This window comes from Lycium barbarum, chromosome 6 (assembly GCF_019175385.1).
Source record: "Lycium barbarum isolate Lr01 chromosome 6, ASM1917538v2, whole genome shotgun sequence".
NCBI lineage: Eukaryota > Viridiplantae > Streptophyta > Magnoliopsida > Solanales > Solanaceae > Lycium > Lycium barbarum.
The window spans coordinates 14884322-14956410 of NC_083342.1; the positions used below are offsets into that span (position 1 = coordinate 14884322).

The 72089-nt window shown below is 35.8% G+C and overlaps 3 protein-coding genes and 1 long non-coding RNA gene across 6 annotated transcripts; 2 read left to right on the forward strand and 2 right to left on the reverse strand.

Moving 5' to 3' along the window:
• Nucleotides 1-4757: 4757 nt before the first annotated feature.
• On the reverse strand, nt 4758-5102 carry LOC132643850 (secreted RxLR effector protein 161-like). The gene has a single exon (XM_060360370.1). It carries the CDS (start codon nt 5100-5102, stop codon nt 4758-4760), a length of 345 nt encoding a protein of 114 aa, XP_060216353.1.
• A 25519-nt stretch (nt 5103-30621) lies between these two features.
• Nucleotides 30622-32853, forward strand: LOC132600840 (zinc finger protein CONSTANS-like). Its single transcript, XM_060314251.1, has 3 exons — nt 30622-31061; nt 31636-31812; nt 32438-32853. Exons 1-3 carry the CDS (start codon nt 30726-30728, stop codon nt 32621-32623), a joined length of 699 nt encoding a protein of 232 aa, XP_060170234.1. The 5' UTR covers nt 30622-30725; the 3' UTR covers nt 32624-32853.
• Nucleotides 32854-40316: 7463 nt separating this feature from the next.
• LOC132600845 (uncharacterized) lies at nt 40317-43003 on the forward strand. 3 transcript variants are annotated; one of them, XR_009567327.1, is made up of 4 exons: nt 40317-40471; nt 40566-40751; nt 41027-41148; nt 42776-43003. It is a non-coding gene; the product is annotated as an uncharacterized LOC132600845 (long non-coding RNA). The 3 variants fall into 3 exon arrangements; XR_009567329.1 differs by having other exon boundaries at nt 40634-40751; nt 42776-42998; XR_009567328.1 differs by lacking the exon at nt 41027-41148 and having other exon boundaries at nt 42776-42999.
• LOC132600841 (uncharacterized) lies at nt 42974-43823 on the reverse strand. Its single transcript, XM_060314252.1, has 2 exons — nt 43509-43823; nt 42974-43199 (listed from the first exon to the last, which is right to left on the reverse strand). Exons 1-2 carry the CDS (start codon nt 43802-43804, stop codon nt 42974-42976), a joined length of 522 nt encoding a protein of 173 aa, XP_060170235.1. The 5' UTR covers nt 43805-43823.
• Nucleotides 43824-72089: the final 28266 nt, after the last annotated feature.

Consider the following 72089-nt stretch of genomic DNA (forward strand, 5'->3'; position numbering starts at 1 on the left):
GTAGAGTCTATTTTTTCTCCACTTTGTTTTCACGATTTTTGTATTTCACTGTATCTCAATGTAATTCTGCATTTTGTATTTCTAATTTATGAAATAGTTTCTGATATATTTCATTAGATTCCATTATATATACGCATACTGCAAGTTTATATTTCTTAAACAATCAACCATATTTCATTGTATTCCAGCGTATATTTTTCTATATTTGGAAGTTTTCAGATCTTTAGTGGTTTTTGAATTCAAAAAGTTTTGATTGTGATAAAAGTTGAGAGAGATTCGTGAGCTGTTATGGAATGCGTGAAATATGGTTGATTTAATTTAACTTACCATTTAAAAAGAAAAAGAAGAATCTGTTCCAAAATATAGCCTATTTTTACTCAACCCGATTTTGTATTTCCGTGTATTTCACTGTATTTCAAAAAATCTATTCCATAAATAGCTCCTGATTTCACTGGAGCGTGTTTACTGTTTACAGTATTTCTCTATATTTCAAAAAAACAGAAATACATGCGTTTTTAAAGAAAAGTAGCTACGCTTGATAATTTTGCATTTTATAGTTATATCTAGTTAGAAACCAATAAAAGGTAGCTATTTATGTAAGTTGTCCAAAAAAAAAAAGTAGGATATGGACCAGAAGCAACTGAGGTTAGAGTTTTGGGCCTACAATTTTGGATCAGTCTTCTCAGGTGAACCCCAACTCGATTCGCCTATCTACATTTCAAACATTTTCCAATCCAAATCTCATTCTAGTACTAGCATATATGAGAAGCAATAACGAGTATTACTGGCCATAACCCGCTAGTGCTTTCATCTCCTATGCAATATTGTAATAATAGTCATACAAATCTAAAGTTATTCACCTCTTTGTTTGTACAAAATTATGAGATCGATATACTACTGTACTTACTATTTGAGCCGAGGATCTTTCGGAAACAGCTGTCCTACCTTGGTAGGAGCCCAGACCCCACGTTGTAGAATTTTACTGGGTTGTTGTTGTTGTTACTATTTGATATAGAGATTGAATGTTCTGTCCCATGAAAAATTACTAACGATGTAGTTTTTGTGTAATTGAACCCTCGAAAGAATTAACGTAGTGAGGATGATTAGAATATCAAATGGTATATTAAAGGAGAGAATCTATAATAAGGTAGAAAACGGAGGGGGCAATTTGTAGGATTGCCCTTCGTTGGGGGTGGTCTTTAATTTTGCCCTTTGTCTTTGCAATTCTGCCTAAGGCAGAATTTGGGCCTTGAGGCAAAATTTGTAAAATTGTCCATGCAAATTCTGCCTCAAGGCTCAAATTCCGCCTTGCATAATCTGCCTTAAAATTTGCAAAGGCAGAGGATAAAAATTAAAGACCACCAATTTTAAGGTCAAAATTAAAGATCACCCCAAATGAAAGATAATCCGAGCAACAAAAAAGAAAAGGAGTCAATGAGATGGCCCAAATTAATTGAGTTAAAGTCCAATATGTCACAATCAATCAGGCCGAAAGTGTGGTACCAAAAGCTAGGTGTTGCATGAATTTAAAAACTTAAGCCTAGAATTAATCCACACTCATTTCCCTTCCAATCCAAATTACTTATGGCTTTATGGGAATTAAACGACTCTTCTTGAACTATAACTTGAAACCTCCTAAGCAATATCATTGAAATTTTATTACTATTGGATTCTGGAATATATGAGCTATATAGTAGTAGACAAGCCACACTTTCATCTATTTATCGAAACAAGTTTTCTCCCGTAACCATATATGTTTCATTTGTCCAAGACTTGAAGAACAGTTGAATTTTAGTACGTGGATATATGAGGTAACTTTTCGAGCCGACCAGAGAAATTCATGTATCATTTAAAAGAAAACGATTGGATAGGCATAGTCATATTAATTAAAGCCTGAACATGCATAGGCTTATCCAAGAATGACCATCAAGCGGTTATTTTTGTTTTCTTTTTTACTCCCTCCATCCCATATTATTGTCCACTTTTCCTTTTACACGATCTTTAAGAAATTATAAATAAAAGTATATTTTTACCACATTGCCTGTAACAGCCCAGGCCACCGCATGTAGATATTGTCCGCTTTCGAGCCTTTGCCCCTCACGGTTTTAAAACGCGTCTACAAGGGAGAGGTATCCAAGCACTTATAAAGCACTCTTCGTTCTCCTCCCCAACCGATGTGGGATTCGCCTAAGGCAAGCCTTTTAAAACCGTGAGGGGCAAAGGCTCCAAAGCGGACAATTTCTACATGCGGTGAACTGGGCTGTTACAGTTGGTATCAGAGCCGGTGCTGGGCCGGTGGTGGGGCAAACACGGTGGTGAGGCAAACCTCAGCGAGGACTCAGCTGAAACTGTTATCTCTTAAAAGGCTTGACTTAGGCAAATCCCACATCGGTTTAGGCGAATCCCACATCGGTTGGGGAGGAGAACGAAGAGTGCTTTATAAGTGCTTGGATACCTCTCCCTTGTAGACGCGTTTTAAAACCGTGAGGGACAAAGGCTCCAAAGTGGACAATTTCTACATGCGGTGAACTGGGCTGTTACAGTTGGTATCAGAGCGGGGTGCCGGGCTGGTGGTGTGGCAAACCCGGTGGTGGGGAAAACCTCAGCGAGGACGCTGAGTCCCAAGGGGGGGGGGGGGGGGAGGGGTTGAGTGTAATGCTTGCCTTAGGCGAATCCCACATCGGTTGGGGAGGAGAACGAAGAGTGCTTTATAAGTGCTTGGATACCTCTCCCTTGTATACGCGTTTTAAAACCGTGAGGGGCAAAGGCTCCAAAGCAGACAATTTCTACATGCGGTGAACTGGGCTGTTACATTGCCCTTATCTCTCTCTGAGAAATTGTACTCTAATCAATATTGGTTACTTTAAGAAAACAATTAATATTAGGTTAAAGTAGGAAAAATATAATTAATATTTTGTAAATGGACAAGTATTATGGAATAGATATTTTTATGTTAGTAATGTGGACAGCTAATATGGACGGAGGAAGTATTTATTTTGGGATAAGGTGGGATATCCCGGAATTAACCTTGGGATAAATTTTATACCTTGTTTGGTTGAAGGCATAAATTTATCTCGGGATAAATTTATGCCTTCAACCAAACAAGGTATAAAGTTTATCCCAAAGGTAGTCTAGGATGACCCATCTTATCCCATCAATGTTGACATTATTTTATCCCACCTCCCAGGTAAAATAAATTAGTCCTGAAATTATAATACCGGAATAACTAAGTCCGCGTACCAAATGACCCCTTATAACCCAACCTCCTTCCCGTTGGAAGGAATTAATCAGCAGGGCTTGTCACTTATTGTAGTAGACGTCTCGACCCATTAGTTGAAAGTGATTTTTCCATAATTAGAAATGTAACCAATCACATATAATAATGGAAAACTAAAGTTGACCATATATATGGGCCAGCAACTCTACACTCTCAAAACTCCAAAGAGATTCTTTTGCAAACGATAGGGGTAAACTTCTTTTCTTGATTTTGAGAGATAACAGTTTTAGCCATCGTCTATGTATATTCAGTGTATATCAAGTATATAACCAGTGTATAATGTATACCGTTTTGATCCGCAAAACTCGGAATTTAGTACATCGTTTTAGGAGGCCCTAATTGTAAGGATTTTCATATTCAATAGACTGTAGAACATAAACAATCTAATACAAATCCTAATATTATTTCAGAATCGTAGAACTTAATGATTTTCACATTAACATACAACAACGGTATTTCAGTCAAGAAACATATCCGAGTCGGCCACAGCTTTCTTCTTGACTGGAATTAAGCGGAAGCAATTGATCTTGTATCTTGAGAAAAACTAGTTTCTCTCCCTTTTCCTTACCGTGTTTCTTTCATAATAGGTATGGATGGAGTTACGCTATTCTACTTAAAGGTAGAGAGAGGACCAACAGTTAATTAACGCATTAATCTCCCTTCCCATCAAAGTGAAGTAGTGGGAAGTTTTATCTGAAATAACTTCCCTACAACCAATACGATTTTAGCAATTATATTATTTATTAAACCAAAATATATTATAGCCACGTGGGCCAAAAACTTACATTCTCCCACTTGGCGAACGTGCCATTATTAACTTAATGGTTTAATAAATTTTTCAATCATTATGTGCACAACAAGATGCTAAATCCTCCTTTCATTGGAAACAACATTCATTGTTATTGAATAAATCAACTAATATGAGTCATGGCGTTTATACATCGCTTTATTCGATGTAGTCCCTTCCATGTACTACAATATCAGTCTATTACCCAACATAACCTTTACAACTACATAATGGTCCACCAATAATGCTTAGAATACTTGATCTTAGCCAGAACCTGTTATCATCATTCTCAACATTATGTATACAAGAGAAAGCAGGTAACAACAGAAACATATAAATAAATGAGCTCAAAGTGTCAATTTCTAAACATAATAAGGTTTTTACATAAAGTCATTCATTGCCATCGATAAGGCCCATTCTTTCAACATGTTCAACAAATGTTTTGGGCGGTAATCCTTTCTTCAAAGGATCGTCAATCATAAGTTTGGTGCTAATATGTTCAATTGACATTTTATGTTTATGGATTTCTTCTTTAATTGAAAAGTACTTCAATTCCATATGCTTAGCACCCTTTAAATACTTGTCATTTTTAGAGAAGAAGACTGCTGCAGAGTTATCGTAATAAAGTTTCAGCGGCCTAACAATACTGTCAACTAGTCCAAGTCCTGAAATAAAGTTTCGCAACCAATTAGCCTAAATCGTGGCCTCAAAGCATGCCACAAACTCAGCTTCCATAGTGGATGCAGCTATAACAGACTGTTTCACACTCTTCCATGATATTGCTCCTCCAGCTAACAGGAACAAATAACCAAATGCAGACTTTCTTGTATCCACACAACCAACATAATCTGAATCTGAATATCCAATCACATCAAGATGATCAGATCTTCTATAAGTGAGCATATGATCTTTCGCTCCTTGCAAGTATCGCAACACTTTCTTTGCAGCCTTCCAGTGGTCTATTCCTGGATCACTTTGATATCGACCCAACATCCCAACAACAAAATTGATGTCTGCTCTCGTATCATGTATAGGCATACATTAGGCTCCCAACTATTGATGCATAAGGAATATCTTTCATTTGCTTTCGCTCCAATTCATTCTTTGGACATTGATTGAGACTAAATTTATCTCCTTTCTGAATTGGAACAGGACTTGATGAGCATTTGTCCATTCTAAATCTCTCTAACATTTTATTAATATAGGCTTTCTGAGACAACCCCAACAATCCTTGTGATCTCATCTAGAATATTTCTATCCCAATCACATAGGATGCCTCTCCCATGTCTTTCATTTCAAAGTTGTTAGAGAGAAATTTCTTGGTTTCGTGCAACAAACCAAGATCATTAGTAGCAAGCAAGATGTCATCAACATACAAGACTAACATAATAAACTTACTCCCACTGACTTTCATATGTATACACCGATCTGTAGTGTTTTACTTAAATCCAAAGGTTATAATAGTTTCGTTAAACTTAAGATACCATTGTCGGGAAGCTTGTTTAAGTCCGTAAATTGATTTCTTAAGTTTACACACCATGTGTTCCTTTCCTTTAACGGAAAACCCCTAGGGTTGATCCATATAAACTTCCTCCTCTAAATACCCATTTAGAAAAGCGGTTTTCACATCCATTTGATGTAGTTCTAAGTCATAAGAAGCTACTAAAGCCATTATAATTATGAGTGAATCTTTTCTAGAGATTGGTGCAAATGTCTCCTTATAATCAATACCATCTTTATTAGTGAAACCTTTGGCAACAAGTCTGGCCTTGTGATGTTCGATGTTGCCGCTTGAGTCACGTTTGGTCTTAAAGACCCATTTACACCTGACTCTTTTGCAACCGTCTGTTAATTTAATAAGGTCTAAACTTCATTCTGTTCCATAGATTTCAACTCATCTTTCATAGTACCAATCCATTTATCAGAATTATTTCTTTCAATGGCTTGTGAAAATGAAACTGGATCATTATTAATTCCCAAGTCAATTTCTGACTCGTGTAGATATACCAAATAATCATCAAAAATAGCAGGTCTCTTTTGTCTTTAAGATTTTCTTAATGCTACTTCTTGTGGTTCATCTACTACAGGTTCATTAATTATGGCTTCATTCTGAATAACAGGATCATTTATTTGTTGTTCTTGTTGATTGTTAGGCCATACAACAACTTCAAGAACAACAATATTAGAAGAAGTGCATGGTAGATGAATCTGCAACTTAACTTCTTTAATTTCTACATTACGTGGTTCTTCACACCCACTAGCTTCACCATTCTCAATGAACCTAGCATTTCCAGTTTCAACTATTCTCGTACTATGATTAGGATGGTAAAATCTATACCCTTTTAGTTTTTTCTGGATAACCAATGAAGAAACCATTGATTTCTCTCGAATCCAGTTTCTTTTCTTGTGGGTTATAAACTCTAACTTTTGTCGGGCAACCCTAAACTTGCAGGTGCCTTAAACTAGGTTTTCTACCAGTCCACAGTTCAAAATATGTCTTTGGAACTGCTTTACTAAGAACCCTATTTAGCAAATAAACAACAATCCTTAAAGCATACATCCACAACGGGTTAAGATGAATTACTTAACATACTCCTAACCATATCTATTAATGTAAGGTTACCTCTTTCTGCTACACCATTTTGTTGTGGTGTGCCAGGCATTATGTATTGAACAAATATGCCCCGTTTTTCAAGAAATCTAGCAAATGGACCAGGGTATTGTCCTGTTTCATCATATCTTCCATAATACTCACCACCTCTGTCTGACCTGATTATTTTCACCTTTCTGACTTTCTGTCTAGTTGTCTTTCAACCTCATTAATAAATACCTCAACGACATTTACTGCTTGATATTTTTCATGCAACAAATAGACATATCCATAACGTGAAAAATCATCAATAAAGGTGATAAAGTATTTTTCCTTACCGAAAGATGCGATATTAAAAGGACCACATATATCGGTGTGTATAATTTCAATAAGTTGTGTGCTTCTTGTGGCTCCTTTCTTTGTGTGTCTTGTTTGTTTTCCTTTAATACAATCAACACAAAATATTAAGGTCTGTAAAATCTAACTCTGGAAGAATTTCATTCTTAACTAATCTTTCCAGTCTTTCTTTGGGTGTGTGACATAAACGTTTATGCCACAAGTAAAGAGATTGTTTCTTCACCAAACTTCGTTTGTTTCCAACATTATGATGCAGAGTTAAGAGTGTTTCGGCAAATAGATTATCAAGATTCAGTTTTGTATCAGCTATCACAAAGAATACCAGTACCAATGAGATGATTATGCTTAAACAAACTAAAACATCTATTACCGAAATTAAAAGAGTATCCAGTCTTATCCAACTTAGCTAAAGAAATTAAATTTCTTGAAAGAGAAGGTACATAACAAGTTTCAAATAAATCTAAGTGATGGCCGGTATCTAGGATCAAACGATAAGTCTCGATAGCTTCAACTGGAGCATTTACTGTATTCCCCATGTACATATATTTTTCATTTTTGTTTATGATCCGTGTTGTAAGGAATCCCTACATCGTATTAGAAACATGAACAGTGCAAGCAGAGTCAAGCCACCAAGTATTATAAGGAACTTCAGTTAAATTTGATTCGAGACATGTAAAAGCACTAGGCTCACCTTTCTTCTCGAACCATGCCTTAAATTTCTGGCAATCTTTCTAAAAGTGTCCAGGTTTTCCACAGAAACGGCACTTATCATTCTTGTGTTCCTTCTTACGTACTTGAGAGGAGGACTCATTAACATTATGTTGCCTGTGTTTTCCCTTACCATGTTTCTTTCCTTTGTTTCCAGCTCCTTGATGACTTACAAGGTTAATAGAGTGGATTCCTTGATTCTTCAGCCTTGTTTCCTCCTGAACCGGCATTCCGTGCAATTCATGCACATTCCATTTGTCTTTCATAGTGTTGTAGTTCATTTGGAAAGGGCCATACTCAGACGGTAATGAGTTGATGGTGAATTGTACAAGAAAATTTTCATCCACTTCCATTCCCAAAGTCTTAAGTCTTGCTACTATGTTTGTCATTTCAATGACATGCTCATGCATGGTACGTGAACCATCAAACTTCATGGTGGTCAAAGTACCCATTAGTGTCCCAGCAAGAGACTTATCAGCAGTTTGGGAGCATTCTTCCACAAGTTTATGAAGTTCTTTGGCACTTTCAGTTTTGGGAAGAGTAGTCTTAATTTTGCCTGCAATATTCATTCGCATAAACATTAGGCCTAATCTGTTAGATTAGTCCCAGTGCTTATAATAGAAACTTTCTTCAGCACGGCTAGTATCAGTAATAGCAGTTGGCTTCTCAGTGTAAAGTACAACATCAAGATCTAAGACTCCAAGATGGAATTTGATCTGTTCGCACCAATCTGAGAAGTTAAGTCCATTAAAGGTCGTAACAGAGTGCGAATGAAGAGCAAATGCTGCAAATAGAACATGCTCATTCGTTAATGCTTTGAATTATGAATTTAAACACATTATCAGATTCAGAAACGGTTTCTTATAGACTTAAGTGTACTTTGATGCTCACCTTTGGGCTGAACATCAAAATACTAACTCTAAACACAATGATGCTTAAATATGATTCAACAAAATTTGATAATCTTTAATGCACCAATTAGAAATATTCAATATCTTTGGATAAATAAATGAAACTAACGGCGCATCTAAATTATCACTTTAATATTTATAATTATAAGAACAAACAATCAACCTTTGGGCGATCCATAAATGTCTTATAACCAAAACTTCAATTTACCCATAAGTGTTATATCTTTTATAAGCATCAAGGTGAATGAGTAACTGAATATAGATTCAACCTTTATTTTGGAATTAATCTTCAAAGATTCGACCACTTTGGTGATTAACGAATCTCATATATATAATTACAAGTATTGTGAAAGTTATACTATTAACTATAATGGATGGCCATAAGCAGTAAACTAAATAAAGCTCATCCAAGGGTTTTTTTTTTTTTTTTTTTTTTTTTTTTAATTTTCAGTAATACACAGATACATTATATCTGGTAATCAAAATCACTTCAAAATATCCATCATTGAAGCAACTCAAAATAAGTTTATTAGGGGCAGTTCACGTTCTCATTTAATGAACTCTATTCATACATATGTACCTTTCATGTGAATATACAAATTGAAAATTTCTACTGGCTAATTCGTTCAAGAGAACCAACAATGATAAATAGCATATTTCAAGAGTCAGTTCCCTTTATGTTTACGTCAATTTCCACTACAACGTATAATAGCGGGTCTTATAGCATTAATCTTCATTACAATAATTAATTTAATCATGTGATTCTTTCACATAGATTACATGTTGAAATCTTCTGAAACAAAAAATTGTGCCCCTTTGAAACACGACTTCATGTTTAAAGCATCAAATTAACTTCTTACTTGCTGAGCAAAAAAATCATGAAATCATGTAGTAACTAAATACGCAGCAGTCATTGACACATAACGTTAGGTTTTTCGGTTTTTCCTTCCTACGTGCAATTGGATTAATAAAACCCAATCCAATTTGGACCAGGACACTTTTGCCCAAAAATTCCTCTATATATAGGATCAATTTAGGTATTATTTTCAGAACACAAGAGTGAATTCATAGCAGCCATATAGAGAGAAAAACATGAGAGAGAAAATAGATTTTCGTCCAAAAATTTTCTGCTACAACAGTCCGTTGTAAATTGCGTTTCCCGATTCGTTAACCGTTGGATCGTGTTGAAATTTGAACTTGGGGTTCTCCACATCTGGTTCTTCGATTTCAATGGTGAAGATCGGATTTTGTGGTCTGTAACTCTAGTTATCGAGTATGAATAGTAGCTTGGTTTTGGGGGTGATTTCTCTCCTTTTCTTCACTAGTTTTGGTGCTATCTTTCACTACTAAAAAAAAAGGATTTCCCGACCTCCAAAAATGGCTATTTCCGACCTCATGAGGTCGGTTTTGGGCAAAGACCGACCTCAAAACCGACCTCAAGAGTAGGTCGGAAAATAGTGGGTCGAAAATATTACCGACCTCATGAGGTCGCAAAAAACCGACCTCATGAGGTCGGTAATTTTTTAAGTCGGATATTAGTTGGTCAAAGTACCGACCTCATGAAGTCGGTATAATAATATATATTTTTGTTTTTACAAAATCATTACCGACCTCACGAGATCGGTATACTAACTTATTTTTTATTTTACTTTAAAACTTTCTGACCTCATGAGGTCGGTAAATCATATGAATAATATAATTATATGAGTTTACCGACCTTCTGAAGTCCGTAATTTGTATGAATAAATAATATTGTTTTAGATTACCCACCTCGTGACGTCGGTAATTTGCAATTTCTGAATTTTTTTTGTAGAAAACCGACCTCATGAGGTCGGTATTTTGTAATTTCTAGAAATTTTGCAGAAACCTGACCTCGTGAGGTCGGTAATTTGCACTCTGGGAAAATTTTGCAAAAAACCGACCTCATGAGGTCGGTATTCTGCAAAAAAAAAATAGCAGAATCTAGCTGCTTTTGCAGCTACCCCTGTCAAGATGAAAACAATTTTATACTCAACTAAAACCAGCTCAAATAGCTGACAACAATTCACCAAACTACTACAAATACATAAAACATTAAACCACTTCAACAAACACATATTACAAGCACCGCATCAAATTTAATTCAAAACTACTTCAAAATTGAATCAAAACATCATTCAAACATTCACAAGAAACATTAAAATACTTCAACCTTCGCAAACATCCACACAACATTAAACTACTTCAACCCTCGCAAACATCCACAAAACATTAAACTAGTCTACACTAAGTTAGCCTGCAACATTAGACTAATTCCCCCCTCGCAAACATCCACAAAACACTTATACAATCAACAAATTCACCACGACATTAACTTTTGCTCCATGGCAACAACACTCACTCTATCGAACGACTCGGTATTGGAAGCTGCGTGTTGGGTGGCTGAGTAAGAAGAAACTTCGCCTTTGATTGTTGATATTGATTCTGAATTTAAAAGGTAAAATTAGCAACCAACATAAATCTCAAATTTAACACAAAAACTATCAAACATTAAGTAAACAACCAAGTGTAATCAAGATTTCATAAAAGAAAACCATAGAGATTGGTTGAAGTGCTACAACAAATATTGCTATAAGAAAATTGATACAAAGGACTTAAATACAACTGCAATGTATACTTAACATCTACAAGCTCTCAACAGAAAAGGTAAAAGCAAATCCTTGTACTGGAACTTGAGAGCAATAACTCAAAAGAATGTGCTGCAAACATGTAAATATAACATTTGTTTTCTTAAAAAATGCAACAAACTAAAGTATGACATGTTCCAATAAGGCCAAGGATATTGGAGGAGTGTACATATTTCAGAAGTTGTCACTAAGACACTCTCAAGTCTCAAAACCACTAGAGTTGACTATGCCTTCAAAAATTAGTTTGTTGATCTGTTTATTCATTTGTGTATTGCTGCTACTAGTGTTACAAGCCAAAATATAGGGGTCTATGAGATTAAGAAAGGAGATTTCTCTGTTAAGGTTACAATTATGGTGCCAGGATCATCTCCATTTTTCTTCCTGATAAGAATGGTATGTCTGTCTTTTACCTAATCAATCCCATATTTTGGGAAACATATTCCTATTTTTACACATGTTACTGTTTCAGTTTTCTTGATGAGTACTGTTTTCTGTAAGTTTTTGAAGAAATCAGTCTTATCTTGTCTTACTTTTTTCCAAGAAAAATAGATGATGTTGCTCTTGGATATGACACCATTGAGGAATACAAGGTTAGTTTGTTCTATTTTAGTGATCTATCTGAATTTCCTCTTTTCTAGAAACTTTTTAGCTCATTTTCTCATTGAGGTAAAGATTAGAGAAAGAGAATAACATATATCTTGCCTTCCATTTCTTGGATTTTCCTTCTATTTTGTTACATTTCACTTGGTTCTCTATGATTCGATAGCAATTGTGCCATGCCAAAATTCATAGCCAATTATGAACAAAATCAATTAGTAACTCTTTCCTAACAAACACTGTGTCTCTAGTCTATAATATCTAACTTAAACATCAATTCCTGATAAGAATGGCTCATAGGATGCCCCTTAGCTAAAAACCAACCATACTTCTTATTTGTTCTTGTTTGTGTTTTTGTTTCTATTTAACTAAATAATGTCCCCTTTCTGGATACATTGATGAAAGTGATTTAGGAAGGTTTTTGGATCAAATAAAACCTACAACCAAATGCAGTTTATTGCATACTACAACAAAACGACTACACATTGAAGAAGAGGCAGCAACCAAATTTCACAAATGTTTCTCATCCAAAACTTTCAACTTGTAAAATATGTAAAATAAAAGGATGCCTACGTAGGTCCGCTCAGCCCGTTCCTCACACCATTCGTCTGGTTCATCGATGTTTTTCTTCTTCTTCTTCACGTGAGTGATCATGAATTCCTCATCTTAAGACACTGGTGTAATTTATTCTTCGGAAGATATATCATTATTCAGCCACTAACTCAGTTTGCAGACATTACTGATCATGAAAGGAAAATGGGCATGTCAATTTCACATTTTTATGAAAAGCCAAATCACCAGTTGCCCTATAGCAAATTACATATCTATGAATGGAAGCAGAACTGAAATTAAGAAGCTGAAATAAGAGAAAGTTATCAAAGAAATGTACCGTTCCAGTTTTGGTAGCCAGAAAAGAAAAAAGTATGGTGCTCCTTTTACTACTTTACACATTTTCGATTTTAGTCCATGGTTACAATGCTCAGTTAACTTCACACTCAAACACCATCCATGGCAAAATCCCAACTAAAAAAGGGTTCTTTAACAGAGATGAAAATTCAAACAACCACTGATTTGTCTTTCCATAAGAAAAATATTTAGTCTTGCCTAATCCATCAAATTACTTTTCTAGCCACATAGGTGGGTTAAAATACATATTACAATCTTTCAACAATATTCTTAAATTTACATTTCATATCAGATTCTAATTCATATAAAGAATTCCAGCTGGACCCCTAAATCAACCCCTTCCGATTTTCTAGCTGAAAAATTTCTACTTCTAAATCTCTTCCTGCCAACCCAAACAAATCCTTTCATTTCACATAAGCTGTTTTATTTTTCCTCACTTTGATTCCATAACTTCAAGGATTACACAGTACTTTGCATACTTCCAAAAGATTGAGGACAGATCTTAAAAGCTGCTTCTGTTACAAATGGAGAATAGTAGAAGTCAAATTACTTCTCTAGCCAGCTTCTTCCCACTCCTTTACCCACTAATTCATTTTTCTATAATTTTGCACTCAAGAATGGTGAAAACCAAATATCCCATACATTAGAAAGACATTCAAAATTGAAACAACTCGCATTGACCCATACAAAGAAGAGAAAAACAAAACCCAACTATTTTGCTTAAGGCAACGACACTACTTTACATGGTGAACAAATTTCTTAGCCAGAAAAAGAAAGAAAGCATACCTCAAATGGCTGGCCGTGGACGGCGACGGAGACGGCGTTAGTGGGTAGGGACGGCGGCGACGGTGACCGACAGGAACGATGATGGTGATGGCGTGATTAGGGTTAGAGAGAGGGAGAGAAAACATGAGAGGAAGAGAGATAGAGAAATGTAAAAAATAAGGGTTTGGGAACGAGTATAGGAACGGGTATAATGGGTCTTTATTTGACAGATTATACCGACCTCATGAGGTCGGTATAAGTAAAATATTTTATTTTTTATTTAAAATAATACCGACCTCGTGAGGTCGGTATTCTTTTAAATTAAATATATTTTTAATTTAAAAGAATACTGACCTCACGAGGTCGGTATTATTTTAAATAAAAAATAAAATTATTAAATATACCGACCTCACGAGGTCGGTATTATTTTAAATAAAAAATAAAATATTTTACATTTATCATCAAATAAATTCCCGACCTAGTGAGGTCGGTATATTATTTTTTCAAATTTTGATACAATATTACCGACCTCATGAGGTCGGTTTATTTTTTAAAAAATTAAAAAATACGTATTACGACTTTACCGACCTCATGAGGTCGGTTTTTTTTCCGACCTCAACTGAGGTCGGTTTTTTGAGGTCGGTAAAAGGTGTTCTTTTAGTAGTGTTTTATGTATTATTGCTCCGTGCTTGGCTTTGTTGTTGTAGTCATTTGGAGAACATTGTTGTAACTCTTGTTGATTTTAGTGGAACTTTTGTATGCCGGAGGTCCCGTGGATGTTTCCTCTTCCCCTTGAAGGGGTTTTACCACATAAATTTGGTGTCTCTTGCATTCGATTTATTTTTGCTTGCTTTGCTATTTTATTGTTGGTATAGCTGCTGCCCGAATTTCCATTTGTGCTAGTGTTTATTGTCTTCTCTTGATTCAAATAGTGTGGGAAGTTTCGAATTGGGTATTTCTTCCGCTGTTACCTCATTGTGCAATTTGGTTATTGCTTGTTTCTTCCCAACAAAGTGGTACCAGAGCTTGTGGTTGTATTTGGTTGTGTTGATCGTCTATTTGAATGATGGAGGCAACTATGATCAAGATGGTTTGCTTAAATAGCAGTAATTACCATATTTGGAAAAGCAAGATGAAAGATCTTCTATTTGTCAAGAAATTGCATTTACCTGTGTTTGCTTCTAAGAAAATCGAGTCTATTGAAGATGAGGATTGGAAATTTGAGCACTTACAGGTTTGTGGCTATATTAGGCAATGGGTTGAAGATAATGTTCGAAATCATATTGTGAATGAGACAAATGCTAAAAGCTTGTGGGAAAAGCTAGAGACACTTTATGCTTCGAAGACTGGCCATAATAAGTTGTTCCTACTGAAACAATTGATGAATGTTAGATACAAAGAGGGCAGTCCTATTTCTGATCATATCAATGATTTTCAGGGTGTTCTTGATCAGCTGTCTGGAATAGGTGTCAAGTTTGATGAAGAAATACAGGGACTTTGGCTTCTTAATACTCTACCAGACTCTTGGGAAACTCTTCGAGTTCCTTTGACTAATTCTGCTCCCAGTGATGGTGTAACTATGGAATATGCTAAGAGTGGTGTTTTGAATGAAGAGATGAGAAGAAGATCTCAAGCTTCGTCTTTTTCAACTTCACACTCCGATGTTTTGGTTATTGAAGACAGGGGGAGAAGTAACTATAGAGGTCAGAATGATAGAGGCAAAAGTAGAAGCAAGTCAAGATCCTCCAGGTACAAGAATATTACATGTGACTATTGTCACTTGAAAGGGCACATCAAGAAACATTGCTACAAGTTTAAGAGAGACTAGAAAAGGCAAAAGAAAGAAGGCGCTACTGAAAATCGTGTTGTTGTTGCTACTAAAAATGATCTTCTTGTTACTTGTGGTAAAAATAATATCAATCTTGTTTGTGATGAGTCTACCTGGTTTGTGGATTCAGGTGCCACTTCTCATGTCACGCCAAAGAAGGAATTATTTTCTTCTTATACTTCGGGTAATTTTGAAATGTTACGAATATGCAATGATAGTGAGGTTGAGGTATTTGGTAATGGCACAGTTTGCTTGAAAAGTAAGAATGGTTCGACGTTGGTTCTTAACAATGTCAAGCATGCTCCAGATGTTCGTTTGAATTTGATTTCTGTAGGAAAGCTTGCAAACTGTTGGTGGTGGCCAGTGGAAGCTAATTAGAGGTTCAATGGTTGTGGCTCGAGGTTACAAGATGTCTGACTTGTACTTATTTTAGGGCTCCATTTGTGGTGACTCAGTAAATTTGGTGGAGAATGATACTTCATCATAATTATGGCATAGAAGGATGAGTCATATGAGCGAGAAGGGAATTGATAACTTGGCTAAGAAGAATTTGCTTTCTGGAGTTAAACAAGCAAAGTTAAAGAGATGTGTTTATTGCTTAGCCGGGAAACATAAAATAGTTTCTTTTAAGAGCCATTCACCTTCAAGAAAGCTTGATTTGTTGGAGTTGGTACTTTCTGATTTATGTAGTCCATTTAAAGTAAGCTCTCGTGGTGGTGCAGTTTACTCTGTGACTTTTATTGATGATCATTCTCGCAAACTCTGGGTATTTCCTTTGAAGTCTAAGGATCAAGTATTTGATGTGTTCAAGACTTTTCAGGCCTTGGTTGATAGACAGACAGGGAAAAAACTAAAATGCATCCGCTCAGACAATGGTGGTAAATACATTGATCCTTTTGATAATTATTTTAGACAGCAGGGCATTCGGTATCAGAAAACTCCTCCAAAGACTCCTCAGTTAAATGCTTTAGCAGAGAGGATGAACAGAACTCTAGTTGAGAGGGTTAGATGCTTGCTTTCAGATGCTAAGCTGCCAGATTCATTTTGGGCAGAAGAACTTAATACTGCTGCTTATGTTATCAATTTATCTCATACTGTTGCGTTGGATGGTGATGTCCCTGACAGAGTTTGGTTTGGTAAGGATGTCTCTTATACTCATCTGAGAGTCTTCGGGTGTAAGGCTTTTGTGCATGTTCCTAAGGATGATGGTTAAAGCTGGAAGTTAAAACCAGGCAGTGTATCTTCATTGGTTATGGTCAAGACGAATTTGGCTATCGTTTCTATGATCCAGTTGAGAAGAAACTTGTTAGAAGCCGTGTTGTTGTGGTCTTTGAAGACCAGACAATTGAAGATTTTGATAAAGTTGAGAAGGTTGATTCTCAGAGCAATAAGAGCTTAGTTGATGTTGATCCAGTTCCTGTGACTATTGCACATTCAAAATAATGAAGATTAAGTTGATAATGTAAGATAGTGATCATGTTCAGAATGACCAGCATGATGTTGTTGATGCTCCAGTGGAAGATGATGTGGTTGGCCAGCAACCAGCTGCTATTGATGGTCCAGAGAGTTCTCTCAGAAGATCTATTAGAGAGAAAGTACCTTCATCTTGTTATTCTCCCAATGAGTTTGTACTCTTGACTGATGGGGGAGAACCTGAAAGTTTTGATGAGGCCATGGATAGTAAAGAAAAAGAAAGGTGGTTTGATGCTATGCAAGATAAGATTAAATCCTTGCATGATAATCATACATTTGATTTGGTTAAGCTTCCTAGAGATAGAAAAGCTTTGAAAAACATGTGGGTTTTTAGGGTGAAACATGAAGATGGTAACCCAGTTCCACGGTACAAGGCTAAATTGGTTGTCAAGGGCTTTAATTAGAAGAAGGGAGTTGATTTTGATGAAATCTTTTCTCCATTTGTGAAGATGTCATCCATTCAGGTTGTTCTGGGCTTGGCTGCAAGTCTAGATTTAGAGTGTTACTTGATCACCGGGATGGCGGTTTCCTCCACATAGCCGAGAGGGGGAGAATTGTTAGGTTTTTGGGTTTTCCCTCCCTATATGGAATTGGATTAATAAAACCTAATCCAATTTGGACCAGACCATAGTTGCCCAAAAATTCCTCTATATATAGGATCAATTTAGGTCTTATTTTCAGAACACAAGAGTGAATTCATAGCAGGCATATATAGAGAAAAACGTGAGAGAGAAAACAGATTTTCGTCCAGAAATTTTCTGCTACAGCAGTCCGTTTTAAATTGCTTTTCCCGATTCTTTAACCGTTGGATCGTGCTGAAATTTGAACTGGAGTTTCTCAACATCTGGTTCTTAGATTTCAATGGTAGAGATCGGATTTTGTGGTTTGTAGCTCCAGTTTTCGAGTACGAACAGTAGCTCAATTTTTGGGGTGATTTCTCTCCTTTTCTTCACTAGTTTTGGTGCTATCTTTTATGTATTGTTGCTCCATGCTTAGCTTTGTTGTTGTAGTCATTTGGAGAACATTGTTGTAACTTTTGTTGATTTTAGTGGAGCTTTTGTGGGCCGGAGGTCCTGTGGATGTTTCCTCTTCACCTTAAAGGGGTTTTACCACGTAAATTTAGTGTCTCTTGCATTCGATTTATTTTTGCTTGCTTTGCTATTTTATTGTTGGTATAGCTGCTGCCCGGATTTCCATTTGTGTTAGTGTTTATTGTCTTCTCTTGATTCAAATAGTGTGGGAAGTTTCGACTTGGATATTTCTTCCGCTGTTACCTCGTTGTGCAAATTTGGTTATTGCTTGTTTCTTCCAACACATAAATCATAATTTACATCTTATGCAAAAGGTTTCTTTATTACTGAACCAGTAATTGTGAAATTCCTAAAGTACATAATAATATACACTGAATTTACAGTGATATTAATGCTAAAAAGTTTAACATAAAAGAAAGTTAAGGTTATCTTTTTCGTTGTGCTATCTGTTTGGTTGCTGTGTAGTGTAAAAATTATTAATTTTAACGTGGGAGCTAGCAAAAATGCATAAGTGAAATTGACTATAGTGCTCCGTTTACCTTATCTTTTACAATTGAAGTGCTTTTTTAATTGCTTCTTTCTCTATCACCTCAACTCCAAGAGAATTTTCTTTAACCAAAAAAAAAAGAAAAAGAAAAGATGGAACTTGTTTACAGTTTAATTCATAGCTTCATTTTTGTTAAATATGGATCTTGGGCCTAACTCACACCCCAAAAGCAGATCAAAAGAAGGAGGAGCCCAAGCCATATAAGGAACACATGGTTCTCATCCTTCAACCGATGTGAGATTCATTCCCTTCATCAATTTTCTTTCAGTGTGACCATTGATGTGGAAGGGCTACACAAGTCAATATCTCATATCATGGTTAGAATATCAACTCTTTAAGGTCAAATGAACCCTAGCTCCCCACCCCCACAAGCAACAAAGATCATAACATTATTGAAGACATTATACCAGAACCACTAGTTAGATTATCTTTTAGATCTTCTCCTATCTCCCTTTCTTCTTTTATAGAAAAAGACAAAGTTTAAAGTTATGGGCAAGGTTGGAATCTTGATTGACCCCCATTGAAGTTTAAGATCATTTTCCTTTTGCACATCAGTTGAACTACTTGTTGTATAGATTCTTTTGGGACATCTAAGCCGAAAGGGTACAGTAAAACTGATCATATATCTCGGATCATTGTTTTTCTAACTTTCTCATAGTAGCTAAACTGGGAACATGAGATTCACTCCCTCACCATCTCTATAGTGACCTATGGTCCTAATTTTTATAAATATTTTAATTTTAGACCGTGGAGAACAAGGATAGAAGCAATGGGTATGCCCAAAGCTTTAGAAACTTATACTGAGGTTAGGCACTTCATACCTCGGGTGCATGTATTTTCCTTTTGGTTATTAATATACAAGGTAGGGGTGAAGCCTAACCCCCCACCATGAAGGTGGCTTTAAATAAAATAAAAAATAATAAAAAAAAAAATAGTTAGAGTTTCTAAATATAAAAAATATATATGTCATTTAATCTGAAAGAGATTAAACAGGAAATAATGTCATACAAGCAAAATTTAAGGGATAGACAAGTTTTATGTAACCCTTCAATTTTAGTCATCCATCTCACTAAGCTAGCTAGTGCTATAGTGCCAAACTCTTGTTAGTGTCGATAGTAATTGCGAAGAGAAAAGAAAACAAGTTATCACTTATTGGTAGACTGATCGGTTATTTGGTCGGTGGAAGAAGAATAATAATTTCGGGATAAAATGTAGGATTATTTTATTCCGAGTTTGGTTATCGGTATTAATTAGTTTCGGATTAATTTTATCCACTATTTGTACTAAAATTGTGGGACTGAATGTGAAACAAAATAATATCATCACAAAAGTCTTTATTTTATTTGTTAAATTTATATCAATTGAAACTATGTCAGAGACGGATTGGAGAGAGTACAACCTAAAATAATTTGTGTCAACCTTGTGGTCCACTTCGTCATTTAACAGCAATTTCTTCCCCTCTATGATCCGTTGACCATAAGGAGACTTTTAATAGATCTTTTAGTGCTGAAAAAAAAGTGTAGCCCATGCAAATGGCTGCATGTGCTTGCTAAGTGTGCTAGAGCCTAGAAAGTGAAAGTTGAGGGGTGAAGAAGTCACAACAAAAAAGTCAAAATAGTGTAGTGCAAGAAAATGAAAGTTGAGGGGTGAAGAAGTCACACGAAAGTCCAAATAGTATACTGTACTCTTAGGTGACTTTTGCTCGACAATTTTGAAGAAAAGCAATTGGATGGTGGCTTTGGAAGAAAAGCAATTGGAAAGACAAGAAAAAAAAAATCAAATTTTCGCAAAAACTGATTTCAATTAAACGCCAGGAATTTTTTCCTTCAATTTTTAAAATTGAAAACCTTTTCTTTCATTGACGGAATAAATAGCTTACATATTAATTTAGTGTAATTTGAACGACTTAAATTACTAATTTTCTTTTCTAGATAAGTTGCTCATATTTAGTGTACAAAGTAAAAACTTATACTATTGATTTGATTGTGTAATTCTTGTTACTTAATAGAAAAATCCACTTGTCAAGATTGTGGAAAAGGGCAAGGCGCAGTTAGGTTGCACACTTGCACCCATAAAATTGGCAAACTAGGAAAAATAACTGGAATTAATAAAGAAAGACTACGTTATTAATTGCTGCATTGCTAAAGCAATCTTTTCTATATCAAAACCAAACGTTAGGCCAGTGCTCAATATCCGAAAAAGGTAAAAACTGATAGTAACTATTATTCTTATAATAAAGACATTTTGTATCTTCCATATAACAGAGATGACTATAAATAATTTAGCACATGATTAATAATAGCTTGTTTGGCCAAAATTTTTGGTTTTTTTTAAAGAGAGTTGGAGTATTTGGTCAAACTTTTAGGAAAACAAATAAGTGCTTTTGAGTAGTAACGATGGGCTGAAGAAAAAAAAAAGTTTTCCCTAATAAAACTTTTGGAATCGTGGCCAAGCACAAATTCGCGCTATTATATTTGTATTTTTTCTTTCAAATTAATTAATCAAACACAAACTGTTAATTTTCGAGAAAAAAAAACTGAAAAACACTTTTCAAGATAAACAAATTTTAGAAAGTTGACCAAATAGACTATTAACTCCTCAAAAGTCGGGGATGGCTGTAGAATTTATGGTGGTGTGCCCTGCAAGATTTTGTTTATAAAACAACATTGCTATGATTTTTATTTTTGCAATTCATGGCGATACTATCATGATTTTGAGTATTTTCAACTTTTACATGTGCACAGTGCACTCTTCTAATAATGGCCATAATCTTATGAAACAGTGTGAATAACTACTTATCTATTGTCATTTCTCGATCATTTACAGAAATGAACTGCCAAAGCCAAAATCTAAAAGCAATTATTCTAAGTGGAGGAAACTGTTTTCATTTTCGACCCCATTTGACAAAATCAGAACCTACAGTAAAAAATGGGTCATTGAGGACAAAACATTTCACAATCGTTTTATTGCAAATTTTCACCAGAAGAAAAAATGCACCTTGTCTATTCTTTCTTCTATATTCCAAACGAGAAAGAGACATGAGTGCATTTCACATAGTAGGATATATGATTAATGTTTATAGGTGTGCATTATTTGTGGGTGCTCTGGCCCTAGCACATAGGATGCTCTTCTCCTCAGTTTCTTCATTTTTATTACTAATAGCTCGGCTCTCTGGCCGATTGATCACGTTAAACATATAGTAGGCGTTTGGATATGCGATTTTCTCTTGAGATGAAATCATGAGATGAAATCAGCGTTTGGACATGCGATTTCATCTCTGATTTCATCTCATAAGATGAAATCTCAAATCATCCAAAAAGGCAGAATTTGGGATTTGAAATCACGATTTCAAAAAAATATAAATGTAAACCCATACGTTTATATTTTGTAAAAAAAGACCATAAGTTGGTAGATATATTTACCAATCATGTTTACCAACCATTTGTATTAAATATTAATCTGCAAGTTGGTAAAATATATTTACCAATCATGTTTACCATGTGGGAGTATTATATTAAAGAGTAGTTTTATTACTATTCATGTTAAATTTTCCTTTTTATTGAATTGAAGTTTGATCAATTGATGTTGTATTTTTTAGAAAGTCCTTCTAGTAACGTATTAATTTTATTATAAACTATGATTTACTCATTTGGTAAGATTGTATAAGAATTGGAATATTTTGACGGTTTCACAACTTGTGGAGTTTTTATGTTTATAAAAAAAACTGTAACTTAAGAAATCCAAATTGCATGTCCAAATATGAGATGAAATCATGTCCAAATGGCTCCATAATCAAGGGGGAAGACATGTCAAACTGGTTAGAGGTGAACCATGGGAGGTGTCCTCTAATTTTGGCCCATTCTTTAGTTGACTCAGTTATGGATGTTCGTAAAAAATGAATATCGGGCAGACCTTCTTAATTATTGTGAGAATTAACCTTAATTCATGAGTCGTAGGGAGGGACTTATAATGTCACCACTAATAGAGACTAAAACAAGTTTTGAACTCGAAAAGGGTGCATGGCAAAGAATAATAAATTGACTTATTATACAAACTAGGAATAATGATATATTGACAACATTTTGAGTAACTCCTCAACCTAAAATTCCACTCGAAAGAAGCAGGGACCATAATAGCTGTCAAATTTTTTACTGGTACATGAACAACTCTATGGACCGATGCATTAATCGCTAGAAGAAGAACGAGTTTTTTGGGTGGAACTGAACATTGCCTAGTGCAGTTTGAACTGTGAAGTTGCACTTGGACAACATGTCCATGAGTCATGCGCAAGGATGACATGCACCAATCAAGAAAACAAAGGAAAAGAATAGATATTAGCTTATTTTATCTTATCTTTTGGAAGAAAGAAATATTTAGTTCCAAGTTTTCTGCCTAGTTTTGGTCCTTTCTATTTGTGCAGCTACATACATGTTCACAAAAGAATAAAATCTCTGAATGCTATCATGTTGTTTGGCAAAATAAATTAAAAAGGTTTAGATATATTATTCTTAGCATGATATTCCATATCTGCCTCATTGTTATCTAGTTCGTCATTCATCAATTAATTGAACTTACATCGATCATCACACAGCTTATAAATGAGGTGTTTTTATTAGGGTAATCAATAATCAAAATTATCAATAATAAACCAAATGACAGCAATACTAATTCTTTCAAAGAAAAAAAAGGAGTCAATTCTGATTGTTTGGTACAGTGATGGATGCATGGTGATCACATGTAAGTTGAAATAAGCCAATATTCCTACTAATTATGGACTTTTTGTTGTAATAATCTTGTAAAATAAGTGATTATCTAAATGGATCAGTACTTAATTAAAATAATGGCAGTAAATTACACTTCTAGATTTCATATCGTCTATGGGGTACAGTAAGTTATGTACGTGGTTGTGGTTTTAACCTAATAAGATACTATTAGTTTTATAAAGTTCATAAATACATAAAACCTTACGGAGTAATGTGTAGCCGTCAAAGTTAATGGTTTAGTCAGCTTCTCCGTTGATTTCCAACTTTTCTTTTCTATAGTTGACTTTTAATTATAACATCTTGTACTTGGGATCGAGGGGGCGGCTTATGCAGCTTGTAAAGAAAAAAGTATTTTGAAAATGATGGCTTTTATGGCAAATTGAAAATCATATATCATATTTCGGTGCAAATATCAAGCTGTAAATCAATAAGATCCAATGTTAAGTCTCTTTCAACTTCAAGTTTAATTGTTACGATACCAGAGTGAATATAATCTCCACCGAACATGAGTAACGCTTAAAAATTCTCAAGCAATGAAGAAGGCTAGGCCACAGAGAGAGAGAGACTTAAAAGACAATGTTCACTGATCAATTTTCGTCCTGCCTTTGAAAAATAGATATATTACGAGTTTTTAAAAGGGGTAAATTCACAAGTTACCACTTTGTGGTTATGGAAAGTGGCTCTAAGCTCGCCCCTATATAGAGCAAGCCCAATCGCCCAATAGCCTTTTCTGGGAGAAGTTTGTGCACGGATTGTCCTTCAAAAGCACTGGTCTTTAATTTTTGCCTCTCATATATGTGGTCTTTAATTTGCCCCTTGCTACTCTAACAAAAATATACAGACCCGCTTCACTCGACATAATTTCTGTAACATTTTTATCTTTAGATATTGAGCTTTTGCCTATATGAGCCAAAGTTCCGTAGGAATTAAGTTATGCGGCATAAGTTGTGTAGTATTTTCCAGATTATCTTGAGTGTTGAAAAAGTTGCCGTGTCCGGCATAACTTGTGATATGTTAAGATACATATGCCGAGCGAAATCTAAACTTATGCCGTTTTTCAGATTATGTTGAGTGTTGAAAGTTTTGACGTGTCCGTCATAACTTGTGGGATGTTATAATATGTATGTCGATTTACATGTAAACTTTAATTTGCCGAGTGAAATCTAAATTTATGCCGGCCCAAAAATGCTGAAGGGCAAAACTTAAAGACCGCTCCAAAATAGGGGCATTTGTGCGAATGGCCTTTTCTGGGAAATTACTCCTCCGACGAATGATTTTCCCTTCAAATGGATTGATCTTTAATTTTTGTCCTTTAACAATCGAACTTATGCCGAGGAAGGCATAAATTCTTTAGTCATACGGGCATAATTTCTGAGATATTATGATTCGAAAATATAAATTTATGGCCCACGAAATAACTATTTATTATGAGGGGTAAAAAATTAAAGACCAGCACAAAATAGGGGTATAAGTGTCAACGACCCGGTTACTCTTTGAGAGGATCACAAGAAGATGCAAGAGGGCTTGAGGATAAAAGGGTATATTTCTCTAGAAACTGCAAACATTCAAGCACTCAATTGCATTTTCCCACAAGTATTCAATATCAAGAATGACGACAAATTAAATCTCAAGGCGTTCAAGATCGATGTTACTTATTCGTGACATAATTAATGTTCGTGAAAACTATAAAAAAAAACGTTTGTGATGAAATAATCAGGTTCACATTCAGAATAAAATTCAGATTCAATATTAAGCTACAAGTCTTTGAGTTCAAACACAACTCAAACAAATTCAAAAACACCCTCAAGCCCTTGAGCCAATTGTTGAAGAGGAGAATTGGAAGATACTTTCTCAAAACGCAGACATAATTTTTAGAAATCGTTAACATTCATTTTACTCGGAAATAAAATACTTCACTTGTTATATTATTTTCTAGTCTTGATTATTTTCGAGCGACAAAATTTATTGCTGCATATATAATGCGTTTGATAACGGTACGCAAATAGTTTCGCAGTCCATAATAAACTAGGGGAATGGAAGTTCCAATTGCAACAGAGCTCATACTAAGATGTTTAGGTTTCTGATTGGTTTCAAACTTATAGACTTATATATTGACCAACCAACGAACGAAACGTCAAAGTAGACCTAGATCTAGCTGGTTTCTTTTTACTTTTCTTGCATCTTAACATGCAGAAAATTTGAAGTCTAAAAAGCAATCATGTATATACCAGACAGAAAGATACAATTCATGAGAAGTGATGCAGATGATTCTTGAGGACCTACATATACCCCATTCTCGGTCAGGGCTGGAGCTAGAATGTTGGCTACGGATTCGACCAAACTTAGTAGCTTTAGTTTAAATTTTATATTTATCTTAAAATTTCATTAAATACATATAAATTATTAATTTAGAGTCCAATAACTTAAAAAAATTAGAATTCAAAACCCATAAATTTTAAATTCTAACTCTGCCTCTACTCAGTACACAGAGCAACAAATATAAGATGCTTTAGAGGTCCCCAGTCTCTTTCACATGGTGATATTGGCTATATGTGAATGCAAGGAATGTCAATTGGGAATCATCATATCCATGATTTAATTGAGTCAATGATATATTGCCTTATACTGTTATATGGATTCATTTATAAGCCTTGAAATGACCCCTAAATGAAAAGTTTAACCACACACGAAAATGAGGTTTAGAACATTAAGAATATGAGAGGAAAATTTAATTACATATTGCAACTTTTAAATTGAGTTCTTGTAGTAGAGAATGCTTCCGTCTTTTAATGTGTTTACGTGGCGCGAATTCGGATTATTCCGGAGCCCAAAAAGAACACCAGACAACCAGGGGCGGACCCACCTTGAAGGGTGGGGGTACATGTCTCCGGTAACTTCGAAAAAAATTCTATGTACATATATTTATATACCTTGAAAAATTATGATATATTTTAGAAGGACCCCTAAACATAATTGCTAAAGTAATTCAGTTGGTAAGTGTGCTCCAGAGCTAGAGCTTGTGACCCGAGTTCAAGCCTCAGCTGCTACAAAATTTTATTTTATTTTGTGGAGGACAATTGTACAAATCTGTGTCTATACAAATTGGTCACATAATCTATTTAATTTTTTTTTTATACCTTTTTTATTGCTTAGTCCCCCTCCCACTTTACTTTTTCATTAAGTCCCTCCCCACAAAAACTCCAAATTCCAAAAGATCTTTTCCTACTTCCCACTTCTTTTTCCCAACGTAACATAAGACGAAACCCCTCCTTCGCCTCTCCTTTTTCTCAAAGACTCATCAAATTTTCCGGTAATCCAATTCGAGCCAACAATCGGACTTATCTCACGGTAAAGTTTTCCCTTCTTTTTCAATGACTAACATAAATTACTTATTATTTAACTATATAATAATATTTAATTCCTGGGGATTGAGGAAGGCATAACTTTATAGGTTTAATTTAATTAAATAATGTATTATCTTATACTAAGCCCTAAAATCGTATCATATTATTAAATTTGGATTTTTTAATTAAGAAAGTGGCAAGTGAATAATATTCATCATTTATATAACAAGTACAAATGTATAATTAACTTAAGGTCTTTAAATTATTGATTTGGCAAAAGCGTTGGTTGATGCAAATCTAGTGGAGATTTATTCACTTGTTTATTTACGTGTGAAGTTGACTTTGATTTTACCTGTCGCGAATGCAACTGTTGAAACAACGTTCTCATCCATGAAGTACATTAGAGATGAATTACGTAGTACTATTAGTGATGTATTTTTAAATAATTGTTTGATTTGTTACTTTGAGAAGAAAGTATTTGCAACTTAAGCAATGATGTATTGACCGTTTTTTAAAAATGAAAACGCGCCGAGTTTAAGTATGAGTTGATGATGTACTTTTGTTATATTAGTACAAAATTAATGATATTTGATAATATTGAAGTTTCTACTTTGCTATCATAATCATTAAGTTTTTTAAGAGTCGCATGCCTAACTTTGTCGCTAGTAATTGGTGAACTAAAGACAGTGATGCCCGCGTTGCGCTCAAATCCTGGGTCCGCGGCTATGCAGACAATGGATGAAAAATAAAAATAAAAACAAGTCTCACCACTATCGATCAATGCACATGGTCGAGTCAAGAAAAAGAATCACAATCATACATGAGAGGGTAATTGTTGCCTACTAAAACAAATAAATAAAGATAGTTTAAAGTAATTTCATAATCTCCAATATAAATTTTTGCTCAAATCTTAATAATTAAGAGCCTGTTTGGATGGGCTTATGCCTATAAGCTGTTTGCAGCTTATAAGCTAAAAAAAATAAGTTGGGGTAGTCTAACTTATTTATTTTTTTGCTTATAAGTTGTTTTCAGCTTATAAGTTGCTTTAGATAAGCTAAGTCAAATGGGCCCAATTATTTTTTTGAGCTTATTTTAAGCACAAAATGACTTTAAGCTGGTCAGTCAAACACTCAAAAAAGCTGAAAACAACTTATTAGCAACTTATAAGCCAATCCAAACGGGCTCTAAGAGCACTTATTTCAAACTTTAAACTAAAGAATTATTTTGAAGCAACCACTAGTGGAGAGGGTATTTTTGAGTTATTTGGCTAGTAAAGAGGATAGTTTTTAACTACTTGACTTACGGTGAGGACTTCTTTATCCCAGAAATGAAACAGGAAGAAAAGTTTTATTCTGTTTCGAATAGTTCAAATATAAATTTTGGCCCTATTCCCAACTATTAATCAAGTGGGAAACGAATTCAATAGCAACAGGTTCACCGCTACCATTTTATCTCAAATTACCTGTTAGCTAAAGGAAGAAAAGCTTACATGTTAGATCTACTACTACTAGGCTACTAGCTGTCTGCCTAGCTAAGAATGACACCTTTCGTGTTTGATCTACCATAAGAAATATTTTAAAGGAGTCATTTCGTCAAATATATTTTTTCTTCACAAATCATAGTATATTGGCAGTTGCTCCTATAGTTTAATTCCTATAATTAATACTCGTATGATAACTTTAAAAAGCCTTCAAATATATAATAGTCTTACAGTGTAATTAAAGTATCTGTTAGTGTTATAATTTCCTTTTATCTCCGCAAAAGACTTGATTTATACTTATCATCAATCTTTGTAGCAAACACTTACATATTATATGGTTTTGTTAGTGATTCGAGTTTCTTTCAGGAAACATATTATTAGTAATTGCACAAATATCGACATCTATCCAAATTCATGATCGAAATAATAATAATTTAAAGCTTATTAGATTTAAAAAAAGAAAAAGAAAAAGATAATTGACATATAGAATAGCATGACAACGGTGTGTGTGTCTATATATATATATATATATATATACACCGAAAATTTGTAACAACATAAGTAATTATTTAAATAATAAATGTGTGAAAAACATCTCTCCTGCATTTACTAATTTGATGTAAATTTTTACTACGCCCAACCCAAATACTATATACTTATCTATTAGTGCAGTTTCAGTAAAGGGATGCAAAAATGGTCATGAGTGTGACATCTAACCATGTCACTAGTCAATTCATCCATTTTAAGAAGAGGGGTTCCATGTGATAAGTCCATTAATGACACTAGTTGAACATTTAATCCGAAGTTTGAACCGTATTATGTCGCTCTAATGATGATTAATACTTTAATAGTCATGTTATTATAATCCCTAACCTAATATAGACACAACAAAATTATTAAGATCTTATATTGCCCGTCACATGGCTAGAGATTAAAATATATGATTTGATTTATTTTTTACAAAAAATTGATCCTTTTTTTTTGAAAGCTTAGGACTAAAGTGGTGGGGTCTTGTATTGTATCTATTTTCAAAGCGCAAGTTGGGTAGGAATTGATGTCTCTGGGAGGCAGATTATTAAGCTACTTTCAAAGAGATTCATTGGACCACCGCTATACCACAATCCCTCTTACCCCCCCCCCCCCCCACGCCAACACACACACACAAAAAAAAAAAAAAAATGAGAAAAGAAAGTTTGACTACATTGTTAATTATACTGCTCCCTCCGGATAAAAAAAAAGGTTTACTTAGTCATTTGCACATCCCTTAAAAAAATACTAACTTTTAAATAAAAATAGGTAATTTGAATAAACTACCTCTAATTAAATAGACATTGAGATTTGATCATATAACCCTTAATAGGGATAAATATAGAAAAATAAAGTTAATTTTTTTTTAATTTGCTAAGTAGACTCTTTTTTGATCCGGAGGGAGTATTAGTTTTCTATTAATACTCGTACATGAGGAAGTGGAAAGGAGTAATGACTAATGAGAACCGAACACCTCTATTAATATAGGGGAAATTCCAACAGATAGCACTAGACTATGAGCCAGTTTGGATGGGCTTAAAATAAGAAGCTTCCAAAAAAAAAAAAAAATGGGGTAGGCTAACTTATTTTTTTTTGGCTTATAAGATGTTTTCAGCTTATAAGCTGCTTTAGACAAGCTAAGCCAAAAGGACCCAATTATTTTTTTGGACTTATTTTATAAATAAAATGACTTTAAGCTGGCCAGTCAAACACTCAAAAAAGCTGAAAACAGCTTATAGGCAACTTATAAGCCAATCCAAACGGGCTCTATAAGTTTGATGGTAATTGTGTATATCAATATTGATTTGACAACGTGTCACAGTTGGCGTAATTTTGCTAATAGTGTCAAATTTCCTTAAAATAACAACTATATATAACTTATATATTAATCCAAAAAAAAAAAAAATTAACAGTATATTTTTTTTTTTTTTTTTTTACATTAGTAGAATTTACCTATGGTCATATACTCTCTCTCTCTTACTCCTCCCTCAGGAGCGCCCTTTCTTTTTGCTCTCTTGATAACTCGAATTCACAATCTTCGGGTTAGAGATGAAGGACGTTTACCATCTGAATAATCTCTCTTGTCCATATAATCTATCTGCCATGTATTCAAGATCAATTTAGTGACCCCCTCTTCACTGTATTGATGGCGAATCTTAATTGACTGACACCAGAAATCGATTCAGAAAAATAAGTGGCATGAGATAGCGGCGGAGAAAATTAAAGTTAGAAATCTTTTCCTTGAGATAGGAACAAAACAGACTTGTTTCAAAGTAGTTCAATGCCAAGGTTCATTTATTAAGAGGTCTATTTTCTCTCCTTACGCCTCCCTCTCTTAATCCTATCACCATAACAATGTCTCAGAGAGTAATGTACGTAAATTAAAATTAGTCGAATCAATAAATTTCAAATATCAGCTGATTTTGAAAAAGAAAAGTGCTATTGTAGCGACATGTAGGCCAACGTATCAAGTCAACGTCTCTCAAGAAAAATGACATCAGTTCATCGTCACATTCCAAGACGTCCGTTTCCTTTAAGAAGGTATTCACGCACCAATTCCCTCTCATAACAATCTCAAATCATCTTCACTCATTTCCACATTCTAAATTTTCTCTCTTTCTTTCACAAGTTTCAAAAAAATCATCCCAACACAAAAAACATCTGCACTATGTACGGATACAACAATCATCGTATGGAGAACAATTCTAATTATGTGTATAACCATTTTCCCACTCCTTTACCTTTGGCCATTCCTTCAGTAAATATTGAATTTGACTCACTATCCCCATTGAAGTCAGAATTTGGTTATAGTAGTAGTAGTTACGATTCTCCTGCCAGTTCAGTTACAAGCTATCATCCAACAACTTTGCTTCAAAGAAGCATAAGTAGTCACTCACTTGTCAGAAATATGGACGGATTTTGTCCACTTGTTTCTTCTCCCACTGGTTTTATTGACTCGGAAACTAGCTCCGTCAGAAAGGTTTCAAGCACCGGCGATTTGCAGGTAGACTATCTTATTTTCATGATTATAAATCCCACATTTTAAAGAGTCTTATATGTTGATATTCTTCGAATGACCTGATAATGTAAAAAATTCTTATATATAGAATCTATATAAAGGATTTATTTTATAATTACACTATTTTCATTTCACTTTAGTTGCTTGTTTTAGCATGTAAACACCTTACTTTCCATTTTACCAATTCTACTGTTTGTGGATGATTACTGGTAGTTACTCTTTAGGAGACGTTATAACATAAAAATTCTTTTATGAATTAGTGTGTAACTCATATCTTAAAAAATTTAACTTACGGGGATAGTTAAAAAAAAAACGCGTTATTCGGTCACCTAAAAGATAAATATGGTTAACCATCATAAAAATAACATTATTAACCTAGAAAATAAGATTTGTTACTTGTTACGCTATGTTAAAGTACATTGATAATGTGAACTTTCTTTGTATACTATTAATGCATATAAGTTTTATCCTATCATAAAAATATTTTAGTCATATACTTGATTATTTGATTAACTCGCTAACTTCCAATTACATATTTACATATATATATATGCAACAGGTAATGCACCTACTGATGCAACATAATCACAGATCAGAAAGCACTTTATCTAGTGAGAGTAACAGTATAATCGAAGGAATGAATAAAGCTTGCAGATACAGTCCTGAAGAGAAGAAAGAGCGGATTGAAAGATACAGAAGCAAGAGAAATCAAAGAAATTTTAACAAGAAGATCAAGGTAATTAATTCACGTGTATGCAATATTTACACCATGTACTGATCCTTACGAAGAAAAAGAATTTAAGTTCTATGTATTAATAGTGTAAAACAATTCATACTTTAAGTACTTATAAGGTAATTACGGCTAAATTTCGATGAATATGATTTATTGGTAATTTGATTAAAATAGTGATTTACTAGTACTAAACATGTTAAATTGCACAAATAATGTATAAAAAATAGTTATGTTGTCATTAATCATTACTATGTGAGTTAAATCCATAATAAAATACTTACTGATTACGACTCAGTAGATGAGACGGAAGTATTATTATTATTATTCTGGATAGTTTATATACATGCATATAATTAAAGCACGTACCATGTGCATTACAAGACTTGTGATATGTCTTTTAAAAGTTAATGCGCTTTAGGGGCCACAGTAAGGACTTTCAAATGACATAAAAATTACTGTATCTTTCACACACCTCACTAAAAAAAAAATTACTGAATTCGTTACTAATCTGTCGCTATTCATTGTTAAATAAAATTAATTGTTATTTTTTATGTTTAGCTATATACATAGTCTATTGCTGAGTCCTGATGTTAAATCTCACATCAATTATTTTTGGGCCAAATATCAGTATGAGTGCAGGAAAACTTTGGCAGATAGTAGACCTCGCATAAGAGGAAGGTTTGCAAGAAATGATGAAATTGAGAGGAATCCTCAGAACGAATATTGGAATCAATCAAGATTAGAGGAAGGGGAAGAGGATGATGAGAATTGGATTGGATTTCTTGATGCCTTTTCATCAAACCTTATTCCATAATCATATGTATTCAAAGTAAAGGGAGAAAAACTTTAGAAAAAGAAAAAGAAGAAAGAGTTCCTCAAGTTTTATTGTTAAGGAAGTCTTTAATTGTGTGGCAGTTATGTGCTTCCTAAGTTTTATTAGTGATGTTTAATCAAGAATTTGTTTTAGGATTGAGATTAGGCAATTATGTACATGTGGCTTATTTGCATAATGATTAAAAAATGTCCATTATTTGGAGCTTCTATTTGCAAGTCTTAAGAGTTGTGCATTTCCAGGGTCCATGCAAGACTTATATATGTGGACCATGCATGGGGTTCTTTTAGATCTTCACATCAAGTGAGTTTGTGAATAATATCACCAAAGGGAGGGTTGCAGGGAGATGGATGGATCTCTTCGTCTTTAATTAAAGGTCTTAAATTTGAGCCCAGTCATGAATGGAGAAACCTCTGATAGCACTACTTAAAAATCAGGAATTTCCAATGAACATTTCCGTCTAAAATTAGGAAAAGTACTTCAGAAACGTTCCCAACAAATTTCCAATGGAAAGTACTTCGGCGGAAGTTCCACTCTTTTTAGTAGTGTAAGGAGAGCTTCCCCCGTTAATGGGTTCAACACAACGTAAACTAGGATTAATTGGATTAGTAAATTTGTCAGATATCATATATACTAGTAGTTAAAAAGAAAAAGTATTCATAAATAATGATCAGTAAGAGAAGAAAATATTTTTTATTAAAAATCTATATTAATAAGCGTGATGAAAATGAAATTACAACTACATGCATGATAATTCAAATTCCCTAGACCATGGATCCAATCCATGATTTTTGTCCATTTTAACCGTGAAATAGAAGTAATAGTCGCAGCATATAGTCATGATCCTAATTTGATTCTATGCTGTATAAATAAAGATCCTACTTTGATTAAATTCAGATTCAAATGTTATTTCACTAATCATAACTCATCCGGTAATTCTTCAACATCAATCGCTCTAGTCTACAGAAATTGTTCTGCTGAGGAAGATTTGTGTTCAAAAAGTAAAAAAGATAATTGTGGCCAGAAGAATGACAGCTAAATAAAACTGATTGTTTCAATGGATAGCACTATTCATGAGCATCAAGAAATATTCATACTTGGTGCTTGTTACCTAATTAACATTTGTCTATCACTTTCGAGGCAGACAAGTTCATTAAGGCAACATAAAGCATTCTCAATAGGCAATGCCAACTACTACTTCCCTTGTAGGACAACAATTATTGAGTTTAAGTTATGTGCACTGTTATATAAAAAAATTCCTATACAATCATATTACTTATAAGATAATTACATGCAAATTTTCTATTGTAAGTACTAATTATAAACCTGATATGAGTAACTAATAAGTTAGTTATATATAAGTTTTTGTTATAAACATTAATCGACAACCTGATAAAAATGATTACATGGGATAACATAATAACAACTAAACAAAAAACATATTTAAGTGCCTCACCACAAATCCTTTCAAGAAATTAACCAAATAATGACTTGACTAGTGTTGGTCTATTTACACTTCTTTAGATGTTTCAAACAAGTTTATGATCAAAGGAAGTTGATAGCGATTTGGCAAACAAAAGTTTAGTGCTCCTTTCATCCTCATCTTATCCAACATTGCTTAATTTTCTAGAAACAACTAAGGTACATATTAAATTGGGCATTAAATAAGCACGAAAACTCAGAAGAGTTGAGACAAAATAGGTTCCTTTCCGAACCCAAAATGTCCTATTTTTGGCCAATTTCTTTCTTTCTACTTACACCACCTATGTACCTATTGTCAATAGAATGAGTACAAGACTGGTCCATGTTTACTGATTTAAAATCTTGAATCTATTTCCTTTAAAACGAATTATTGAACACAACTAAGGTTTTATGAAGATCTTAATCTTAATCATTCATATCTCAATCATTAAATTTATTTGTTTTTAGGTAGAATCTTAATCATTCAGATCTTAATTATTAAATGCGTTTATTTGTTTATGTTACAACCACTTAGTGAATCCAAATAATTAAAATCTATAACAAAGTTTTAATACAATTAAAATGTCTATTAAAATATTTCTACCAAAACATTCATTCACCATTACCACCATAACCATCATTATGAACTACTGTCATCGTCGTTCACTAGTATTTATATTATCACCACCTCCAACCACCATTAGCCAAAACGACCACCGTTGTCAATTACTACCACTAGCCACAATTTACAATCATCATTACCACAACAAGCACGGATCACTACTGACAATTACCACCAGCGATCATCATTATATATTCTAACCACCGTCGTAATTCACCACCACAATTAACTATCATTGTCATCCAACTATCAACCGTCAATACCAACTACTACCACCAACTTCTACTACCGGCCACCATTATCACTAGCTACCATCCAAAACATCACCATTAGCCAACACCATCCCAACCACCCCCACTAGCCAGGATCATCACCATTGTTATATAATTTAAAACAAATATCTTGGTTGATATGTTATTAGATTTAATTTCGTATATTATTAAATTTTATATTTAATAGGAGTAAATTTTAAATAAAGATAAATTTTACACATTCAAATGTTAAAAAACATAAACAGTCAAATTTAGCATTTAGATCTTAATACGACATCTTAATATTCAGATGTGTATTCAGATTTGACATCTAAATCTTAATGCACACCTTAATATTCAGATATACATTCAAATTCAAATGTCGTCATCTTAATAAAAACAAATGAGGCCGAAGAACAGCTTCAAGTGAAAAAAGATTTGCGGCCATTGGAAGGGGTCGTTCCGTCATGAGCAAGTTATAATGAATTGTAATACGAGAATCAAATAACGGAAAAGGGTCAAATATACCCCTGTACTATTGAAAAAGTGTCAAATATACCCCCCGTTATACTTTGGGTTCAAATATACCTCTGTCGTTATACTATTGGTTCAAATATATACCCCCCCCCCCCCCCCCCCGAGCGTTAAAATTGTCCACCTTGGACATCCTATCCTACGTGGCACTGACGTGGATGCATGTTGCCACCTCATCACCCCTAACCCATTTTAGTTCTTCCCTCTTCCATCACTAAAATTTCCACCCTCTCCACCACCATTGCCACCGTTACTCTATCTACTGTGTGCTTAGGTAAGTAGCATAAATTTTTGAATGGTGATGTTCTAACATTGAGAATGTATATTTCATGACTTCTCGATATTTACTTATCCATCATGGGTGGGTTTTTCAATCATAACTGAAGATCTTGGGACGGAGTTTGATTTTCCATTTTCGGCTTGTCTTCTGGTATTTTTATTGGTCGTGCAAATCAGTATGATTGGGTTAGACACAAATACTTTGAGTTTAATCTCTCAGTTCCGTTTTAAGTAACATCCTGTTTTACAAGCACTTTAAGTTTCATCTCTCAGTTCGGTTTTAAGTAACATCCCGTTTTACAAGTTGTGTTATTGTGGAACTAATTCTCTAGGCATTGCTTCGTTTTCAGATTGCGAGATTTGTTTGTCACCCTTGCTCTACAACTGCACTTGCCTGCCGGTAACAGTGGCAATGGTGGTGGAGGGGGTGAACATTTTAGTGGTGGAAGAGGGTAGAAGCAAATTGGGTTAGGTTGATGAGGTGGCAATGCCACATGGCATCCACGTCAGTGCCATGTAGCCATGTAGGATAGGATGTTCAAGGTGGACAACTTTAACGGAAGAGGGATATATTTGAACCAATAGTATAACGACATGAGTATATTTGAATCCAAAATATAACAAGGGGTATATTTGACCGTTTTCCAATAGTACAGGGGTATATTTGGCCCTTTTCCAATCAAATAACGAGGAAGTATTTGGGTGATATATTTTTTTTTTAGTAAATATTTGATTTATTAGACTAACAATAGGATATACGGATTATATATAAAACATGTTTTGTTTACACTAGACATATTGGGATAAACTTTTATTTTCAATTTTAACCTTGAATTTCTTAAAAGGACTTCGGGAGAAGAGCTACGGAGAAGGGCATCTTTGTCATTTTGATGTTTTATCCCGGGATCATTAATCACGGGAATGTTACCCCTCATTGAGAGTGGTATAAAAGAACTCCTCAATTGTGGAATAAATAATCCTGAAATTGCTAATCCCGAAATCAAAAGTCCAACCAAGTGTGGAATTATTTATCCCACAGACCAAACAACCCCTTAATGTATTTTCTGTACCTGCAGTATTCAGCTGGGTGGGGGGGTGGGGGAGGGGGGAATAGAAATACAGTACAATCAGCAACATGATTTCTAATTCTCTATGTTTCTTTAAGACCAAGAGACTCCACACATTTTTAAATACAAAAGTTCTAAAAAAGTATCCCCACCATCAAGGAAAAGTTAATCCTGGAGGGACGAGTGATATAAAATTAAGTACAACTAGTTGTGTTGTTTAATAGCTGAAGGTGACAATAGCTTTTCCCTATTCTTCTCAGGTGTATCTTTGAAACTTGAAAGAGCATATTTGGCTTTAATAAGTTTGTAATGCTAGTTTTAAAATTATAAATGAAACCATTATGAGTATCCCTTTTGCACTAATCATTTGGTTTCTCATGTTACTGAATGATGAGTTGAAGTATAGTTATAATCATGGACAAATTTGACACACCAGAATCTGGACTTTCTTTACTCAAAGGCTACTAACTATCAAAATTGGCCCCTAGAAGTAGGGAGGCTGGCCGATACATTCTTGTCGGACGGCGGTGGGTTACCCACTGATCATCTATTTAGGAGACATAATCTAATAAAATAAGCTACCTACTTATGTTTCAGTATTTCTATTTTATATTGTAACTTATGCTAAACTTCTTTTATAGCTTCATCTTAGTCCACCTTTTCTTTTTCCCCTGCCCTAGTCATGAGTCATGAATCTTAAACTGAAACTGTTGAGTCCCCGTCCGCTATGACTTTGAATTATTGTATCTTCAACTTTTCTTCGGTAATCATCACCTCCTCTTGAGCTAGCTTTGGAGGTAGAGTTAAGCTCAATGTCCATTTTGTCTTTTAAAAGTTATCGCCAATAAAAAGAACGGAAAAAGGTCAAAAATACCCTTGAACTTTTAGAATTATTTATTCGTACCCTTCGTTATACTTTTCGTTCAATTATACCCCTACCGGCACAGATTTACCCTTCATTTAAACGGAGTGCCACGTGGTAGCCAAAGAATAAAATGACTCATTCCCAATTCTAATACCCGGTTCTAATTAAAACCCAACCCGAATTTTATTGAATGAACAAACAACCAACCAAACACGTACACATGGAAAATGTGGGACCCATACCATGCCTTCTTCAACTCGTTGGTCACCGGAGAGACTCAAAAACCAGTAGGCAACAACCAAGATCAGTCAAGGAATAAGAGGAAAAATAAGAAAGAAACAGTCAGCCAACAAGCAATCGGAGCCGAGCAGTGACAATCACCGGCAAAATCTAGCAAGGTCGCCGGAAAATACTCTGAACCTCAAAGGACATGTCCCAAAAAATGCTATAGCAATGTATAACTATAAAACAACACCCCACTAGCTGTACAACACGTAATTAATTGTGTACATTGCCCATACGCAAATATCATGATACAACGAGAAGAAAGAAATAAAATTTAACACAGAAAGATGAAAAAGGTACTCTCACAAAAACTTCCGAAGTGGAATATTGAACATGGGAAGACCGGTTAGTGTCGCAGGGGGTGGGGGGGTGGGGTGATCTAATCTTAACCCGCTAAATTTGAACTCGCCTTGTCATGCCTCATTTAACATTTTTTTTCCTACTTTTGCCCTGCTACATCTAGCGCTACTTAAAATTGCTTGTGTTTTTCCCTGTCACTTTGCGCATTTTATTTTATTTTAACTTCTTAATTTTTTTCTTCCGAATAAGTGTCCTTTCAATCATATATTACTTTAAAAACCGTCAAGGTTCATGAAAGAGGTGTAAGTAATGGACTAAATTACTAACATTATTATACATACTCAATATTCAACAAAAAATAAAATAACAAAAGTGCGCAGTTCTCTAAGTTAGTTAGGACTAAATGTGCTCCATTATTTGAAAGATGAAGGATTATTAGTGCTCCACCTCAAATAATAGGGACTATTTCAAGTGGAAGTCCAAATTTAAAGGACCATTTTGGGTCTTTTCTCTATCAAAGTATAGTTAAAACTCTTAAGGCTCGTTTGGTTGGAAACAACTTATCCCCGGATAAGTTATCCCGGGATTAGTTATTCGATCCTCAAGGTGGGATAAAAAAAACTCTAATCCCGGCATAACTAATCCCGGGATTAGTTATCCCGACTTTTTTTTCCAACCAAACGTGGGATAAGGCGGTCTAATTTTTATCCCAGGACTATTTTTCTCTATCCATCATACCAAACGAGCCCTTAAAAGTATGCAAAGCTAAAAATCAGTAAAATACTGCAAGAGAGGGAAGTCAGCGAGGCTCAATCCTATGACGTTGGCGAATTAATGAACCCCCTCAACCACTGAACCGAGCATCTCAACTGTGTCAAGGGGGTTCATTATAAACTATTTATCCGTAAAACCCAAAATTTTACCTTATATATACAGTGTAATTTTTCGATGAAGGGGGTTCATCCACCTAGCTCCGTCCTTGGATATCAGAGCCAGTCCATTCATGGTTTACTCGATGTTTGGCCTCCATATTAAATTATTCACGCTCCAAATATCCAGTCTTAAGCGTGTGCGGGAGTGTTGAATTCCACATTGATTAGGGCTTGGATCATTTGTCTTTTTATATGGTCTTGTACAATCTTTATCTCTCGAACTATTAGCTTTTGGGTTTGAGTTATGCTGAAGACCATTCTCTTACTAGAAACTTGCTTCAAATAACAGAAACTTAGAGAATGGAGAATTCTCGTTTGTCAGTCCATAAATTTCAAAGGATCCCATAAAGTCTGACTGAATATATAGTCATTGTCCACAAACAAAATGAAAACAAAGTAGATTTTTGATAGTAGTTCATGAGCGATACATAACAAATTCTCAGCCCTCGGAACTTAAAAATCCCTGCAAACAACAAATACCAACCAAAAGAAAACTGATCTTGGGCGCCAGTTTCATCCCAAAGATAATCAAATAATAATAGTAAAGGAAACAAAGAAGACACTTTCAAGGGAATATGGCTATCAGCAAGATTCAAAAGACCCCTACTATCTGGGGAAAAAGCATGTCTACTGTTAGACCTATGCACAACAAAAGCAAAAGATCAAGCGCAGTCACCGTCTAAAATGCGAATTTTTGACCAAAATAAGCTATTATTTAAACCAATTCACCAAAATAATACGTTTTTTATTTTTTTTACAAAACTAGCATAAACGTATTCCTGAGTAACGTATTAGACATTATTTTATTCAAAAATTCTGACGGGAAAAACAGCTAATAAGTGGACGGCGTTAAAATAAAAGTCGTTACTGACAATAACGATTTAGTCCTATTACGTATCCTAAGACCACGACTATTAGTTGTCTCTTCATTTAAAATAACGACGTTGTTCAGTGTTTTTCTATTTCTACTATTAATAAGTGAGGGTTTGTTGGACGACGAAGGGTATTATCGTAAATATGTGCTCTTTTATGGCTAAACTTTAGTGTATCTGTCATTGCATCTTCCATTCCTTTATTTTTTCAACACACACAGAAGGTTCTACTTCGTTCCATTTGACTCTTCCTCTCTTTCTTTGTTTATTCCCAAAATAAAAGACACTCCATTGAAAATCTTCCCCCAGTGTTCAAGATCTGTCTACTTGGAATTACATCTCATTTTATTAGTGGTTTTCTGGTAAGTCCCTCTTTCCGCTCTTTTTAATTATGGTATGAATATATATGAATTCGAGCACACCCAGTTTATGGTTCTTTGTTCATTGGTTTTCTAGCTTCTCTCTGTATAAATGCAAGGGCTGTATTGTGGTTTCCAATTCTTTGATTGTCGCTGATACTCTAGGAATTGATGTTCACGGGTTGCAACTCAATCTGAAGAAAGATTTGAACTTGTTATTCTCCAAAAAGTAGATGCATGTGGTTTGCTCCAAATTGATTTGGGCGTGTGAATCGAACTTCAGGTATGTCTTCGATGTCTGCAAAATATTTGTTCATCTCTCTTATATTTTGTTTATTGCTCCTCTGTGCCTTTGATTTTCTCCAACAGCTAACAGTGTGATTAATGAAAGCTAGATGAGGGATAGTGTATGTAATACATCTTTCCTTTCTTGTGTCTGTTTAGGAATTACAATTGGTTTCCATCATGGAGATAGATTGAAAACTATTCTAGCAAAAAAATTTGGCAGAGATTTCCCCACTGATATAGAAAATTAGACCTTATTCTTTTGGGTTGTAGGACAGTAGAAAGGTGCTTAACTTGAAGGAAGTGAATGTAATGAGAGCCTATGGAACTGCTAAAGACAAGTTTCAGCATCTTTAAGATCGTCATCAAATGAGGGTGAAGAAATTTGTAAAGCGGTAAACTGATACCTCCTACTTGGCTATCTTGCGTGAGATCTATATATACCAAAAATAATAACAAATACCAAGTTATGTACTGACCAACTTTCATCTATAAATTGAGCAGTCTATCTTCCTCTTCCTTTTTTAAAAAAATACAGTTGCTAGCATTTGAACATGGCATCAAGAACTTCGTAATTCTTTAGTAATACACAGAATAGTTTGATCCAAACTTAGACAAACCTTCATTGCTTCACTCTTTAACTTTTTTAGAAAATGAGCAGCTTAATTATTATGTTTATAAGAGCCCTTCCACTATACATTTCAAAATATTTAAAACCAACAACTACCTTTAATATCATTTGGAATGGTGAAAAGGTGTACAGTTTAATACCATCCTCTGTCTGATGAGGTTTTTGAAATTTGACTTGACCTAGGTTGATTGCAATGTAAGTTGAGTTGCTTTCGCTGCTCTTTTTGTTAGTACCAATTTGTTTACCATGTAAGAAAAAACTATCCTTTGTTGCGATGTTAAATATCTAATGTTTATGCTGGATGTTTCTCCTTCCAATCTTATGAAAAATCACACTTTCAAGATACCACATCTGTGGTGTAATGAAATACCACTCTTGCGTGGAACTAAAGAAACACAATTGATCAAGGTCTTTGATGAATTATTGATGACAGTTCTGGTGTTGATCGGATTACTCTAATTATTATAATGAAAGTAGGATGATCATTGTAACAAATTAGTATCAACTGAAGGCTTAGGGATAAGGAGGAAAAAAGTGGTGTTTTGAATGGGACAAATATGCTTTACATACACTAATTTTGCAGCTGAAAGACTAGATTTGGAGATTAGGGTGTTTGAAGGCATCAGATTTAGAATTCAATAAACCAGAGCAAGTAGCAAAATTCTTATGAAAGAAATTTAAGTATGTACCAACTATCTTATCATTGATAAACAAGTATTATCATGACTTTTGCAAGCATTTCTTATGCTTTTTGTTTCATTACATGCTACTTGTGACACCAACTCACAATTTCTGGTCTGATAAGTCTTTGTGGGTGGCTTATGTATCAGCACAAGATCCCCTTGCGAATAAGGTTTGTGACGTGATCAATCCGGGTGAAAACTATGTTTGGATTCAAAATTATCATCTCATGATTTTTGCCTACTATGTTAAGCAGAATACAATAGAATAAAAGTTTGATTTTTTCCTTTATAGTCCTTTGTCATCATCTGAATATACTTGCAAAGCAAAATCTCACAAATGATGTGAAGTTGTTTTCTTACTTAGTTTTTTACTAAAGTTCTAGCTAGCCTTAGAAGGGCTTTCAAGTAACAAACTGCCATTCCTCACTCAATATAGCTTGTCGTTTCATTGATTGCTGCTTAATGCATCGGTAACAGAGAAGACTCAAAGTTATGCCAACTTGCACCCATGAGTTCCTTCTACCAACTTATAGTTCCAAGAGCTATTTATTTTATAATAGCATCGTAGTATTTCTCTTTACCTTAACAGGACACATACATTTTACTTGCATCCTACTTCACATTGTGTCCACATCATTTCTTACGCTTTCCAAATTATTTCTTTTATTTTGGTAGACAAGTACTCATCCCTATGGTTTCTAATGGCAGGTTCTAATATCTTTGACAACTTGGGAAAAAAGGCTTATGAGTTATGACAACAAAGCTTTATGGAGTGGTCAAATTTCAAAAGGCGTGGTGCTTCTTTTTTCCATAATGTAAACAGATTTCCTCATTGAAAATGAAAAATGTACGATTTCACAATATTGTATACTTTTGTTGCTTAGTGCACATAAATATTATGAAGTATTAAAACCTGAAACATGGAATTTTGGACACACCATGACCAAATTGATTATGAGGATTTACACCAATATTATTTTGAAGTAAATCTCCACTATCATCGATATATTCATCACGTTCACTTTCTCTTTCACTCTCTTCATCCTCTCTTGAAGGGCCGTCATCCTCTGAATTTTCAGAGCTAATTTCAGCATTTGCATCATTATACATATCAATGCTAGCCTCAGCTTCTCTGTGGAGAAAAGGAAGAAACCATATTAATAAATTGTAGTAAGATTGTAGGATATATGAGCAAGTTTTTTTCTCTTAGTAGAAAATTTATATGAGTACGAACACATTTAAAAGTTAAAAAATGCAACAATTTTGAGGTTTCTAATAAACCTATTCTAGCACTAAATAATTGAAGCAACAATTAAAAACATGTAAAAGTGCAACAATTGGCGGTACAAATATCTTCTGGGGAGTACATAAAATTTGACTAATTTATTTGTTGAAAATATATAAACCCAAGCTATCGAAAAAAATCTAATTTGTTGCTTACCTGGCCTCATATTCTCCGTGGCTACTACTAGTACGTCTTTGACTACTTGAGCCTTCATCAAATGATTGATGACCATGCGTGCTAGGACCTGCACCAAATGATTGACGGAAACCATGTGTCGCACTATATGATGACACATTGGTGTGAGATTGATTATAGAAATTTGGATTGTCGTGCATCGGTAACTGCTGGAATGATGGTTGAATAATCGGTTCTGCAAAATGAGGCTGACTGGCCATAGCAAATTCATAATTTTGAGCCAACAAATTCATGTGATAACCATGCTGACCACTCATTTGAAATATATTATTTTGATTTGCTGGTCTTTACATAAATCTGCAAAATATTTATATCGATCTTATTCACAAATTTTTGCGGTATGGAGAAAAATTGTAGCAAGGACTGGTCATTCTCAATTTTAAACTCAATGAACCTTGTATTGTTACCTTGAAATGAGCATGGATATTTTCCAGAAATATCAATTTGAATATTTTCACTATTTGTCCCCATCTTCTCATGCAATAGTTCAACCAATTCAGCATAGTTCGTTGAAATAAACATGCTGACAATCATTTTGGTACCTTCAGTGTACCTGAATCCGTTCATTTCAGTAATTATTTCGCCACCCAATACAAAGCAACCATCACATTATGTTCAAAATTGGCCATCTTTACTCCTACACACGAAAATAAGACACTTATTATTATTAATATAACAGAAAAATAAATTAAAACTATAGTATTATTTTAACATATTACGACATATTTGACTTAATTAACTTATACCTGTTGAATTTTTTAATGCTGTTCCGACAATAGGCCACACAAGTAGAAGCTTTGATGAAAATTGTTCGAATGTGTTTGAACATTCGTTTCATACACTATATTTTATAATGATATGTGATTTGTTCAAAAAGTATGAGGAAGAGGGACTTTAGCAGTGTGTCGTTATTGTGTGTCACGTTTTACAATTAAAACGTAACTATTAATCACGTTTTACAATCAAATCAATCAGAAAGATTCCCAATTTGCAGGATTCTCGGCAAGATTTGCGCATGCCTAGTTTGAGTAGAAACGTAACTGTCAGTTACGTTTTATCCTAAAATCGTAGCTCCTAATTACGTCTTTAACATCAGTCAATGTCAGATTACATAGAAGGATTGTTCGTATTTTGATTCTCTAAAGTCGTTATTGACAGTAACGTATTAGTAATAATACGTTACTAACAGTCACGAATTAGCTTTTAACACCGTTAACCCGAGCTATTTTTTCCGTTAGAATTTTTGAATAAAATAATGCCTAATACGTTACTCAGGAATACGTTTATGCTAGTTCCGTAAAAAAAATTAAAAACGTATTACTTTGGTAAATTGGTTTAAAAAATAGCTTATTTTGGTCAAAGCCTCCTAAAATGCCATGCAACAACAGACATCCTTGTCATTCCCATGATAATGAAAATGGAAGCACATGATAGCTTTAGCATCAATAGAGCAATACTCTTGACATATAATACTAAAAGCCCGGGGCATGAGTCCTCATGGAATATACTCAAAACTTCAACATCATTGTAGCATGTCTTTATTAATTTCAAAAGATACAAATAGATCCTTTATGCACCTTTGATTTCCTCAAGAGGAAGGGAGGGATGCAATTATGGGCAGCCAATATTTTTGGAGTGATCCCTCTATGCATAAAAGTATAAATTAATCAATGTGTGTGCGCACACAGACTAAGATCACCCTGATTATCACAAAGGAAGAATGAGTGATGGTACTCAACATCCACCAATTTTTAGAATCTTGAATCTGCCTCTTGGAAAATTTCTACATAATCATGATTCACGATTAACTTGTCTTCCCTCATGTTTCATCCTTTCAACCTAAATCACCCAAAATACAATTTTGGAGCACTTACTGTAGCAGAAAAGAAAGTTAATAACAGCTGAGAAACCAGCAGAAAAGAAATAAAAGTGCTGCAAAGTGATCATTCAAAATCAATCCAATCCGCTCATATAATATGATAATATTAGTGCTTGTCAACATCTTTCTCATTTCACGTAACCAAGCCACTAGTTCCACTCTTCCCGGTCCTGCGCTTTCCTCACGCCTAGGCAGAATTTTAGCGCTTTCGTCAAATGTCAACCCGGCCTTCGCTTTTATTAACTTCAGGTCTTGCAGATTAATGTCGATCTCCGGATGCATGTATGTAAGACCAGCTTCAAGGGGACAATCTCCATGTACCCCTCCTTATATACGCAGATTGGTGTGGGGGGCTGTGGATGGACAACCTTGGCCCGACAACAAAACGGGGGATTTAGTCTGTGTAACAACGCATGGTCCTCAGGGGAATAAGCTTAAAATTTCGAACATCATTGTAACATGTGGTTATCAATTTCAAAAGATACAATTAGATCTTTATGTACCTTTGATTATCTCAAGAGCCACAAACTACACATTTACAGGGAGGAATGCAAGTATGGGCAGGCAACATTTTTGGATCGATCTTTCTATGTATCGTCAATGCGCGCACACCACACACTAAGATCATTGTGATTACAAAGGAGTTTCAATGGTGGCCTAAAGCTAAATTTTAATCTGAGGCTTTAAATATATAGATATTCTTTTATTGATTTGTTAATATTTGAGCATGATCAGATCTGATTTTGTAGGATCTAAACTGATCTAATAAAATTAGATGTGATATGCTATTATATATTTTAGGAAATCAGATCAAATAAATCATCCGTTGATTATGAGAATCAGCAAGAATCAAGGGATGATATTGCTAGTTTGTTTGTTTTCTCTCTACTATAAATTGTACATCTACAGGTGAATAAAGAACAACACTTTTTGGTACCAAAACTTACATGGTATTAGAGCAGCTATAGTCTTAGTGTTGCTCATGACTAAAACAACACTTACTGGGTAACTTCACCCAACGGCATCGACAGAAGCTGAGAGTTATGTTAACAAAGTTCTGATCGAGAAAACAATGAACCAAGGCGGCGATTCCTCTTATTTGACTTTTCAGCATACTTCTCACAAGCTGAATGACAAGAATTATTTGGAATAGACACAATCTGTCCGCTTGGAAATTGATGGTCAAGGAAAACTTTGGCATCTAACTGGAGAGACGAGAAAGCCTAAACCAAGAGACTAAAAAATGAATGCTTGGAGATCAGATATTCACAAATCAACAAATACTAGTGTTATGACCCAAATACCAGGAAGATTATTGTCACTTTTTTTTTTTTTTATCTCAATTGTTTTTGGAACTCATCTTTAGGGGGAGAAGCAAAGTGAAGATTCGAGGGATAATAAGGATCCTCTTGACCTCACATCTGAGAAACAGAATGGTCTAGGTTTTGTGATAAATGCGGGAAATAGTATTGTTGTTAATACTAACCTGGATAAGGTAACAACTCACAACTTAAATAATGAAAATGAAAAAAACTAAGACAATAGAGTCTTTTCATGATATAATTAATAATAAAGACAAAGAACAAACAAAGGAACTACAGGTTTATTCGAGAAGAAACTGGAACCAAGAAAAAGAGACCAAGGACTCTCATCAGAACTGTAACGACCCGCTAGGTCCTTAAGCATTTTGACCATTTTACCCTTGCCAGTTCATTTCTGAGACTAGGTGTAAGTCTAATGAAAACTTAAAGAGTTAGAATTCTAAAAATTGAGGCATTTGATTGTATGTTGTGCATTGTTTGATTTTTGTCTTTAGGGCCTCAGATTGATATTGGGATTTTAGGTGAAATATGGTGAAAAACCAGAGGTTACTAGTCGGATGCGACTGCTGCAGCGAGTCCGCCACAGTGGCACCGACGGTCGCCGCTGCAGGGTTGGGGGAATTAATGAGGTCTGCCGCAGCGGATGGTCAGACCTCTGCAGTGAACATAGTGACTACTGTTGCGGTCGACGGGAGACAGAAACCCACTTTTATACTGCAAAATTCGAAGTCATTAGCCACAAAACTCCAAAAGCAGTTCCTAAGAAAGTGAGAGGCGGTTTTCTAAGGCTAGGGTGAAGTTCTCCTTTAAAGGTAAGTCTTAACCCTTTTCTTTGTTCATTCCCTTATCATCTTTAATTTCTTATGCTAGTTAAGGTTCTTTAATGGTGAATGAAAAGAGTAGAATCCCAGAATTGTGACCTTGGATTGAGTATTATGTGCCTATCTGCTTATGTTGTTGATTTTATGCTTGTATGCATGAACTAATCTTAGTCGGCCTATGATGCTTACTCAGTGCGTGTTGTTTGTACTGATGCTACTCTTGTTGTACTCTTCTTTTGAGTGCAGAGTTTGTTACTAGTTCCAGTTCTTGTCGTCGAGGGTGATCTGAATCTATGTGATAGAGATTCCCCGGTGAGCTTTTGGACTAGATCCGCAACCCGGAGACTCTTCCTTGTAATTAATTATCTTCTTTGCATTCTTGAGACAGTATAGATATTTGAGATTTGTATTTACTTTCTATCAGACTTGCATCTATGTAATAGTTGCTCTTATACTAGTCCAGTCCAAATTTTGGGGTTATTAATTCTTCCGCACTTATCATTTATATAATTTGAATTTGTTAGTTTAGTTATTGTTTATTTCTGCATAATTCTTATAAATGACTGAAATGATTTGGGAATGGTTTGCCTACCTGGGGGGACAGTATAGGTGCCATCACGATTCACGAATTGGGTCGTGACAACTTGGTATCAGAGCCCTAGGTTACCAATCTTACAAGTACAAGAGCATGTCTAGAAGAGTCTTGCGGATCGGTAAGATGAGCTCCGTACCTGTCTGCAGGAGGCTATAGGACATTTAGGAAACTTCTAATTCTTTTATTCTTTCGTGCTACTTTATTCAAATTGGTATCTAGTCGATTCCAATTGGTATCTGAATTTTCTTATCTTATTCGTCCACGGATGGTTAGAATTCGTCCCTAATTTATAATAAGAGCAGGTTTTGTTATGACGTGGCTTGGTATGGTACTAGATGTGTCTTTTTGATTCGGACGCGTGACTAAGTTCAGTATCCAGCTATGACTTGAGGTTTCTATTGTGTGGGATGGTGGTTGAGACTCGTTCATTGTGTGGCTTTTCTCGAGAAATGGGAGATATGGTACACGAGGTCACATGGTCTCTATATTTTCAGAATTAGGTTGCTCGGAAGTCTCAGAAGTGCATTTGTGACTTAACAAGAATGATTTGTTAGGGATATGATTAGTTTTGGGTATAAGTTTCAACTTCGTCAGGGTAGTACGATGGTGTGCGTAGCACGAATTTAAGTTTGGTAAGAATCATCGGATTTGGGAAAAAGTCTACTGATCGCGAGTAATAAAGAAGAGAAGTTGAGAATAAGGACATGAAGGACGATTTTTATGGGAAACGCGTAGCGAAGTAAGATGTCTTAGAGTATTTTGGTATGAGTACTTTTCATGTTAATGGGACGGAGGCGTAAAAAGGAGGATTGGGATAGATTAATCTTCATTATTAGGAATGGAACAATTGGTAACTAACATGTTTGTCAGGTTAAGGTTGCAATTTGTACGAGAGTGAATTTCGAATTCGGTCGTGAAAAGTTAAGTTTGGGTTTCGACGTGACTATACAATAGTGGTTTGTGGGTTCTTTTATGAAGGTGGTTATCGATTTTAGATTAGAAAGCAATGTTACTTGTGGCGAGTGGAGACTTAAGATGTTGGGCAGCTGTGGTCCTGGTCCTTCAGTAAAGGGTATGTTCATTGGGTCTTCGTGTTTAGAGGAATGATAAGGCTATCGTGGAATCGAGAACTAGTTGAATTGAAGATTATGTTGCTGTCATACATGGTAAAATAGACATAAGGGTTCAGTGTTAAGTTGGTAAGTTTGGGTAAGTCGTGGGCCAATGGGAGCCGGTGGTTGACTAATAAGGATGAATCTAGTGTTGGTCAAGTATAAAGTTTTAGTACTCAAGGAATTATCGTGTATTGCATGTAATAATGAATTAGGGTTGAAAGCCTTGTACCTATTGTGTAAGTTCGGCTAGTTCCTACTACTAGTGGTGTTACTACTCGGTTGAGTTAATCGAATGAAAGGGATAATCACTCGAATGGTTAAGGGTGTTCCGATTCGACAAGTAAGGCATCAAAGTGGTGAATTAATGACGAGGTTTGAATTAATTCGAGTTGTAGAGAACATTTCGGAATTTGAGTTGAGGAATTTGAGCAAAGGCACCTTGGTGGAGGTACGTAGGGACATTAGTAGGACGGTGTATGTGATACGCTGGTTCTAGAGAGTATTTCAGTTTTAGAGTTGAATGCGTTAAGAGAAATATAGGGTGTAGAGTGTGTGACATGCTACTATCTCCAGGATTTACTCGGTTAGTTGGCAAGACTTATGATTTTGTGGTATTTTATTAAGTGGGTATGAGAATGGTTAAACGATGACGATGATTGTGATTTAATTGGAACTGGAATTGAAAAGTCAAGAAAAGGTATAGTTGATCGAGAATAGGTATGGATGAGGCACATCTTTGGAATTACTTAGGACAGTATGGTTATGGTGCCGTTTTCTTGTGTATTTAAGGTGGGTGTGGTTGTTGAGTACGCTTAAGGAAAAGAGTCTAAAAAAATGGAAAACTAGAAGAAGAAGTCTACATGGATCCTCCTCCAAGTTTTGAAGAAAGGTATGGAACTAGAGTGTGCAAGCTAAAGAAATCTCTCTACGAGCTCAAACAATCACCACGAGCTTGGTTTGAGAGGTTTACTCAGTTTTAAAAAAAACAAGGATACATTTAAGGGCTAGCAGATCATACCATGTTCATTCGACATTCACTCGAGCGAAAGACAACTATCCTAGTAGTGTATGTTTATGATATCATACTTACAGGAGATGACTTATCAGAAATCAAGAATTTAAAAAGTCAGTTGGCCTCAGAGTTCGAAATAAAAGATTTGGGTCGTTTGAAATATTTTCTTGGCATGGAAATAGGGAGATCAAAAGAAGGCATTATAGTGTCACAAAGGAAGTATGTGCTAGATCTTTTAAACGAGATAGGAAAGTGGTTGGCGTGCTGCTGAAACACCTATTGATCTGAATATAAAATTCAATAACAAAGAAGGTAATTCAATTGACCAAAGTCAATATCAGAGACTGGTAAGGAAGTTGATCTACTTGTCGCGCACTTGGCCTGATATTGCTTTTGTTGTAAGCTTAGTCAGTCAATTTATGCACTCTCCAAAGGAAGAGCATCAAGAAGCGGTCTACAGGATTCTAAGGTATTTGAAAAGTTCACCAGGGAAAGGGTTGTTTTTCAGAAAAAATCAATATAGGGGCATCGAAAGCTTTACAGATGCAAATAACATGTCTTTTCTAAACTCCAAGTGATAGAACCAAATCAACTAAAACGCTCTCTAGCCTAAAACCCTGCCACCAGAAAACATCATCCTTATTGGACTTCATAGCCAATCGGACCGGTGGACAGCCTCTACCGGTGACGCCTCCTCCTTCATATCAGCATCCACAACAACCACACCTTAATAATATTGTTAGTTTGCCTAATATGAAGACTAATAAAGCATCAAATTCTACAAGCCCTACCAATAATAGTCCTACGATTTTGCCTAATGGGATGAACTTTGCGAATCTATTGAAACCCAATATGGGTCTGCCTACTCCATCTGTGCAAGTTCTGTTAAAGCCAGTGGTTTTCGTACATGGAGAACCACATGTTACTTGGAAGTCAAGCTGTTAATCATCAAGGAAAACTACAATATGCAATCATAGGTAAGTTTTCCTATGACATAATTGATATAAAAGAATTGAGTGATGTAATATCAGATCAGTGTGGCATAAAAGGTAAATGTACAATTGGCCAAATTGAAGACAGGCATATATTGATTAGATTATCTCTACTGGCGGACTATATTAAGATGTTATGTACACCGGATTATTACATCAAAGTACATTCAAGGTATTGTCAAATGAGACCATTAATATGGAGCCCTTGGTTTAAGCCTGATGAAGAAACGTTTGTCGCAGTAGCATGGATAAGCTTCCCAGAATTGCCTCCAAATTTCTTTGGAAGAGAGGCTGTTTGGCATCAGCCGTGGGTAAGCCTTTGACTGTTGATTTGCCCACTGCAAATAATACCAGACCTAGTTGTGCAAAAGTTAAAGTGGAGATTGATTTGTCAGGAGAACATCCTCAGAGAATACATGTATCAGAAGAAGACGTTGTAACAGGCAAAGTGCAGTCAAGTGGGTAAAAATTAAATATGATTATCTTCCTAAGTACTGCAAACATTGTAAATTACAAGGGCATAGAGAAAAGGAATGCAGGGCACTACATCCAGAACTGGAGAAACAATATAGAGAGGAAATGAGTAAAGAAAACAAGGAGGCTGCAAACAATAATGATAATGGTGCTACTTCTACTCAAAGAGGGATTCTAAACAGGGGGGAAGTTGTTGGAAATGTGAAGGCTAAACAAGAATGGATGAAAAGGAGAAAGAACAAAATACATAAGAGATTCAAGTGGAATAATTCTGGGAAAAGTACAGGAGAAGAACAACCATAAAGAGGATGACAAAGGTAGAGACACATAATACCTTTGATATTCTAGGCAACGACGGAGAGAATGATAATGTGAATCTTGAAGAAGTTAGTCCTCATATCAACAGGGAACACAAGATGGAAGTAAAACTGATAAGGGGGGAGAACAACAAAGCAACAACAAGGAGATACTTTCTGTGGAAAGTAAAGCAGCAAGTAATAACAGTCACAAAAGGGAAACATCATAGAAGAGTAGAGCAAGCAGTCCACACAAGGGAAGTTCTCCAAGCAAAAGTAGGTCATGTAATGAAGTAGAATTGGAAGGAAGAAACAATAACATCAGAGAACATGACAAAGAAGAGGAGTAAGTTAACTCAAGTGAAAAAAAAGAGTCCGAGAAAATCAGCCTTGTCACAGAATAAGCAACAAACAACAACCAAAAACTCTGCAACAAAGTCCTAAAAAATAAAAAGAATCAGGAAGTGAATTTGTAGAATCAAAAGAAACAGTAAGAAGAGATAGGTGATTTAAATTTCACATCATTATTGCTACAACAAGAAGAAGAAGCTCAAAAGAGACAACTCACAGCCACAACTCAAAATGCAGCAGCAGACATGATAAAGGGTATATGAAATGATTCAAACATGAATGGAACTAATTAAGGGGATTGATTTTTTATAAGTGGGTAACAAATAACTGTAGTTAGTGATGAAATCCAGAGAATATAAAACAAGAAAACAATAAAGGAAGCCTGAGTTGTATGAGCTTCGGAGAAGATCCTTTGTTGAATTTTTCTCCGGTAGAATTGTAACACTCCAGAAATTTGGATTAGGTGTGAATGTGTTGAAAGAGTATTAATGTGAAATTTTAGACATATGAAGTCCTATCGAGATGCGTCTGGGTGAAAATAGTTATATTAAATCAAGACGAATCGATTAAGCTTTCGGTAGACCAAAATTCCATTATATTTACGTTAAAATCCGTTGAGAATTGGAGAAAACTTAAATCATGAAATTGTAGCCCTTTGAAATACCTTTCCAACCACATATTTACCACCCCAATCGGAGTTCTGTGCTAGGAGTTATGTCTATTTTACTGAACGTTGTCGACAAAGTCGAAAAAAAGTAAAATTTTGGCTAAGTATGAAATGGACAGGGGAGACAAGAGCTTGCCATAGCCCTAGCTCAATGAGGTATAGGGTCCAAAAGTTAAAAAATAAGAAAAAATCGACTAATTACTTGTTTTGGAACTCGTTCGGCGAGCCAGGTGGTCCAAATGCCCCGTGCTATAAACTCAACACTTAGCTCAAAATTTCATTTATCAGACATTCCAACTTTGTAGAAAACCCTTGAAGGATGATTTTTTTAGAGCAAACAACCCTAAGGCTTTCCCAAAACATCTAAGGTAAATTCTTGATCAATTCCAATGATTATTAGCATTAGAAACCTCACCTATTCCATAGGTTGTCAGAATTCGATTCAAGAACAGTTGAAGATGAGAATTGTTGGGAATTCATCGTGGGTTAAGTTTATGAAATTCAAGTATAGTTATGGGGATTGTTTGGGGTTTATACATTGTTTATATATCATCAGAATCTATGGGTGAATTGCATGAAAGCAAGAACACGAAATTGGCTTAGAAACCCTAGTTTTCAAAAAAGGTGAAAATTCTACGGAAAGGTGTGAAGTTCTAATCCTTCTTATCTAAATCAATTGTAGAGTGATTGTTGAACCTCAAAAAACCCGTTTGGTAGCGTTATAGCGGGAATTGAGGTATGTCTCTTTTTCGAACATACTCTTCAACCTTTAACAAAATAGTTTCTTTCCCAAGGTTTCATGTGCGTGAGGGACAAACCCTCATGGGACCTTAGGTGTATTTTACTATATATATTATACTCATGATTTTATTATCGATGGGTTATTGGAAGTAATTTATGAAACTTTGAACTTTAAACATGATTTACCCCTATAAGGGATGCTTTGAACTTGATTTCGGAAAGCTTGGATATTTCATGTGTTTTGCCCTATGAACAGATTTTATTGAAATTGAAACTTATCTAATGACCTTAACATGGGTTTTAAATCTACTAATGACTTGCTACACCCTTACTAATGGGATGTTGAACATAATCCATAATGAGTAATTTGGCTTTCATACTATGACTGTGATTCAGCATTATGCCATGTTTCTATTGTTTGTGTTTGTCCTCGCTACTCGGGAGGAATGGTAGTCACTATAGATCCCAGTGGGCTTAGCCTAGCCATTCAGGAGGAAGAGTGGCCATTGGGGGTTCGTAACCCTGGTGTGGTTTTTGCCTGGCTATTCGAAAGGAAGGTAGCCATTGTGCGTTGATAACCCTAATGTGGTGCTTCTATACAATTTAGGAAACCTCAAATGGTCATCCCTCCTTTCGATTGATTTGGGCCTGTATTGGCATGTGATTTACTTTGTTGTCTATAAGTGGCTTGTAGATATTTTTGAGTTTAGGATTGAAAGGAATTAAATGGAATAAATGGCATAATGAGTTAAGGTTGATTTACTTCTTCTTAAATGATTTCCATTAATGGTTATTAAGTTTGATGATTTATCCTATCTTTAAATTTCATACTGCTTTCATTGACAATGTTTTAACGACCCCTTATTATATTATTTTATGACATTAACTATTGTCCCGGATCACTGAGTACCCAGTATTCAGGCATACCATTGTTGTTTTTTATGGTGTGTCAGGTAACGTTGAGGAGCAAGTTCGTAACACGCGTGCGGACTAGGAGAGCTTGCTACTTCCAGACTCTTGGTGTGCCCATGTAACGACCCGCCTGATCGTTATTAGACTTTACTCAGCTCGTGTGTAAGAACCAAATTGATTTGTTGTACAATAGGTCCATGGGGAAATTTTACGTTCAATTTTAACTATAGTCGAGTCTGTTATAGCTAAAAGGTGTGGGGTCTAGTAGAGTCGTTTCGCTGCAGCGATTGAGGCACATCCGCAGCGAGTCTTCCCCAGCGGACAAGTAGACTGCTAAAGCGATCGATGCGAATCAGACCCAGCTTAAAAACCTTATTCTAGGCCATCAACTGGGAGGATTTCTGAACAGAACACTTAGAGGCTTGAGAAAGGTAACCTTCAAGCATCCTTCATGCTATTTTCTTAAAAGATAATTCTTCCTTGCTAAGATTTTCTTATAGGATTAATGAAGATGGGTTCTTTATCGTTTTTTCCACCCTTGGAAAGAGCAATGGGTAGGCATGACCAGAAATCTTGTATTTTCGAAAACTTCACCTAGATTCTTGTTCTAGAATAATAAACTAAACACGAATAATTATTCCCCAATATTTAGAGAATTGACTTCTCGAATTGGGAACCCAAAGGGAAGGGTTATCTTATTCGACTTTTAAAGATTAGTTAATTATGGAATCTAGACTACTAAGTATGCTTTGATTTGAATCTTGTTCTCGGATTCGTGAAATTCTTAGAGTTCTCTGGCAAGGCTTCCGGTTCAGAAACGAGATAAGAGAAGATTCCATGGACATTCATGACAACTACTCGGCATCGAGGTAGGTTATGGTTTACTTGAGTTAGATTTTGATTGGTCAGTCATATATATGTTATAGAATTGACGGGAGAAAGCATGATTAGGTCTTCGAACACGGCATTCGGTTGGACACTAGTTAGGTTGGTATTAATTGTGGAATTATGTGGGCTTGTCGCCAATAAAAGAAGTTGTTGAACTAAGTGTGTGGTTGTTATGTCAAAGGGAGGTGGTAGAGCATGTATATCCTCTTGGTGTTTACTTAATTGAAGAATGGGTGTTGTTTTGCTAATTAGTTGGCTAATATAGAGTCTTGTTATATCACATGCTAGAGTGATTCGTACTTAAAACGTAATTGACTTCATGTTGTATTTCTGGTTGTGGTCGAACTGATTCCTTGAGTTTATTTGAATTGAGGCATGTGGTTTAGATTCCTTGACATTAAATTTTATTGATTGATCTTGTTCCACACTATTGGTTACACTGGAAGCACCTTTAGATTCATGTTGTGATCAGATACAGAAACATATATCTATAAGACACATTTGACAGGGGGTAAGAATGTGTCCTAGTTATAGGTTTGTGATCCGAGGTAGTTCCGGAGCGAGCGATACATGGACACCATGGGTACCCTGCAGGTCATGACTATTGGGCAAATAATACCATTAGTATGTGTGTACGAATGTGATACTAACTCGGGTTGTAATACATTTTACTTACTTATATTCTTGTAATAGAGGTGATACTCGTCTTGGCTGCATTACATTGAATCATGACTCATTCTGGTGATTTGATAGTTAATTTTCCTTGTTTTTAAGCTATTGTGTTTACACGTAATTTCATGGTCTTGTTTGATAAATGAAGGGAAGTTATGTTGAAGTGATCCCACTTAGAATGGTTAGGGTTGGAACGTACGGGAAAAATATTATCGTCAGTCGCATTGCTTGTGCTTACACTTATTGTGTATTTGATAAATGATTACTGACTAATGTGTATTTTGAGTTGGTATGCTATTGAGTCTGCCTGTCAAATTTTGAGTCCGTAAGATCGTTGAAAGAAAGGTCAGGTTTAGTGATTTCAATTGGAATGGGTTGACATGAAAATTATTGTCCCGACTTATTTATTATTGAGGATTAGGTGGTCTAGGAGTCTTTCTTAAGCTGAAAAACGATTTTGCCTATTAGCCCTTATTTTTCGTTGTTACGTTGATGTGATAGTGGTAGAGGAATTCGAGTGACCTTGTGACAGAACTGTTACCTTGTCTAGGATTTATAAAGGTGTTACAATTGTACTTATTTGTTTATCTTGATTGATTCTATATTATATGGCGTGAACTAATCTTAGTCAGCCTATGTGCTTACCAGTACGTGTGGTGTACTGCTACTACTCTTGCTACGTTCCTTTTAGGGTGTAAGTGTGTTTCAGGTTATTGCTTGAAGGTTTCGTTAGTTGCGGTGGCGGATATCTTCCTACATCTTTTGTATATCTCATTTCAAAGGCAAAAACTGTGTCATTTCATTTTGGTCATCCCTCTGTATTGTAGGAGCTCTTGTACATGTCTAGACTAGGTCCCGGGAAGTTGTAATTTCTAAATTTATAAAAAGTGTCATTTATGTTTTCTTACTTAATTTTCTTTCCTTACCAGTTGTTAAGTTATAAAATGAGTTTTAACAAAGGTTTGGTAGGTAAGGGTTTTCCTACCAGGTGCGATAAGGTAGGTGCCTGCACGATCCATAAATTCGGTTGTGACAGCCTACACCCTTATTCATGGGACACCCCTATCTTAGTTACTGCTTTTAGTTTATGGGTTGCGCTCCGCCGTTAGACTATGCTTTATTTATCATCTTAGAGGTTCCATTGATAAATGTTAATATTGTGGGTAGTTGTTGAAGTCATTGTTTGACTCATTTAGGATGTTACTATGTTTTATAAGGACATATTTATATTAGACTTCAGCTGATTTTATTTCATAATGGCGACCATGATCTTTTAGCTATTTATAACCTGTTGGATCGAATGATGAAATATTGTTAAAGGAACTTAATGTCAAATGATTGATAAGGTGTTTTCGATGTTGTTTATAGCATCGGAAGCTGGTTGCGTCCAGGGTCGGGTTTGGAGCGTGACAAGCTTGGTATCAGAGCCTAGGTTTAGTGTGTCCTAGGATGTGTATGTGTCTAGTGGAGTCTTTCTTGTGCAGCCTGACCACCTGCATGATCGAAGGATTACCAGGACATTTTTAGTTGTTTCTCATTCTTCTTTATTCTAGATTGTGCTATAGAGCTTGAACGTCCCTTAGGATCGTTCTGACTTGTTCGTTAATTCGTGCCTCAACGAAATGTTTTTAACTCGTGCGAGAGCTACTAACCAAGGGAGTAATGGTGCTTCTGATTCATCATCTGGCAGATGAGCTGCTAGAATTATTAACCGGACCATTGCTGAGACTAATGCTAGAGTTGGAAACGACAATAGGGACCAAGCACCACCTGCTTCGGCTGCCGATGTTGCGGGCATGACTGATTTTAGGTCGATGCAGAATGCGATCCAGAGGCTTACCACCCTTGTTGCAGACCAACATGGGGCTGCGGATCCGGCACTTGGTGATGGAGGAAGACTTAAGCAATTTTTAGGGCTGAATCCGCCCAAGTTCTTTAGTTCGCGGGAAGGCGATGAACCTTAATACTTTATGGATGAGACTTTTAATGCTCTACGGTAAATGAGTGCCCATGGTTCTGAAGCCATCGAATTCGCGGCCTACCAATTATAAGATATTGCTCATGCTTGGTTTGAATTATGGGAGCATGAGCGGGATAATAATGCATTGGCTCCTACTTGGGCTGAGTTCGAGGAAGCCTTCATGGAAAGGTTCTCTCTTATAAGGAGCGGTTTGCTATGGCTATGAAGTTTGAGAAGATTGAGCAGGACTCTATGTCTGTTCGCGAGTTTATTTTTAAGTTTACTCGTCTGACGAGGTATGCAATGTACATGATTCCAACTGAGAAGCACAAGTTAAGCCAATTTGTGCGTGGGTTGGTAACACTTATCAAGTCTGCGTGTGCTGAACTACTTTGTCCCTTACTTGTACATTTTCGTCCTTGGTTTGGTTCACTGATCAACAAAAGAATTAGAAGGGTGGAGATAGGCTAGAAAGGGAACAAATTAAGAAGGCCCGATCTGCGGGTGGGTTCAGTGGTTCACAAAATAGAGGGCAAAGGAAAGGGTATTATACACTTGCAACGACTAGTACTTAATTTAATGTCAGTGCTCCATCTGTTAGACAAGGTTAGAGGAACAATAATCAGAACAAGTATTCGCAAGGTGGTAATAGACACTCATCTGGACCGGAGGATTGTATTTATCATCATTGTGGCATAAGGCAACATGAAATGGCTAACTCTTCTGGCCAGAGAAACAATTCCTCTGCACCTATTGCTGCTAGGAATTCGCCTGCTGGTAATACCAACAAAGTTCCTACTGTTCATAATGCTCGTGGTAATGCGACTGGAAAGCGGTTGCTAACACCGCTAATGGGAGACAAGCCCGACATTCTAGTTTGACTCGTTGGGAGGGAGTTGAAGCCTCAGATGATGTGGTCACACGTATTCTCACTATTTTCTCTTTTGATGCGTATTCGTTAATTGATATGTGTCCAAATCTCTCTTATGTGATACCATATTTTGCTCTTGATTTTAGGGTGGAGCCCAAACTTTTGTTAGAACCTTTCTCTGTGGATACCCTTGCTGGTGTCTCTATTATTGCTTCTAGAGTTTATAGAGGTTGTGTAGTTATAGTTAAGGGTTGTGAGACTATAGCTTATTTGTTTGAACTAGAGATGGTAGATTTTGATGTAATTATGGGGATGGATTGGCTATCCGCGTGTTATGCAAATGTGGATTGCTGGCCTAAATTAGTTCGTTTTCAATTCCCTAATAAACTAATGTTTGCGTGGAAAGGTGAAGTTGCTAAGCCTCGAGGTAGGTTTATTTCATATTTTAAGGCTCATAAAATGATTTTGAAGGGGTGTATCTATTATCTAGTTATCGTCAATGGCACTCAAGTCGTAGTACCCAAATTTGAGTTTGTTCCTATAGTTAATGAATTACCCGAAGTGTTTCCAGAACGTCTTTCGGGTATTCCACCTGATAGAGTTATTGATTTTGGGATTGATGTTATTCCCCGTACTCAACCGATCTCTATTCCACCATATCATATGGCTCTGGCAGACTACAAGAATTGAAAGACCAATTGAAGGACTTGATGGATAAAGGTTTTGTTCGACCAAGTAGCTCACCTTGGGCTGCTCCGGTCCTATTCGTCAGAAAGAAGGATGGTTCTCTTAGAATGTGTGTTGATTATCGTCAACTTAATGAGGTGACTATTAAGAATAAGTATCCTTTCCCTAGGATAGATGAACTGTTAGACCAATTTCAAGGTGCTAAGTTCTTTTCCAAGATTAACTTGAGGGCTAGGTATCATCAGCTGAAAATAAAGGAGCAAGATAATCCAAAAATAGATATTCCAACTCGTTATAGGCACTTTGAATTTCTGGTGATGTTCTTTGGTTTGACGAATTCCCCTGCTGTATTTATGAACCTGATGAATCGCATGGTCAAACCTTTTCCTGACGCTTTATTATTGTCTTTATTGATGATATTCTAGTGTACTCGATGAGTCGTGAGGATCATGTAGGTCCCTTAAGAATAACCTTGAAAACACTTGAGGAGAACAAGATTTATGAAAAACTTTCTAAATGTGAGTTCTTCTTTAACTCTATAGCCTTCTTGGGTCACATAGTGTCTAGCGAGGACATTAAGGTTGATCCTCTGAAAATTTCAGCAGTCAAGGACTGGCCGAGGCCCACGAGTGAAATTGATATTCGTAGCTTCTTAGGTTTGGCAAGTTACTATCGAAAGTTCGTTGAGGGCTTCTCATCTATAGACGCACCACAGATGAAGTAGATACAGAAGACTGCTAAGTTTCAATGGTGAGAAGCCTGTGAAAAGAGCTTTCAAGAGTTTAAGGTAAGATTGACTTCAGCTCCTGTTTTGACCCTGCCTTCACGGTCTGGTGCCTGTGTAGTTTATTGTGATACTTGCATAATTGGTTTGGGTTATGTGTTGATGCAGAATGGTAAGGTGATCGCCTATGCTTCACGACAGTTGAAGAAGCATGAGCAGAATTATCCGACTCATAATTTGGAATATGTTGTTGTGGTCTTCACTTTAAAGATTTAGCGTCACTACTTGTATGGTATGCACTATGATGTCTTCACTGATCACAAAAGCTTACAATATATCTTCAAGCAGTGAGATTTAAATCTCAGACAGAGAAGATGATTAGAGTCGTTGAAGGATACGACTTGAACATCTTTTATCATCCTGGTAAGAAGAATGTTATTGCTGATACTTTGAGCCGAAAATCGATGGGAACATTAGCATATTTTCATGCTTAGGATATGCTGATGGGAAAAGAGATACGAACACTTTCTAGTCTTGGAGTCCGACTCGAAGAAACTAAAAATAGGGAGTTAAAGGGAGTTACGCAAGCGCGATCTGATATTGTTGAGAGAATTAATTCTAAGCAATATAATGATGGACTTTTGGTGAAGCTACAAGATGGGGTGGAGAAGGGTGAGTACACTACATTCACCGTTGGGGCTGATGTCCTAAGGATGCAAGGACGCTTATGTGTCCCTAATGTTGATGGTCTCCGAAAATAATTGATGGTGGAAGCGCATAGTTCCAATTATTTTGTGCATCCAGGATCCACCAAGATGTATAAGGATTTTAAACAACACTATTAGTGGAAGATCATGAAGATAGTTATCTCTAACCTTGTGGCCAAGTGTTTGAACTGTCAACAGGTTAAGGCTGAACACCAAAGACCTGGTGGGTTGACTAAGAATATTGAGATTCCCCAATGGAAGTGGGAGATGAGTAACATGGACTTTGTTGTGGGTTTACCTCGCACAATGGCCAAGTTCGATTCTATTTGGGTGATCGTGGACAGACTCACCAAGTCTGCTCATGTGTTTTTTATGAAGACAACGGATACCGCGACACATTCCGCCAAGTTATATTTAAAGGAGATAGTGATATTACATGGAATTCTGACATCCATCATATCGGATAGAGGTACGGAATTCATTGCTCATTTCTAGAAATTGTTTCAGGAAGGTTTGGGAACTCGGGTGAACTTGAGTACTGCTTTCCATCCTCAAACGGATGGATAGGCAAAGAGAACTATACAAATTCTTGAGGACATGTTGAGAGCGTGTGCGACGGATTTTGGAGGTAGTGTGGATGAATATCTACCTCTTATGAAATTTGCGTACAATAACAGTTGTCAAGCAGGTATTCATGTGAAGCACTGTATGGAAGACGTTGTAGATCGTCGATTAGATGGTTTGAACCTACTGAAGTAGAACTATTGGGTCCTGATTAAGTTAACGAAGCAATTAAGAAGGTAAACCTCATTGTGCAACGACTCAAGACAGCTCAGTGGCGACACAAGTCATATACGGATATGAGGCGTCGCGAGCTAGAGTTTGTGATTGGTGACAAGGTATTCTTGAATGTACCGTCAATGAAGGGAGTAATGCGGTTTAGTAGAAAGGGTAAACTCAGTCCTCATTTTTTATTGGCCCTTATGATATTGTGCAAAGAATTGGGAAGGTGGCTTACGAGTTGAAATTACCATATGAGAGGGCCATGGTATATTATGTGTTTCACATTTCGATGTTGAGGTTATATAAACCTGATCCTTATCATGTCTTGACTTATGAAGAGATTGAAATAAATGAAGGGTTGTCTTATGAAGAAAAACCTGTGTCAATCTTGGGTTGACAAGTTAGGAGGTTGAGAACAAAAGATGAAGCTTCGGTTAAACTCATGTGGCGAAACCATGCCGAAAAAGCGACTTGGAAAGCAGAGGAGGACATGAAGAAGAGATACGCTCACTTATTTCCTATTTCAGGTATGTGTTGAACCTTTTTGTTATCGAATCCTAGCGGAAGTATAGACTAAAGGTGTAAATCTCTTATTTCATGCATAGGCTTGTTTGGTGCAGTTGTGGGGAGTACCTGTGAGGACCATATGGTTATTATTAGCTGAGTTTGAGATAGCATGCAATACAAAGGAAATCTAGCGAATTTTTTTGAAGACTTGAGGTTTAGTGAAAATCTCAGGCCATAACTCTTATTTGAGAATGAATGATCCTGAGAGCGGGATAATGTAACACTCCGTAAATTCGGATTAGGTTTGAATGTGCTGAAAGATATTAATGTGACATGTTAGACATATGAAGTCCTATCGAGAAGAGTCTGGGTGAAAATAGGTATTTGAAGATCGACACGAATAGTGGGGTGCGTAAAATTCAATAGAATCGACTAAGTTTTCGGTAGACCAGATTTCCATCCTATTTACGTGAATATCTGTTGAGAATTTGAAAAACTTAAAACATGAAAGTTGTAGCCCTTTGAAATACCTTTCCAACCATATATGGGCCAGCCCAATCAGAGCTCTGTGTTAGGAGTTATGTTTATTTTACAGAACACTATCAACAAAGTCGAAAAATATAAAATTTTGGCTAAGTATGAAATAGACAGGGGAGCTCGCTTAGAGTGAAATAGGAGCTCACCATAGTCCTCACTCAGCAAGGTAGAGGGTCCAAAAGTTGAAAAATGAGAAAAATCGACTAAGTCCATTTTGGCCCGGTGAGCTCGTTGAGCGAAGCTCAATGCGAGGTAGGACCTCGCTGTAGAGCTCGCTTAGCGAGACCCATAGTGAGGTCACGCCTATCTTTGGAGCTCGCTCGGTAAGCTAGGTGGTCCAAATGCCCCCCGCTATAAATTCAACACTTAACTCAAAATTTCATTTATCAGACATTCCTACTTCGTAGAAAACCCTTGAAGGATGACTTTTTGAGAGAAAACAACCCTAAGGCTTCCCCAAAACATCTAAGGTAAGTTCTTGATCAATTCCAATGATTATTACCTCAATCTAATGAAGATTGACATTAGAAACTTCACATATTCCATAGGTTGTGAGAATTCTATTTAAGAACAGTTGAAGAGGAGAATTGTTGGGAATTCATCGTGGGGAAAGGTTCTAAAATTCAAGTATAGTTATCGGGATTTTTTGGCGTTATACATTGTTTATGTATCATTATAATTAATGGGTGAATTGCATGAAAGCAAGAACACGAAATTGGCATAGAAACCCTAGTTTTCAAAAAGGGTGAAAATTCTACGGAAAGGTGTAAAGTTCTAATCCATCTCATCTAAATCAATTGTAGAGTGATTGTTGAATTTCAGAAAACCCGTTTGGTAGCGTTATAGCATGAATTGAGGTATGTTTTTTTTTCCGAACATACTCTTCAACCTTTAATAAAATGGTTTCTTTGCCAAGGTTTTATGTGCGTTGTTGACACCTAATTTTGGCTCGCCGTGCTTCAAATTAACGTTTTGGGGGCCCTGATTCGTTAAAGAGCGCGAAATACATTTTTTACACATTTTTACATTTTTTAACAATTTATTGATAATTATCCTTATTTTAGGAATTTTATCAATTTATTGTCATTTTCCAAGAATCATTATTTTGCACATGTACAGCGTAATACTACCATTTTTGTGCAATTAATAATTGTTTCTTAATTTTATAGCAATACATTTTCATATCTTACATATTAATATTTAAATTTTATACTTACGTTATTATTTATACGTGTATTAATTAACTATATTTTAGTACAGGCCGACAGTGCAGAGAAAATCGGAGCAATTAATTTTTAAACGCAAAGCAAAATTCGATCAAGTCAAGGTCTCCTCACCTTTTTAAAAGTTGACATTTGAGGTGATGGGTTGGGTTCATGATCCATTGATTAATAAATGTTTACACATTGGTTAAAAGGGTGAAAACCCCTTTGAATAATAACCTAGGGATTAAAAGTAGCATCAAGGGGACAAAGGGGTGTGACACTTTATTTTTTGGATAATAAGAAGGGTCATTTTGTCAATAAAATAAAAGGAAGAGTTCATATTTTTCCATATACTCCAACATCAGATTTTTTTTCTTTCTAAATCTAAATATTTCTCTCTCCCCTCCCTCTCACAAAACAGTCGCTGCCACCTCTCCACGCCGGAGCTCCGAGCTCCGGCGAACACCAACCTACACAACCACGAACCACCCATGCGCCATAACACCATCTCGTCTTCTTCTTCTCTCCTCCACTTCTCTTTCAGCCGCCGACCGCCACCCTCGCTGCCACCGCCGGCGAACTCCACTCGTAACCACCACAGCTCCATCTCTCCACTGCCAGCTTCCTCCAAAACAACCCCACCCACCATTCATGACCCCCACTGCCAAGCTCCGGTGAACCCACGACGCCGGAAAAATTAATGACAACACCACCACGACGCCACTGCCTTTCCTCTGTTCCCCACTCCTCTCATCTCTTTGCACTTCTGTTTTTGTTGTTTGTTTTGCCACTGTATTGCTCTTAGATCTGTTTGGGCTGATGTTACACTATTTCGCGATTTCCGACAAGTATATATGTTGCTTTTCCAGTGTTCCTTTGGATTTGGTTTACTATTTTATTACTTTATTTTAGCTACTATTGTTGGTGATCTTGTGCTGCTTTGGTGCTGCTGTATGTCATAGTTTTGATTGCGTTATTTTGGTTTTTAGGTGACACGCTGCTGTCTTGCTACTGTTATTTATATTTTTGGACTGTTTTAATATCTCTTTTACTAAATATCATTGTTGGTTCTGTGCCCGGAAAATACTTCCGACAGCCAACTGTACTGTTACATTTTTTGTCAAATTTATTTAAATTCATGTGGGTGAATACTAAACCCAAATGGCTGATGAAGAAATTTTCGTCGATTTCCAAGGCCTCCCATGTACAAAAGACGGGTTTTTATTTTAAGCTTATTCATTATTTCTTTAATTCATTCGATAGTTATTTATTCTCTTACTAACACTTTTACTAAGTGTTTATACAGGTACCCGGAGACACATCCCGAAGACGGCAGTCGGAAGGCAACCAAATCATTGTTTGTATTTACTTTCCGGTTCTTTAAACTTGTACATAACATAAACTCGTACTATAGTGGAAATATTATTTTTTGAATGTTCGGCGGAGATATTTATTTACTTGTCATCTTGCATGCTTAATTTAAAGCTTCGTTTGCTTTAGGCGAGACTAAGGCCGTCAATACTTTCATAAATAGATTAAATTCACTTGGTATAAATACTTTGTTAATTAATTCACACTTTTGGCGTTTAGGCAAAGATAATAGTTCATCCTTTATTTTATATTTTTTATACGCTTTTAATACACATTTTTTACAACATACATTTTACATTCTTTCGTACACTAATACACATTTTAATTAAGTTAAATCCACCTTTTGACGCTAGGAAAATATTAAGTCGTCCATATACAAATCTTTTATTCTTTAGAGACATTACAGATTTTCACTCATTTTTTATCCACAATTCCTTATACTTATTTTTTTACCAATACTTTTTACAATTATTTTGTTCCTTATTCTTTTGATAGGATATTCATTAAACAAAAACTCTTTTTAACTAAACGGTACAAACAAGTCAAATAAACTTCACTTTTCTGAATAATTTCGTTATATAAAATCTTTACACCAATGAATATTCGTAAATTATTTTTACATTCTTTATGCACTATTATACCTAGTTATACAATTCTTTATACATTTTAGGTTTGACGTACACTCTTTTACACTGAAATATGTTCTTTATATGTTTAATATACAGACATTCTTTTAATATACATAGACGCACATTACATAGACGCACATTCTTTATATCCTTGATATATTTGTTTTTACATAGTCTTACATTTTCTTTTATATATTCTTAATATAGTTACACATGCTTTACACTAACATATATATACACTCTTTGTACTAACATATATATTTTTATACTTACGAGGTACATTCTCTTTATACTCTTTTATATATTATTTTTTACTATACATTCTTTATGAATACTTGATATAAATACATTTTTATACACTGTATATACTTAGGATATTATCACCTAGTGTAGCTTTTCATGAAGTCATAACATTTTGAAAACAGGTAATAATAATGATAAACAGATAGATAATCCCCCTCTAGTGTTCAGTTAAACTAAGTTTAAGGACTGTCTTCGGACAGGCTCTGAGGGATGCTTAATACGTACCCCTCGGGGTAAATAAAACCCTTATCTAGAATCTTATAGGTTTCGTGGACTAAAATGGAGTAGACACACAAATACATATAGGTTTCCCGATTTTCCTTTAAAATTAGGTGGCGACTCTAACCCTTTTTAAACCAGTTAGAAGAACCGTGAAGTTGCAAACTATCTTGGACCCAGTTCAAAATAGGGCGTAACATGCCTGAGGGACAAGTCCGTATGGAACCTTAGGTGTATTTTACTACATATATTATACTCATGATCTTATTATCGATGGGTTAATGAAACCGATTTATAAATCTTTTAACTTTAAACATGATTTACCCCTATAAGGGATGCTTTGAACTTGATTTCGGAAAGCTTGGATATTTCATGTGTTTTGCCCTATGTACTGATTTTGTTGAAATTGAAACTTATCTAATGACCTTAACATGGGTTTTAAATCTACTAATGATTTGATGTACCCCTACTAACGGGAAGTTGAACATAATCCATAATGAGTAATTCAGCTTCCATGCTATGACTGTGATTCAGCATTATGCCATGATTCTATTGTTTGTGTTAGTCCTAGCTACTCGGGAGGAAGGGTAGTCACTTTGCAATCTAGTGGTCTTAGCCTAGCCATTCGGGAGGAAGAGTGGCCATCGGGGGTTCGTAACCTCGGTGTGATTTTTACCTAGCTATTCGGGAGGAAGGGTAGCCGTTGTGGGTTGATAACCCTGATGTGGTGCTTCTATGCAGTTTAGGGAACCTCAAATGATCATCCCTTCATTCGATTGATTTGGGCCTGTATTGGCATGTGATTTACTTTAGTTTCCTGTGAGTGGTTTGTAGATATTCTTGAGTTCAGGATTGAAAGAAATTAAATGGAATAAATGGCATAATGAGTTAAAGTTGATTTACTTCTTCTTAAATGATTTCCATTGATGGTTATTATGTTTGATGATTTATCCTATCTCTGAATTTCATACTGCTTTAATTGACAATATTTTAACGACCCTTGTTATATTATTTTGTTATATTAACTATTGCCCCGGATACCCTCACTGAGTACCCAGTACTCAGGCATACCATTATTTTTTTTATTTTTTATGGTGTGTCAGGTAACGTTGAGGAGCAAGTTCGTGACACGCGTGCGGACTAGGAGAGCTTGATACTTCTAGACTTTTGGTAAGCCCACACCCTTGTTCGTGGGACACCCCTATCTTAGTTACTGCTTTTAGTTTCCAAGTTGCGCTCCGACATTATACTATGCTTTATTTATCATCTTAGAGGCTCCATAGATAACGTTAATACTGTGGGTAGTTGTTGAAGTCATTGTTTGACTCATTTGGGATGTTACTATGTTTTATGAGGACATATTTCTATTGGACTTTCACTGATTTTATTTCATAATGGTGACCATGATATTTTAGCTATTTATGACCGGTTGGATCGAATGATTAAAGATTATTAAAGGACCTTGATGTCTATTGATTCATAATGTGTTTTCAATGTTGTTCATAACATTGATGCATGTTACGTCCAAGGTAGGGTTTGGGGCATTACAAGCTTAGTATATGAGCCTAGGTTTAGTGTGTCTTAGGATGTGTCTGTGTCTGTGCACTTGTGTCTAGTGGAGTCTTCTTTGTGCAGCCTGATCACCTGCATAATCAAAAGACTACCAGTCCATTTATAGGTTTTCTAATTCTTCTTTATTATAAATTATGCTATATAGCTTGAATATCTCTTAGGATTATTCTGACGTGTTCATTAATACGTGCCTCGCAGAAATGGCTATAACTCGTGTGGGAGCTACTAACCAAGGGAGTAATGGTGCTTCTGATTTATCACATGGCAGACGAGTTGCTAGAATCATTAACCGCACTACTGCAGAGACTAATGCAGGAGTTAGAAATGGCAATGGGGACCAAGCACCACCGCCAGCACCATCTGCTCCAGCTGCCCCTACTGCGGGTGTGGTTGATGTTAGGTCGTTGCAGAATGCGATCCAGATGCTTACCACCGTTGTTGCAGCCCAACATCAACGTGGGGATGCGGATTAGATACTTGGTGGTGGAGGAAGACTAAGCACTTTTGGGGGCTGAATCCACCCACGTTCTTTAGTTCGTGGGAAGATGTTGATCCTCAATACTTTATGGATAAGACTTTCAAGGCTCTACGGGCAATGAGTACCCATGGTTCTAAAGCCGTCGAATTCACGGCCTATCAATTAAAAGATGTTGTTCATGCTTGGTTTGAATTATGGGAGGCTAAGGGGGGTAATAATGCTCCGGCTCCTACTTGGGCTGAGTTCGAGGAGGCGTCCATGGAAAGGTTTCTGTCTGATAAGGAGCGATTTGCTATAGCTACAAAGTATGATAAGATTGAGCAGGGCTCTATCTCCGTTCGCGAGTATAGTTTGAAGTTTACTCATCTGGATGAGAGGATCATATTTGTCATCATTGTGGTTTAAGGGGTCATATTAAGAGGGAGTGTAGGAAGTGGCTACGTGAAATGGCTAACTCTTCTGGCCGGAGAAGCAATTCGTCTGCAGCTGTTACTGCTAGGAAGCTGCTTGCTGGTAATACTAACAATGTTCCTAATGCTCGTGGTAATACGACTGGTAAAGAGGTTGCTAACACCGCTAATGGGGGACAAGCCCGAATTTATGGTTTGACTCGTATGGAGGCAGCTGAAGCCTCAGATGTTGTGGTCACAGGTATTGTCACTATTTATTCTTTTGATGTGTATTCGTTGATTGATCCGGGTTAACTCTCTCTTATGTGACACCATATTTTGCTCTTGATTTTTGGGTAGAGCGCAAACTTAAGAACCTTTCTCTGTGGATACCCCTGCCGATGTCCCTGTTATTGATTCTAGAGTTTATAGAGGTTGTGTGGTTGTAGTTAAGGGTTGTGAGACTATAGCTGATTTGTTTGAACTAGAGATGGTAGATTTTGATATAATTATAAGGATGGATTGGCTGTTCGCATGTTATGCAAATGTGGATTGCCGGCATAAATTAGTTCGTTTTGAATTCCCTAATGAACCTGTAATTGTGTGGAAAGGTGAATTTGCTAAGACTCGAGGTAGGTTTATTTCATATCTTTAGGCTCATAAAATGATTTTGAATGGGTGTATTTATCATCTAGTTGTCGTCAACGACACTGAATTCGTAGTACCCAAATTTGAGTTTGTTCTTATAGTTAATGAATTTCCTGAAGTGTTTCCAGAAGATCTTCCAGGTATTCCACCTGATTGAGTTATTGATTTTGGATTGATGTTATTCCCGATACTCAACCGATGTCTATTCCACCATATTGTATGGCTACGGCAGAGCTACGAGAATTGAAAGACCAATTGAAAGACTTGATGGATAAAGGTTTTATTCGACTAAGTACCTCAGCTTGGGGTGCTTCGGTCCTGTTTGTAAGAAAGAAGTATGGCTCTCTTAAAATGTGTGTTGATTATCGTCAACTTAATAAGGTGACCATTAAGAATAAGTATCCTTTTCCTAGGATAGATGACCTGTTCGACCAACTTCAGGGTGCTAAATTATTTTCAAAGATTGACTTGAGGTCTGGTATCATCAGCTAAAAATAAAGGAGCAGGATATTCCAAAAATAGCTCTTCGAACTCGTTATGGGCACTTTGAATTTATGGTGATGTCCTTTGGTCTGACAAATGCCCGTGCTGCATTTATGGACCTGATGAATCGCATGTTCAAACCCTTTTTTGATCGTTTTATTATTATCTTTATTGATGATATTCTAGTGTATTCGAAGAGTCGGGAGGATCATGCAGATCACTTGAGAATAACCTAGAAAACACTTGAGGAGAACAAGCTTTATGCAAAATTTTCCACTTTCTTCTCCTTGTTGCGTGATTTTTCTATAATGGGGTTATTATTATTGGTAAAAGATATGTATAGGCTTAAGCGTAATGAATAAATTAGGGTTGATGTAGCCAGAGGAAGTGAAGGCGGAGATGGTGGTGCTAATGGTGGCAATGGTTGTGAAGGAAGAGGAGATGGTAGTGATAGGTGAAGAAGGGAAAGAAGGGAAAGAGAAGGGTAAATGGGTTTGGTGATGAGGTGGCATGACACGTGGTGTCCACCTCACTGAATTGTCAGTGCCAAGTCAGATTTTGTGTCCACCTTAGACAATTTTAACGGATGAAGGGTATATTTGAACCCAAAATACAACAGGAGGGATATATTTGGACCTAAAGTATAACCAAGGGTATAATTGACCCTTTTTCAATAGTATAGGAGTATATTTGGCCCTTTTCTAAACAAATTATTAACAAAAGAAAGGCAGAAAAGAAAAGGCGAAAAAGAAAAAGAAAAAGTAAGAAAAGCACAATTGATTGGATGGATTTTCTTTCTTACTTCATTCCTACTACAAAACATAAGTTACGGATCTATGTCTAATCTTAACAAGATAGATGCAATTAACTTGTTAATAACTTAATATGAGCTAATGTCGATGATCCTCTTTGTTAATGAGCAATATTTGAGCATACCTATTGGATAAGTAACATGATATCCAGAGCTAGCAAATTTAGGGTGTCAAATATGACTCAAAAGTTGATCGCCCGCCCAAAATTTTATGGGTTGGGCTCAGATATTTAGTATTGAGCTGATTTTAGTCTAGCCTAACATAACTCATTTTAAAATGATGTCCAATTTAGTCTAATATTAGCCCAATTCTAGCTCATTTTAAGATTGGGAAAATTATGCTGAGTGTCCATTGGGACATCTAGTTTTCCAATTTTGGCCCAACTATCCACTTCTTGCTCCAATTAACCTTTCAGTAGTTTTGTAATGACCCGTTTGGTCATTATTGCATTTCCGATCCTTTTGACCCTTTTTCGAGCTTGGTTAGTTCACTTTTGACCCGAGGAGACTACTGACACTCTTCTCGAGGTGTTCGAGGTTGATTTTGGTGACTTTTTGGAAAAAAAATGGCTTTAAACGAAAAAGAGTTGATTCAAAGTCGACTTTTGGATAAAAAGGCTTGTTTCTAAAAATCTGTTGATTCTAAGAGGTCCAGATGGTCATTTAGAACTTGTGTACATATCTGTTTCGGTTCCCAATGCACTCGGGTGGATTGGGGTTGGGAAGTTGGAATTGAGGTATCAGGGGTTGACTCGGTCAGCGAGACCTCCGTTGGGAATTCCAAGGCCACGGGTGCATTCGTAGCATTTTTTATGTGTGTCTGTGTATGTGAGTTGTGAGCAGATGGCCTCAGGTATTAGTAGGGATTTCCGGATTGAGCTAGGATTATTTTGGGAAATCTGGTACTAGTGCCCGCCATGG

What these genes read in the sequence shown, in the direction of transcription:
- LOC132643850 (XM_060360370.1), bottom strand. Translation starts at nt 5,102, where the DNA reads ATGCCTATACATGATACGAGAGCAGACATCAATTTTGTTGTTGGGATG.
- LOC132600840 (XM_060314251.1), top strand. Translation starts at nt 30,726, where the DNA reads ATGTACGGATACAACAATCATCGTATGGAGAACAATTCTAATTATGTG. An exon ending in CAAGCACCGGCGATTTGCAG is followed by an intron (nt 31,062 to 31,635) that starts GTAGACTATCTT and finishes TATATGCAACAG; the next exon opens with GTAATGCACCTACTGATGCA. An exon ending in ATTTTAACAAGAAGATCAAG is followed by an intron (nt 31,813 to 32,437) that starts GTAATTAATTCA and finishes GCCAAATATCAG; the next exon opens with TATGAGTGCAGGAAAACTTT.
- LOC132600841 (XM_060314252.1), bottom strand. Translation starts at nt 43,804, where the DNA reads ATGAGTGGTCAGCATGGTTATCACATGAATTTGTTGGCTCAAAATTAT. An exon ending in CACGGAGAATATGAGGCCAG is followed by an intron (nt 43,200 to 43,508) that starts GTAAGCAACAAA and finishes TTTTCTCCACAG; the next exon opens with AGAAGCTGAGGCTAGCATTG.